At 43.7% G+C, this 72,089-nt stretch overlaps 1 long non-coding RNA gene across 1 annotated transcript; it reads right to left on the bottom strand.

Moving 5' to 3' along the window:
* Positions 1-47,039: 47,039 nt before the first annotated feature.
* Positions 47,040-56,946, bottom strand: LOC130541904 (uncharacterized). The gene is made up of 3 exons (XR_008955996.1): positions 56,805-56,946; positions 56,296-56,426; positions 47,040-47,280 (listed from the first exon to the last, which is right to left on the bottom strand). It is a non-coding gene; the product is annotated as an uncharacterized LOC130541904 (long non-coding RNA).
* Positions 56,947-72,089: the final 15,143 nt, after the last annotated feature.

The following is a 72,089-nucleotide window of genomic DNA, read 5'->3' as shown; positions in this document are numbered from 1 at the left end:
CAGTTCAGTAGTTTACACATTTCAGTCCTACCTAAAATGTAAATGATGGAGGTGACCAGTAGACTATACAAAAATAGACGTGAGTCCTAACTCAGTGTTATGGTGAATGGTCTAGCTGGAGGAAAAAAAAATCAGACCAAAACAAACCTTGAGCCATCAACTCCTAATGGGCCACTAACTGCAAGTCACTGTGGGCGATTGCTTAAGTGTACCATCCTGCCCCTTGCCCTCAAGGAGCTTACAATCAGCTTGGAAGGGCTAGCAAATACTTATTGCCCAAGTGACGGGAAATGTGGGTTCATCATTAGGTAACCGTCATCCTGACTATAGGAACACATTTATTTTTCCGGTGCTCGTTTCGACAGAAGTCAATACCGCCTTGAGGATGAATAGTATAACCTCTTGGTGAGAACCGCTGAAAATTCAATTGTTTGTTTTTGTTCTTCTTTCATTAGGCATGATACACGTCTAGACCAGTTGAAAAGCATTCTGCTGATTTAGCAACGTGAAAATCAGTGCTGACAGCCCTACTCCTGCCGCTCTAGCGAAGGCCAAAATGCACTGCAGAATGCGCGAGCACCACCTGCTCCCACTCTCCTGGCGATAATTACAGTCCTGAAGTCGACTTAGAGGCACAGAAGACCCCTTGATGTCAGTAGTCATACCGTACTGGTAGATGGCTTGTCTCGTGGTGCGTCAGCGAACCGAGAAGTAACTGTTGCAGAAAATTGCAATTTAGCCTTTGATCCTTTTTCTTCTAATTAAGAAACCCAAATCTGACTTCCTCTTCTTTCTCGTTTACTTCGGAAAGTCGTTGGGCAGGTGCCAGCGGGGGATAACAGGGCCTGGGCCAGGACAGTATTGGACTGAGGCGGCAAGGGCAGCTGGTGACAGCTAGTGATGACAAACTTTGCAAGGACAGTGTCAGAGCATGGCAGAGAGCCAGCCTTACACAGTTGAGGGAATGGATACATACAAGGCGTTGAGCAAGCACGCATACTAAGGATAGCGGGAGCAGAGAAGCAGAAAGAAAAACTGATGGAAAGGTTCATGTGCAGACATACATACTTGGGAAGGTATGTGTGTATGTATAAAAGTACATGCACTTCTGAGCTCTGTCCACTGAGAGGGCCTGTGAGAAGCAGCACTCCGGGAGCAAAGGGAACACTTAGCACCCAGATCTTGGCTTCTCGATGTCGCTCTCCACGAAAAGAAATCAAGGTCTCCTAGAGAACTCACTGATCCAGAGCTGGGGCAGGGAAATTACAAAGTAAGCCAAGAGCAGCTTGTTGTGGAGAAAGTGTTCGAGAATGATGGGCACGAGTCAAAAGGACACAGAAGCCAGGTTCACGGGGCTTCTGGTGTCAAAATCTAGGTCAGTTTGAACATCAAAATAATTAATGATAATAAGGCGTTATAACCCATTGAAGAATAACTCATTTGTTTATAAGCAAATGAATGAACTTAAGAATGGCAGCTGAGAAAGTTCCTCCTTGCAACAGAATGCCAACCAATAAATGTGTAAGGAATGATACAATTAGAAATTGTCCTAGTTGGCAAACATCATAGCGATAATAAATTCAGGCAAGGTACCGCCATGGGTGCAAGTAGGTGAAAGTCGAACGAGTAATGGATATTTACATGCTACGTATTAATTATAAAAGAAAAAAGCAACTCGACGGTGGAGAAATGGGGCAGACACTATCTTAATCAAGTGATCACAGTGACCACTGGGACACAAAGTTAATGGGACAAAATGACAGCAGGGCTCACCTGATAGGGAGCAATAAGAACACAATATCACTTTTGTGACATTCCTGCTCGAACCGCATAATGTGGGCTAGTCCTACGGAAGGCATGGGGCAAACCCACGTTAAGGGTCATAAAGGTCAAGGACCTGAAACTCATTCCAGGACTAGAGAGACTGGATCATGTGATCCAGACTTGGACGCCGCTAGCAAGCGCATCATGGTTGAAAAGGGGCTTGGGTGAAGGGTATAGAGTTCTTTGTTCCATTCTTGCCATTTTTCTGCAAGTTTGAAATTGGTTCCAAAGCCATTGTTTTTAAGTGAGTTCAGCTTAATGACTATAAACTGTAAAGATGACATGAGTGACAGTAATGTGTGTCAGTCTGCAGACAAGATGCGGGTCTGCAAAGCCCCCCTTCTCCATCAGGAGGAGGAGCTTAAGCCGTATTGTATGTCAGCCGTCTCCCCAAGCACTCGTCGCTTCCGTGGGTGGGTTTGTGCAAAAGTAGTACGTGGATTTACATTCTCTCTCCAGCCCCACCTGTCACCAGGGACAGACACTTCGAGCAGCACTGGTGTACACAACAGGGAAACACTTGAAACTTCATCAAGGAGGCAGTGAAATGGGGGCGCCTGGGGGGCTCAGTCGTTAAGCGTCTGCCTTCGGCTCCGGGCGTGATCCCAGGGTCCTGGTATTGAGCCCCGCATCAGGCTCCCTGCTCTGCTGGGAGCCTGCTTCTTCCTCTCCCACTCCCCCTGCTTGTGTTCCCTCTCTCGCTGTCTCTCTCTCTCTCAGTCAAATAAATAAATAAATAAAATCTTAAAAAACAAAAAGGTGGCGGTGAAATGGGAGCTCTTTCCTGTGAGAGTCAGAGGTAGAAATAATCATAATCGTGTGATCTTAGGTGCCCAGTTCAGAGCATACTCCTTAAGGCATTTTGGCTAAAGTGATCTGCACCAGCCTGAACCAGCGTGGGCCCCAAGTACCGGCCCAGGAACCTCGTGGACTTATCCTGGTGTCCATATCTTGGCATCCCCAAAATCCCAAAAGGAGGGGAATGCCTCTCCATGCTCCCTTAGCTCATCATTGATTCTTCACCAAATGAGCCCTGGTTAGACACTTGTCATGGAGAAGAAAAAACACCAATCGAAGAAGCGTGTTTAAGTGAATTAGTGAAGGGAAATTTTTTCACCCAACTTGAAGAAATCCCACCTTGTACCTTAAAGAGATGTTACTTGAAGATGCCATGCTTAGAGTTTATGTCTAGCAAACTCAAAAGCAAGTAATCTGCCCTTGGTTTTAAAAGTTCTTGGCCGAAGTGTGCCTGGGTGGCTCAGTCGGTTAAGCATCTGCCTTCAGCTCAGGTCATGATCCCGGGGTCCTGTGATCGAGTACCACATGGGGCTCCCTGCTCAGCAGGGAGCCTGCTTCTCCCTCACCCTCCTTCCCCTCCCCCTGCTCGCGCTCTCTATCTCAAATAAATAAATAAATAAATAAAATCTTTTTAAAAAGATAAAAAATCAAAGTTCTTGGCCATCTATTTCCTTTTTTAAAAAAGATTTATGCATTTGAGAGAGAGAGCACGTGAGCAGGTGTGTAAGCAGGGGGAAGGGCAGAGGGAGAGGGAGAATCTCAAGCAGACTCCCCACTGAGTATGGACATGGGGCGCAACACGGGGCTCTATCTCACGACCCCAAGATCATGATCTGAGCCGAAATCAAGAGCCAGATGCTTAACCAACTGAACCATGCAGGCACTCCTTTGGTCATCTACTTAATAATTTTCTTATTTGAACAAAATCCTTGTCGGCGTGTCCCTCTCATAGTTCTTCACGCTAGTTTTACATTTTGCCTTTTTGATGGATTCTACTTGCTCATTCCAAAATGATACAAGTCTTTTTTTTTTTTTAAACTTATCTGTATTTATACACCAACCCATACTGTTCTGCTTCTGTTGCCAAGAACTTACGTTGCCAGGGTAAATAAGATCACCTGATTTGTCTACTGCAGTTCAGAGGGGTAGGAACTTCAGGATCCAGAAGCTTGGGGGTGGCACACCAAGCCGGTCACATGGCCTTTGGGGCCATCCAAGTCCACCGGTGGGAGGAATGATCAGAGGAACCAGCGAGATCTTCGTGCCAGCCCCGCACTGTCAGCAACTGCTGCTCTCTCGGGAAGAGCATAAACACTACCGCTACCTTGACCAGTGAATCAATTGTCCTTGCTGCAGGAGTTCATCTGTAGCATCTGGAGGTGACACCAAACATGGGGACGTCGGCCCAGGGCTGGGTGTTCCCTCCTAGCTAGCTAGCCTTGTTTGTCCTGGATCTGCAGAAAGTGTTTCATCAGCCCTGCCAAGGGCTACAGCATGTGCCTGCAGCATGCCTGTGCACAGAGCCCTGGAGAGGGCAGAGAGGGTTTTCAGAGATCAGCAGGAACCCTGAAGAGATCCTGTTGCTGGACATGTGGTGGCAGCCAGGGACGTCGGGGCCCTACGGATGGAGTCGTATCTGAAGTCCCATCTCATTTCGAAACTTAAAAAACACTGCATGCTTGCTGTAGGTTCTCTGTTCTCTGGCTGCTGCCTAGCTCCTTAGCCTCCATTAGGCAGATCCACTGTCACCAGCTGACTCACCGGGCACCGATGCCAAGTTGCTTGGCGGTCCCCACATAACCCACCCTCTTTCCTACCTCTGGGCATTGCTCATAAAATTCCTTCTGCCTTGTTGACTAAAGGCCCAGTCCTTGGCTTGTAGACACTCTCAGGCATGGTTGTTGAGCTGAGCCAATGAGACCTCAAGCCCCTTTTCTGGATGTGAACCACACAAGCTGCTAGCGTTTACTTGTTGCCCATTCTTTAAGGCTTCTTCTTGATCTGTGTGTCATAAATGAGAGACCTGACATGTCTCAGCAATAGGTGAATCCCATCTCAGAGACCTAGACGCTGGCCAGAATTTTAACCGGGAGGAAATACCCCTTTGCGTTAGATTTGGCCAACGGCACAACATAGCCCATACAAACGTCTCAGCTAACAGAAGTAATTGCCCCATCCGAACTAAAAAATACCAAGAGTGTGACGATGTCTATTCCCGTGTTAACAAAGCACTGTTCATCCTGGTTCTTAGTTGCTATGGTAATTTTCTCCATTGAGTTGATTCCCATGGTTGAGCATACCAAGGCCTGGCTGTTCCCCATCATTAATGCAACCTTATAAATTATCATCCAAAGTAGGACACTCTTGAAGGTCAGAAAGGTTGATATTAATAATTACTCCAATACAACTTGTATAAAAGGATAGTTTCTGGACAATGGGGCTATATGGCCACACTACCCCCCAGGCTTTATGGCATCTCATACAGATAGGCCCTCAACAAGTGATTCCTGACTGAATGTACTGTGGGTTTTTTCTCCCCAGTTTCAACTTATGGATTACTCAGAATGTTAGATATATATCAGTTGCTCAAAAAATACCTGTTGATTGACTTGAGGTGAGATGGTCTTCCCAAGTGAAAACTTCCCCAGAGTAGCTACAGAGGTAAGTTAGGGCTAGAATATTTGGGTGGGTCTTTAGCATAGAGAAAATAGTGTTAACTACGAATTAAAACTCCCCCAAGGGGCGCCTGGGTAGCGCAGTCGTTAAGCATCTGCCTTCGGCTCAGGGAGTGATCCCAGCGTTCTGGGATCGAGCCCCACATCGGGCTCCTCCGCTGGGAGCCTGCTTCTTCCTCTCCCACTCCCCTGCTGTGTTCCCTCTCTCTCTGGCTCTGTCACATAAATAAATAAAATCTTTAAAAAAAAATTAAAAAATAAAATAAAACTCCCCCAAAATACTGTGTCAAAGAAAACTCAAGTCAATGATGAGCCCTGAAATATTTCCCTAAGACGGTGAAATCCTCCTGTCTCTTACTGAGCTAGAACGAGACAAAGGTCATGGGCTTTTATTAATCTTAGTACTTGGTAAAGTGTGAGAGGAAGTAGGAGAGGAGCTTGGAGATTATTTTGTTTAGGAAAAAAGGTAATAAAATGAATAATTTTAGGCAATGCCAGCTTTGGTAATGATCACTGGACACAATAATAGTGAAAAGACAGACGCAGCCTGTGAAGACGAGACAGAACATTGGACCACCTGTGACTCCTACTGCCTCACGTCACAGATGAGAAAACAAGGACCCAGAGCAGTTAAATGACATCCAGCTACCTGTTGCCATTCGGGGAAACTCTTGCTGTGAGAATTTAAGAGCATTGAACTGTCCATCGGTGATAACGGCAGCAATCCTGGGAATCTTGAACGTAAGGCATGAACATTGTCACCGTTTAGATAGGGAAGTGGAAAATTTCGAAAGTTTTGCCAAGATGAGGGCCTTCTCTTATTCTTTGCTGACTCGACCCCCGACCAGGTCTAAGTTAGCAGATGGGGAGCAGCTCTTGGAAGCAACACAAGTGTGAAGAGGGAGAAGGCAAAAAGAAGTTGTAAGCAAAAGTGGCGACATCTGGCCCCCCGTGAGGGAAAATCTGCCCCTTGCCTTCTTTGGCACACAGACAGTAAAATGTCAACATCTGATGCAGATATCCCCAGAATGACCTGGAGAGTTCTGTCTCCGAGTACATTGAGGACCTAAGTTTATGACAAGTCAGAAAGCTCCATTTAAATACTGTTATAGTTTTAGCAGTGACCAGAAACGTCACCTTTGTAAGGTCACTTTATCTTTCCAAGCCTCTCCTAATATCTCAAGGGTCTTTGCTGACACAAAGTTATGAGAGGCAACACCGTGGCATCCTTTAAGGACCACAGAAAGGCTCAATTCATTTCCCAAAGTTACACAGTGAGTCAAAAGGACAGTGCAGTTTATGCTCCTAACCTCCTACTAGAGCCATTTCTGGGAAGATGAAGAATGTGAAGGCCTCTCCTGGCTGTGTCCCAAGCTGTCATTCTCAAAAAGACAGCTCTAACACTATGAGTCTGCACCATATACCTCTTTCTACTCCACTAGTCCCCCCCCACACACAGGATGCTTTTTCCAGCATGATTATTAAAAATAAGAAAAAAAGAACCAGGTAGGGTTGAGAGAGGGGAGAAGCAGACCTTGGAGATTCCAGAAACTGTTAAGATTCTGGGGCCAAGAAGGCATTTTAGTCAGGACTTTAATTCTTTAATTTATCTGATCATAAAAACTTGTAGACCGAGAATTCCTCAGAAAACCGGTCCCACATCCAAACTACTGTGCTGTGAGTCTAGGGTTGAACACAGTGACTGAAAGGCAGGCATGGAAACTGAGTCTCAAGGGAATTAGACATGTAAACAATCCTTTCCTCCCACCCTGAACAGGTTAAGCAGGTAGATTCTTTCTGTGGGTCGGAAAGTTTAACCACCTAAGCCTAGAGCACAGGCCACCAAGATACATGACTATTGTACCCTTGAGCTTGGTCCCTCTGTCGGAATTAGAGCTCTAGAAGCAAAAAGTGGCCTAGCCAGATCAAGGTAGCCCTAAGTAATGACGGAGAGGCCAGCAGCACTGAGCGGGCAGGGAGGCTGTAGCTGGAGTCAGAGATTGAAGAGCACCATGTTAAGAGCCTGGTTTTCGGGGCGCCTGGGTGGCACAGCGGTTAAGCGTCTGCCTTCGGCTCAGGGCATGATCCTGGCGATCCGGGATCGAGCCCCACATCAGGCTCCTCCGCTATGAGCCTGCTTCTTCCTCTCCCACTTCCCCTGCTTGTGTTCCCTCTCTCGCTGGCTGTCTCTCTCTCTGTCGAATAAATAAATAAAATCTTTAAAAAAAAAAAAAGAGCCTGGTTTTCTTATTTCCGTTTAGTTTTTGACAGATATCTGGGGAGTAAAGATATCAATGACAATTCATGGTTCACAAGCAAGATTTGGGCAAGAGGCTTCTTTCTAGCTCCTGGCCACCAAAAATAAACCTTAGAATTAGGCTGTTAACAACTTTAGAAAAGATCTCAGAGTTTATCCCAACTTACTGGTGAATAAATAAAGAACGGCACGGTGACTTGCCCAGCACACCAGGACACTGGCAACAACGAGGTCTACAGTCAGAACCCTTGACTCTCAGATGAAAGCATGTCTTCTGCAACGGGGTTGTAGAACCCCTTTGGGGTTCCTGGCACTGCAGGGGCCATTGGACCTAGATATTCTCCCTACTGAGGGAGGAGACAAGGGAATCAGAAAAGTAAATATTTATGTATTTATATGATAATGAACTTATTACCATGTTTGTCTGCAAGGAAGGACAGGTAAAACCTATAACTATGCTTATAAGAAAAGGGCCTTAAAGTCAGGCAGATCCAGATTTTAGTCCTTCCCCCACAGGCATTCAGCTATGTGACTGAGAGAAAAGTCACTTGCTCTCTTTAGGTCTCACTAATTATTTACATAATGAGGATAATAATTATACCTAATTTAAAGGTTCTGGGGAAGGCTAAATGAGATCTGTCTATGGAACACTTAGCATAGTGCCTTGCAATGAATACATAAGCTATCATCATTACTTTGGCTTCTTCATGTTAGTTGGCCATGGCCCATGAGCTCCGCTCAAAGTCACCTCAAAGGCTGCCCATCTCCAAGAGGGCTCTCTTCTGTGCCCTGGAGGCCAGTGTCCCGAGATGGGGGACCTTATGAGCACCTTAGCAGAGCTGGGACGGGGATCCCAGCCTGGGCATATTTCTCTCATTCACATAGGCACGCACATCCCTCCAGCTAAGCCTTAGACCTCTCTCTATGTCAACTTCCTTCTCTCCAAAATAAAGCAGTTGGTTATGCTCTTGGCAATAGAATAGCTCCTCTCAGACCAATCCTCCTGCAGATAACAGCCATCAACTCTGTATAAAACATCATAAACAGGGGCGCCTGGGTGGCACAGCGGTTAAGCGTCTGCCTTCGGCTCAGGGCGTGATCCCGGCGTTATGGGATCGAGCCCCACATCAGGCTCCTCCGCTAAGAGCCTGCTTCTTCCTCTCCCACTCCCCCTGCTTGTGTTCCCTCTCTCGCTGGCTGTCTCTATCTCTGTCGAATAAATAAATAAAATCTTAAAAAAAAAAAATCATAGACAACTACCAGAAAGCCCCAGAGAATGGCCAGGAGCAGGAACAAAGTAGAAGAGCCAATACTTGGAAGAAGGAAAAGGCACTTGGTGAGTTCCTGCCTATTCCAAGACCTTTTTCTCAAGCTCCTGCTCCTGGCCCACAGGATACCTACAACTCAGGCAGAAGGCGACAGTTCTAATAGCATGATGCACCCTCTGTAACTGGAAAATGAAGAGGGGAAAGACAGCTCCAGAAAGAAGTCATCTAGAAAGAGGAGACCCAAATTCTGCATTGAAATTTTCCCCAGATCTCTGACTGACCCCTGAACTATGCAAAGGTGGGGTAAACTCCAAAGAACCCATGGCTAAAAGAACTGAGCCCAGATTTCAGCCTCTGCTCACCACAAGGTTTACAGGTTTTGGAGTTTGAGGCCAGCCAAGCTACTTGCTTGTTAACAATAACAACAACAACAACAACAACAACAACAACTTATCTCTTTGGAAGAATAGATGAGAATGCATTATCATAATGGCTGCCATATAACCTAGAATTACATGATATATAAAGAATCAGAAAAAAAATGGGCCACTTTTCTAGAAAAAAGTCATCAATGAAGAACAACCCCGAGAGGACAGAGATGTTCGAATGAGCAGAAATGGGTTTGAGAGCATCTAGTATAACTATGCTCAAAGGCATAAAAAAATATACTCATAATAAATGAACAAAGAGGAGATGCTAGCAGGAAAAGAGAAAGTAAAAGTAAAGTAAAAGAATGGGAACAGACACACCATGCAAACAGTAAGCATAAGACTGAGTAGCATGATTCAAGTATCAATTTACTAGGAAGATGTAACAATTGTGTATGTAACCGAAAGTATATACTATACATATGTGTATATATATATATTCCAAATATATAAAATGAGGACAACGCATGTGACATTTTATTACCCTACCGGAGAAGGTGGTGGTGGTAGAAGGTACTGGCTGCAGGTGGAGGTGGAGGGAGGCACTGTATTCAGGGAAGCACTGGTGAGGCTTCCCACCTCCCCACACAGGACAAAACCCGGCTCATTTGCTATAACTTTATGAACAAGACAGCAACATGTTCTTCGCAGTCTTTGGTATAATTTCCACCACAACCTGGGCATTATTTGGAAATGCTTCATTGGAGCATGTGAATAATTGTATATATTGGTAACTAATAGTAAGATCCGTTTGACACCAACAGACTCTCTTGAAATCTTGGAGAAACTTGCTCTATGCCTGCCATTGTGCTGCAGGCTATCAGCTCTCTGCCTTCAAAGGGCTTAAAATACATTTGGGGCAATAAGTCAGAAAGACAAAAACAATCCTTCACAATACAAAATGAACTGAAGTTTCAAATAATCAGTGCAGATACTAAGTTACTCTGGTGGGTGGGCATTTAAATGGGTAAGATTTGGTAAAGGATTCCAGGGGTGGATGTGCCGTGAGCAAAGTTTCAAAGGCAATGATTGGCTTCCCAGGAAACAAAGAGCACGGCCGACTGGCTGGAAAGGAGCTTCATAGAACAATCCTGCCCTTCAGATGAATGCAGCGGATGGAGACCCAAGGTTATTGTTGGCTCAGTCTTTCACCATTTAAAAAACAATGTACACGTTTGGATTAAAGCTATGCAAACAATGATCAGGGACTCTAGGCCAGATGCACCCTACAGGAGGTGGGAAGAAAGCAGAAAACCCTCTTCACTTCATGCAGAGAAGATATGTTTTTTATGCCAAGCAGAGCCCTCAAAATGGTGTAAAAAGCCAAGGTCTCCTTGGTTGGTGTGATACATTTCCCAGGCAGGGGATGGCAGAGGGGCTCTTTCCTTCCCTTTGAAACAAAAGAGAACGATTTGCCCCGAAGCAGAAGCAGGCAGGGGATAAGGACTGAGTGGTGATCTAAGGAAATGAAGGAATAATATCACCCTGCCCCATTCTATGAAGTTCCTTCCTCTTTACTTGATGTTCCTTCGCCATTTTTGTAGTCTCCACCTCTCAGAGGCACTTGCTTGTCTAACATCTTGGATTTTTCTTCTCACTCTCTTGCATACGGGTGTCTCATTACCACTTGACAATAAGTTCCCCCTAAGTCAGGAGCTGCTTTCCTCCACACTTTCAGGTCCCCTAAGGTCCAGGACACTGCAATGCCATGAATGGGTGCAGGGTTAATGCCATGGAAACAATCTGGATCCAGCTGGACTTGAGTAACGCAATTGCCGGAGCATAAGGTAATAATATTTTTAACTTTTTGAGGAAGTCCATACTGTTTTCCAGTGTGGCTGCACCCGTTTGCATTCCCACAAACAGTGCACGAGAGTTCCTTTTTCTCCACATTCTCCCCAACACCTGTTGTTTCCTGTGTTGTTGATTATGCAACTTTCAAAAGCACATTTCTAATCCATCACTGGAACACACAAGCTACAAATAGCTACTGAGGGTCTGCATACACAGAGCACCAAAGCACCAGCTAGCATAGGAAGTTAACTGCTTAAAGCAGACCTTGGTGATATGGCCCACTGAGAAGATTTGAACACAAGTTGTTTTTAAATGCATAAATGAGCTCCCAAGAAAGAAAGTGAAATACTCATTTCCAAAACATGCAGAGGTTTTAAAAAGTGTTAAAAACAAGAACAAAACCCAGAATCCACACTAGCTGATACTGTGCCTTCTCCAAGGGAGAGGTTGGAAGAATGAACATTACACAATATGGTGATGAGAACAGTGCTTCTCACCTCTAACGTGCTCACGAATCACCTGGAATCTCGTTACGATCAAAGTTCGGATTCTATAGGTCTGAGAAGGACCGAAATTCTGCGTTTCCAACAACCTTCGAGACGCTGCTGATGTTGCCAGTTCTGGGACCACACGTAGGATCTCGGCAGCGCTGGGTTTTGAAGTAGTTAGCTTGTGTATTCAACCTCGACAAGGCCTAATAGACATACGAAGCTGGGAACCGAAATCCCTGCATGAAGTTAGAACCCTAATAGAGCTGCCTCCTTGGGTAAATGATAGCCTAGAAAAATCTACCCATTTGACCGAAGATGTCATGAGGAAGTCTGGCTGGATTCTGGGTAGGGAAATAGAGTCTCCCCTGAAAAAAATGGGGACTCTAGCCTATATCTAGCACGGATGAAGGATTCAAACTTACCCATGTGGTTCAGAAAACGCTAAGTTCAGGAATTAATGTAAAAGCCTGGTCCTGAGCCAGTGATACCCAGAGTCCTTGGCATAAAAGAGGCAACCACTAGAAGTTGCCTCAAAACCTTGCCACGAGAGCTTTTCACACACATGCAATCTCTACTGAAGCACGAATAAATAATTATAAAACGTGAGCGGAGGAATATTAAAAATGATTAAATACATAGGCCCAAAGGCAAAAACCCCAAGTAAAGACAAGGCATTATGGGGGAAAAAAGATGTGGAAATTTTTTGCTAAAAATAAACAAATGTCATTCTAAGATTATTATGCGTATACGGGGCGCCTGGGTGACTCAGTCGGTTAAGCATCGGACTTTTGATTTCAGTTTGGGTCATGATCTCAGGGCCATGAGATGGAGCCCGAGCCCTGAGTGGGGCTTCGGCTCAGCGTGGAGTCTGCCTGTCCCTCTCCCTCCCTCTCTGCCCTGCCCCCATGCCTGCGCATGTGCTCTCACTCTCTCAAATAAATAAAATGCTTAAAAATTTTTAAAAATAAACTGCAGATTAGCTGAACTGAAGAGAGAATATGTGAATTGTAAAATAGATCCTTGTAATTTGTAATTGCGAAATAGCTATGCACAGGTTACCCATTATGAAGCCAGAGAGAAAAAGAGATCAGAAATAGTAAGAAGCACCTAGAATAATAGAAGATGGACAAGAAGGACCAACATTTAGTTGGGTTTAAGTTTTGAGAAAATGAGTGAGAATTCATATTTGAAGATATGGAGGCATTAGTGAGAAAAAGAAACGTACACCAAGGCAACATGGCAAAGCTACAGAGCACACACAGAAAGAAAGAAAGAAAGAAAGAAAGAAAGAAAGAAAGAAAGAAAGGAAGGAAGGAAGGAAGGGAGAAAGAAAGAAAGAAAGAAAGAAAGAAAGAAAGAAAGAAAGAAAGAAAGAAAGAAATCAAACAACGTGAAAGCAGCCACAGGAAAAGGTAAGAAAGAGAGGGAAAACAGAGAGAGAAGGAGGAGGAAGAGGAGGAGGAGGGAGGAGTGGGAGAGGAAAAAGGAAAGGGAGGGGAGGGGAGGGGAGGGAGAAACACCAATGAGAGAAAAAGACATATTATGCAAAGGACAGCAAGTAGTCCAATAAAAGTCTTCTCAACAGCTGCAAGAGGCACTAGAAGATAATGGAATAAGATTTCCAAATGTTGAGGGGAAAATAATTTTAATCTGGAATCTATGCAAGCCTAAACTACCAAATGCAAGTCAAGATGAAATAAGCTCCATTCAGGCAAAGAGAACCTACTGTTCACAGACCCTCCATGGAAAGGGTGGACTTTAAGAAGGAAAAGAAACCCAAATGGAAGAGGTTAGGTGCAAACAGCCCCCAGATCTGAATCAATGACAGCAAAACAGCAGGTGGGCCAGATGAGAGCAAGGGGCGTCGGAAGGCATTTGCAGTGGAAGAAATTGTTGAACCGCGTCCAATAAAGACATAAAAGCAACTACTCTCTCCCCTTACCCTACTCTATTTTTTTTAACAGTACTTTCCACCACCTGACATTGTACACACTTTCTTTTCTTTGTTTCTTGACTTTCTCTCCTACCAGCATCCAAATGGCACGAGGGCAGGAACTCTATCCATTGTATTCCCCAGCCGGGCGCATAATTGGTGCTCATGTATTTATCGTACACGAGAAAGGGAGCCAGGTGGTGCAGAAAGGCCTCAAAGTGTGTGGAGTTTTGACTTCCTTCTCTGGGGAACAGGTGGCCTAAGGTAGAGAAGTAACTAACATTCATGAACGTCCACCAGGTCCCGGGCCGCACGCGACTCTCGTTTCATGTCGGCTGTGTAGTAACGAAACCCATATGCTAGGGAGCGAAATGAATTGGTCTTTCAATTTGGCTTAAAACACAAGCCGAGGGGCGCCTGGGTGGCTCAGTCGTTAAGCGTCTGCCTTCGGCTCAGGGCGTGATCCCGGTGCTCTGGGATCGAGCCCCACATCAGGCTCCTCCACTGGGAGCCTGCTTCTTCCTCTCCCACTTCCCCTGCTTGTGTTCCCTCTCTCGCTGGCTGTCTCTATCTCTGTCAAATAAATAAATAAAAATCTAAAAAAAAAAAAAAATTAAAACACAAGCCGAGCATGTTTTCATCTCAGTTTATTGTTTATAGACATTACTGCCTGTTTCCAAGGGAGATGTGGGCTGTGGTCATATGTCCAATGTGATGTCATAATCAACTGAGGCAGAAGAGAGATTGTGCCCTGCGTGCTTGGGGAAAGCTTCGACACTCAGGACATATAGACGCTCAATACCACTTAATGACCTAGTAATTCCAGTTCTCCCACACCTACCTATGTAGACCCCAGGCCACAGAAACCCTGAAATTCCGGTTCTAACAATGAATCACTGAAAATCAGAAGGTCCCATCTTGAGGTCACGGCCGGCCCCACTTCTTGTCAACAAGCTCCCTCCTCGTCTGTGTTCTCGGCTGCACAGTGAAGACACCCTTCTTCGGCCCCCTCAGGTCCACTAGCTGCCGTGGAGATGTCAGGACCAAGAGACGCTCCAGTTCCGACCATCAGCACCCACCCCGCCCCCACCCACCACCCTGCAGCCAGTTCTAGAGACACACTGACCAGAACTTTCTTCTAATGAATAGTGTCAGACACCGTGTTCTCATTCAAGTCCTGATAACATGAGAGTGACCCTGTAAACACAGAGTTGAGGGCAAAGAGCAAAAACCATTTCCCTTCCTTGCCTGCAGCGAACACAAAGGCATTTATGAGAACGGGCTTAGTAGCTGATGAGCCATGCAGAAAATCCCCTGGTTGTACGTCTACAGCAGGAGAAGACAATGAGAAATCATCCTGACTGAGGAGCACACGCAGTGCGGGCCCCCGCCGTAGGCTGCTCCACCATCCATGTTCTCGACTTTTCTGATGGAGCCAGAAGGCTCTTCGCATGCTTTCTGCAGTACCCGCAACCCTACCTCACATCCTTGCTGGGCTTGAAACAGGCTCGGAACCAAACAAACTAAACCTTCATTGCATCTTCTCTTTACCATCTTCTTTCTCTGCTTTTTCCCTCTCCCTGAACCCTTGTCAAAATGACTTCTCCTAGACGTTGGAATTGCTCTCCCAAAGCTGTGGGTAAGGCCTCCCTCCTAGACAGTAACCTGCATGAGTACAAGGGCTGCATGTTGGTCTTTCTTGATAATCCAAAGCTTCATACATCAACACAAATCTCAATATTTGCTAGAAGGAAGGGAGAGAAAGAGGGACCAGTTTGGGAAATGATGTCAACACATACTGTATTCTTGCCAAAGAGTGACTCTCTGAGCCTAGGGACCTTGGAGAAATTTGAAAGAATCCTGATTTCAGACTCCCTTTGCAGTAGGCCAAGTGGTTTCAAGTTCTGTTCTCTCGGCTCCTGGGTGGATTCAGCTGGCCGAGCGAGCATCCTCTTTCCTCTCTAAGTAGATTTGTATAAGAGGTCCCGCTGTCCCTCCCAGCTGCCCTTTCTTGTCTATAAGTCACCAGCCCTGTAACAGAGGTCATAGCAGATTCTACCACAACCAGAGCAGGGTGGGGCAAGGCCTAGCTTGAACTTCTTCCATGTTCTCCAGATAGTGGCAAAATGGCCAGCTACCTACTATTTTGTCAAGACTGAGGAGACTGGATGGGAAAAAGGAAGCAGAAGACACAGACTTGGATTCCAAACGAGCTTTTACTCTCCTTTGGACAAGATTAAAACCACCGAATAATTTATGAGCCATACAGATAACACTTAATTAGCACAACAATTACTTGAGCTGGGAGGGGGCACTGCTGACAGGAGAGGTAGAAAGAACTTCCTGGAGGGGCTGGGACTGCACGTTTGTCCTTGTGCTCTGTGGACTATGGTTGCAATTTCCTGAGAATCTGGGGTCTTGGGTCTGTGGCATTACACATAACCACTAGCTGGGCTCTTCCAGGGATACCTTCGAAGGTTCTAAAGGAGGGGAGGATGTGACCGATGCTGCAGACACTTTCTATCTCCCTTTAAGGGGCCTACTGAATGGGGATGGAGTCAGGGGGAGGTGTACCTGCCTTGCTGTTACACGGAAGAGAAGGGCCCCGAGTATGCTTCTTCCTAGCCTTCCCACCTATGATGTGGAGCCCAGGGCTCTTTGCACATGAGAGACGGAGATTTCTTCCTGAACCCAGCCACCCAAATTTTTGGTGATACTTTCCATTTAAAAGTGAGCGCCCATGAAAGGAGCGTTGGGGGCTACCCTGAGCTTGCAGCCTGGAGTGGGGTTTACGCTGGCTCTGGAGAGGGGTTGACATGTCTGGATGCCTCTGGTGATAGTGGCGGTTATATTTAGGCCTGAGCTCAAGGTAAACATGGGAACTCCTGCAATATGTATGAAGACAGCGCAAGAACAAACACAAGGGCAGCGCCAGTAAAAATAAAAGAGCAAAGTGCAAGACTCAAACAAAAAAATATGTTCAGGCTCTGTGATAGAGCAGGTGGGGCTAGTCACTCTGGGCCAGGTGGTCAGAAGGGGGGCGGACTGCGGATGGGCTTTGCCCATTGTTAGTGCCCGCGGTGATTAGAGAGAACCGTCCAGAACACGCCTTCATCAACCATCCGCTCTCCAGCTGCTATACTTACTGACAGCAGCCTGTGCTCAAGAAAAGGCCATGAAACCTTGGAGAAGTCTCATAATTTCCCCGTGGTTTAGTTCTTTTATCTATAAAAACCAGGGAGTTGAGCCACATAATACCCAAACTCCCCTCCGGCTTTAGGGTTTCTCCAGCTCGCCTTGCTAACTGCCTGGAAGACAAGGCTGAAAGTCACCTTTGTTTTCAGAACACTGTTGACATCGTGATCTGTCTTTACCGTGTCCTCTAAGAGATCCACTGAGCAGAAAGCATCTCCCCCACCCCCAGCAGTAAAGAGGATCTATTTTAAAGTTTAGGAGCTAAAGGACGAGAGGAAAGCTGTACACAGTGTAGCAGCAGCACGCTAGGCTGGCAGCCCACAGGGCACCTCGGAGCAAGTTAGGGAAGGAGCCTCCTCCAGGTAGGCAGAGCTCTGAAGGCCTCGCCTCCCAGCCCAGCCGCTCCTCCCCGGCTGGCACGCTCCTCCCAGCAGAACCTACCTGCAGGGTCTCCCAAGCAACAGAGCAGCTGGCTGCAAGTAACATGTGAAAGTCAGGGTGCTCGATGTCCTTGAGGCCCCAGCCTTTGCCCTGCTTACACGGCATCATTTTCATCTACCCCCAGGACTCTTCTGCTTTTTGATTCATGGACCAAGCTTTCTCTCTGACGTATGTAATTAACGTGGTAACACACAAATTCACAAAATACTGCAGTTGTTCATTCACCACCGGAAACTGTTAACCCCTTCAGAGGGACAGAGTTGCTCCGTGCAAAATGCTTGACATCCGTAGTGGATATTCACTAAATATTGTTGAATAAATTAATGAGTAAATGGATGAAAACCAATCTCGCGGTGGTTCTGAGTTGGTTTTGAAGAGTGGATTTCTTTGAAATCTGACAAAACCCGGGGACATTTTCCCACCAAAATGCATATGTACAGATATACAAAATTTCGCATGCTGTTTGGGAGGAATTATCAACGTCGCGCAGGAAAAGCTTTAGATTTTAAGTCAGGATGAAAAGGTATGAGTCTTTAAAAAAAGAAAAAGAAGAAGAAGAAGGGGGAGGGGGAGGAGAAGAAAAGGAAGGAAGGAAGGAAGAAAAAGAAAGAAAGAGGAGAAGCAGAAGGAAGGGGAGGAGGAGGAGGAGAAAAAGGAACTAGGAACTGACACCAAGAACCTAAGGCTTTGACTTATAATCTTTTAATCCTTAAAACCCTTTAAATAGACACGACTATCTCCATTCCATAGATGAGGAAAATAAAGTTTAAATAGCTTTTCCCCTGTGAAACATCAGAACAAGTATTCAAGTCTCTTTCACTCCCAAGCTCGTATTCTTTCTGCTATATCATTCTACCTCCAAATATTATACAGTCAATTCCATTTTTTGTGTTTTGCTGGAGGAGGCCCTCTAAAGAACCATGATCTAAACCTAGAGAAAAGAATTAGTTTAAATACAGTCATATATTTGGATTAGACAACTTTATAAATGATTTCTATAGAGTTCTAGAGAAATATATATAAATGATTTTTAAATGTAACTTGCATATCATATTTCACTTAGATTTTTTTTTTTAAGATTTTACTTATTTGACAGAGAGAGACAGCCAGCGAGAGAGGGAACACAAGCAGGAGGAGTGGGAGAGGAAGAAGCAGGCTCTCAGCAGAGGAGCCTGATATGGGCCTTGATCCCAGGACCCCGGGATCACATCCTGAGCCGAAGGCAAACGCTTAACAACTGAGCCACCCAGGCGCCCCTTTCACTTAGATTTTTAGACTTAACAGTTAAAATGACACCAACAGAGGGGCGCCTGGCTGGCTCAGTCAGAAGAACATGTGACTCTTGATTTTGGGGTCATGAGTTCAAGCCCCACTTTGGGTGTAGACATTACTAAAAAAATAAATAAACTTTTAAAAGAGTGAAACCAACATGTCATCTAAACAGAACCTCCTCCTATGCCCAGAATATTGTGCGGCTCCCACAACCTGAGGAAAAAGCAAAGCAAAAGACAAGTGATCTGACTTTGGTGTCTACCAGCTCCGTCTTAGACTGTGGTTGTTAACACATACTCAAAGGTCAGAAAAGCCAAGGTTTGAAACGTTCTGGCTTCTTTGTGAGTAGGTAAGAGAACGTGGGCACGTTATTTAATTTCAAAGTCTCAACTGCCTCATCTATAAATAAGGAAAGTCCTAGTGCCTACCTGAGAGGGTGTGTTGGAGAGATTAAGGAATAATGCATTTAAAATACTTAGTGCTGGAGGAGATAATGCTAAGTGAAATAAGTCAAGCAGAGAAAGACAACTATCATATGATTTCTCTCATCTATGGAACACAAGAACTAGGATGATCAGTAGGGGAAGAAAGGGATAAAGAAAGGGGGGGTAATCAGAAGGGGGAATGAAACATGAGAGACTGCGGACTCTGAGAAACAAACTGAGGACCTCAGAGGGGAGGGGGGTGGGGGAATGGGATGGGCTGGTGATGGGTAGTAAGGAGGGCACGTATTGCATGGTGCACTGGGTGTTATACACAACTAATGAATCATCGAGCCTTACATCGGAAACCGGGGATGTACTGTATGGTGACTAACATAGTATAATAAAAAATCATTAAAAAAATAAAATAAAATAAAGTACTTAGTGCAGTGCCTGGCATGTGGGAAACATATAACACACGTTAGCCATTATTTTGCTTCTCCACCATCTTTGTCTGTGTCTACATTATTCTCCAGTGAGCTGACAAGAGCAGAATGAGGACCCTGCAGCCGAAAAGACCTGGCAGTTCCTTAGAAAATTAAACATAAATTTACCACATGACTGAGAAATTCCACTCCTTGTTGTCTGCCTGAAAGAAATGAACACATACGTCCCCATAAACAGCTGCACGCAGAGGTTCGTAGCAGCGTGATTTATAGTAGTTAAAAAGCGAAAGCGACACAGAGGTCCTGTCAGCAGGATAAACAAACTGGTATATCGGGCCATGGAACACCATAGAATACCATGGAATACTACTCAGCATGAACTACTGATACATGTTGCAACACGGATTAATCTCAAAATTAATACGCTGAGGGAAAGAAGCCACACAGTGTATAGATTATATACATAAAATCCAGAAAAATTCAAACTAATCAGTAGTGTTGTTGTGCAGTTGCTGCCCTGGGCAAGAGGTAGGGGAAGGGGGGAGCACGACAAACTCTGGGGGGTGATGCATAGGCTCACTATATTGTGATGATGGTTTTATGGGCATATATATATATATCTCAAAACTCATCAAGTTGTATATTTTAAATAGGTATAGTTTATTGTATGTCAATTATACCTCAATAAAGCTGTATTTAAAATGTTTTAAAACCCTCTATCACGGCCTTCATTCCGAAAAAAATCCACACTCTCTAATATGTATTATGAATTGCTTATTTCTTTTTTTTCTTTCTTTCTTTCTTTTTTTTTTTTTTTTTTGAAAGCTCATTTCTTACATACTATACGGTAAATCTCTTCTGGGGAGAGGGCACGTTTGTTTGCTTCATCACTTCTCCTCGGTACCTCATACAGTGCCTGCTACAAAGGCAAATTGTCAATGAATGAAGAAGGAAGAGGAAACCGTTACAGGTGGAAGAGCAGTGTGGAAAATACGATACAAAGTATACTAGACTGCACCAGAGGAGGGGAAAAAGCCGAAACTGAATTGTTACAGAGGCTTCATGGGGAGGTAAGCCACAAAAGTGTCCCGAAGGCCGGCGTAAATAGGAAGAAAGAAAAAGAGGGCCTCCGAAGGGAGCGACAGTGACAGCACAGGCAAAGAGGTGATGGGTCCTGGAGTTTGTTAGGGACGGAGGTGGGGAAAGTAGGCTTGTCTTCAGAGCCTTAATTCCCATAGCAAAGGCAGTATTTGGGACCGGCGGGATGGACCGCTGAGACCAAAGGCAAGAGTGCTAGCAAGAAAGCTGGATGGAGAAGGGCAGCAGGAGGGAAGTGATGAGCATTTCCAAGGCCAGGGTCACAGGACTCTGGAGGCACCGGCAGAGCCACCGGTACCACCGAAGTCAGGCTGCCGGAGCAAGCACCTGGCCAGCCCCACGCCGCTGCCCCTCCCCTCTCATCCTCATCCCCACCGGGACCCATTACACAATCCAGCAGGGACGCTGTCCCAGCCTTTCTCCGGGGCTACCCCAGGCAAGAAAAAGGCAATTGCCTTGAGGCCCTTGGCTCTGGTTTGGAGCTGGTGAAAAGGCCGATTGCTTAGTTAAGAACCAAGTGTAGGGGCGCCTGGGTAGCGCAGTCCTTAAGCGTCTGCCTTCAGCTCAGGGGGTGAGCCAGGCGTTCTGGGAGTCCGCGTCAGGCTCCTCCGCTGTGAGCCTGCTTCTTCCTCTTCCACTCCCCCTGCTTGTGTTCCCTCTCTCCTTGGCTGTCTCTCGGTCAGTTAAATAAATAAAAATCTTAAAAAAAAAAAAAAAAAAAAAAGAACCAAGTGTAGGTGTCTTTAGACATCCTTGTTCTGATGCCGGCTTTTCCCCACCTTCTAAGGGCCTAGGAACTGGGGCTGGTATGCAAGCCAACCCTCTTTCTAAACAGCAGGAAGCACTTAAAGGGCCTGGCTTTGTTTTGAACAGAGAAGGGAGGAAGCAAAGCAACCGAAAAGCTACTGTTTACTTTTCATTCGACGCTAAAGCCAAACAGAAAGTGTTTGCTCTCTGCTGAATGCTGAGGAATGGAGAGTTGCTTTTGAGCCTCGGGAATGGGACAGTCAATGTCCTATCTGCCTCAACCCACCGCACTCCATTTACACAGTGCTCGAAGTTTACCGAACACTTTCACACACATTATCTCATTTGATCCCCAGGTCAACCCCATGATGAAAGTGGGGATTATTAAGATTTCCATATCACACATGACCCAGTGCCCTGGAGCTAGGAGGCAGGGGCCCAATGGATGTTTCTTTAACGAGGTCACTAAGGCTAAGTGACTTGCCCAGGGTCACAGAGCTGGGTTAATCAATGTTTTCTCCCTGCCCCCATAGATGATCCTTAAACACAGAGCAAACTGTGACAACTGTAAACATTTATACCGTGGGTTGGGGTATCCCTTGGTCGCAGGCTCCATATTTACAATGCTGACTCCTTGCCATTACATGGGAAGATAATAAGGGGTCCCAATTATGAAGCATCCATAATCTGCTAGGTGCTTTCCTTCAGCCTCTCATTTAAGCTTTATGATCCAAAGAGCAGGTTCTATTCTCCTCCTGTCTGCAGATGATAAACTAAGGGTCAGCAAGGTGAATTAACTTTCTCAAAGCCACTAGCTGTAAACAGCCAGTAAAAAGAATTCAAGTCAGACCTCTGGCTCCAAGGCCTCTTCTTTACTCCACTGTGCTATGATGGCTTTTAACCCGGGAATTAGCTTTGGGTCTTCCTACAACCCACCACCCTCCTCCAGGTGCTCGCCCCCACCGCCAACACACACACACACACACACACACACACTCTCATAACACATACACACACCAGCCACAAGGGGATGACAAGTTTTTTTTAGAATAGGGAAAATCTCCTGAATCTTAGTATTTGATGGAGTCTTTACATCTAGCAAGGACTTCAGGGTCTCCTGTCTTCTTCATAAAGACAGCCGTTGTTAAACATTAGGGAAGGGCCAGTCTTGTAAGGGATGAAACAGCTAGTAATCCCCAAAGCAATGCACCCCCGCAGAAACTCACATTGTAGAACAGAGCAAATAATGAGAAACACATTTCTGTTCCCCAACCAGCACAGAGAGAAAAGAGAAAAGGAGATGTGGTCTTTGTTCTGAGCGGTTGGGTGGCTAGAAACTCACCATCCATCAAAAACACTGGACAGAAAGAAAGAGCAAAGGCAAACTCTCCCTTGTGTTCAGAGCAAGAGCAAACAGGTAGGGCAGATGGTTGGAGGGTTTTTACCTCATCAAAGAGGCTCACAGATTGAAAAATTTGCGATTCGGTGCTTAAAGGGACTGCAGAAAGAGGGAATGGTAGGGAAAACATCAATCCTTAACTCTTGGAGGGAGGCCTCTGGGGTATTGCTCAAGTCAGTACTGAGAATAGGCGTGAGATGATTTGCTGGCTATCGGGATTTATTGGGAGAGTCCACAATGAACCTTAATGTCCATAATGTAATAGGATATTATTTTAAGAATTAGAGCTTGTCAAGAAAGAACACAGCTAATTTTTCTACTTTCCTCAATGCTCTGTCTGCCATTTGTAATATTTTCCAGCAAAGCTCTTAGGTTGCTGATAATTACTATTGTCATTGTCATTATTAAACAATTAATTTAGAATAATTATTAATAATTGTTGAAGCTAGCTGTTGTTGAAGCTGGACATGTGGGGCGCCATAATTTTAAAAAAAGTGTATTTTTCTGCATTTGGATGACAAAAAATATTTAAAACTCATTGGCGTCCTCCCTTAAAACTCAGAACTACCCCTCTCCCTCTTTGAAAAAATAATTATTTTTAAAGTCTTTGGTTGTTTTACAAACATTATTTACATAGATGCTCTGCCTTTTCACTTTGCAGTGCCTCGGTGTCTTCATATCCGTACCCTACACTCAGCAAATGGCTTCTGGTAGATAAAGCTCTCTAGAACATTCAGGGATTTATGCTCTGTTTCCTTAAATGTGTGCTTTGCTCTCTTGGACAGGTGTGGTATTTTCCTGACCCCTGGTGATTAATCCAGATTACCCCAGATCTGCTCTCTGAAGGACCGGTACTAGGAAAGCTATCATAGCCACTCAGTGCCCCCTTGGTTTCTCTGTGAATGACTTTAAAGGAGAGACGAGATTCTGGGTCTTCAGAACTGGGCGGGGGAGGGGAATGTCACGGAGCCTCCATGGTTATGCATGTGCAGTGTGGCGCCCCATACTCACTGCTGAGACAAGGCAAGCCTGGAGTACTGCAAAATGGCGTTCATTTAGTCACCACAGGGCTGTAGAACTTTCCAAGTTCTAGGTGATCCTATCCTACCGTGCCTCTGACCCAGGTCACCACTGGACGATTGCACACCTGCCCAAATTGCAACTAAACTAGTGCGGAATAAATAAGTTTCTAAACCAAAATGAAGAAGTAAATTATGCTAATGACCTTGAGAAATGGAAGCAATTTTGTGAAATCTTAAACCACATCTCATGCTTCCCAACTGGCCCACATGCTAGTTGCCTGCATATGCAGCTACTAATCTTGCCAAAAAATAACTGATACGTGAAACATCGCTGTACCATCAAATTCAGAGGCAATGCCGCCAACGCATGTAACTGCATAACCGCTGTGATCGGCAACAGACATTCGTCTGTCATGATAATGCTAGAGGGTTCCAGGAAGACTGCACCATGCAATCAGCATCCAGAGCAAACCAAACTGGCCTTCACTGTGCTTAACGCCCTTCAAAAAATACTATACATACACACACGCATGCCCGTTATCTGTTTATATATTTGGTGTGGGTTGAATTGTATCCCCTAAAAATCCATATGTTGAAATCCTAACCCCCAGTACCTCATTTGTGACCCTATTTGGAAACAGGGCTATTGCAGGTGTAATTACTTAAGATGAGGTCATACTGGAATAGGGTGAGACCTAACCTGAGATGACTAAAAAGGAGGAATTTGGAGACAGTCACACTCACAGAGAAAGCACCACATGGACATGAAGGAAGACATTGGGGGAGGCATCTAAAGCCAAAAAAGACTACCAGCAAAGCCCCAGGAGCAAGGAAGCAGGCGTGGAACCGGTTCCCCCATCACAGCCCTCAGAAGGAACCAACCTAGGTGACATCCTGAATTTGGACTTCTGGCCTCCAGAACTGTGAGAAAATAAGTCTCTGCTGTTCAGCCACCCAGTTTGTGTTCTCTTGTTCCAGTAGACCCAGCAAACAAATACAAAACACACCTATAACTATAGAAATCACCAGGTCTCAAGAATTCAAAATACGAACGAGGAAGTAAAAATTTGAATCTAGTGGCAGACCACCACCCACGGCCCTGGCTCACAGCTACTGTAGTTATCCTCATAAGTTGATAAATAGGGGAGACTGAAAGAAGAATTGCTCATTTCGTGCCAAGCAATCTTCACTTAAGTCCCACATCTGTTTATCTATGGCAGAAGCAAATCTTAGTTCAAGTAAATACTCATAGCATCACCTACTTAACCAATTAACCAGTTTCTGGGTATAAATATTTTCTTGTTCCAGCCCAGACTCAGTGAACCTGACCACTGGTCCTAAGTACAAGTAGCGTCGACAAGGAACATTCTGAACAGAATGAGAGCCAAAATGCTTCCAACGCTGCTCCTATAAGGGTTTTCATAGCATCGCAGGAATCTCATTATCTACCCAGACATGCGCCCCCATATAAGTGCAAAAAGCTCTTCCAACATCAGAAACTAATACTTTTGCTACGGGGTCCTTTTAGGGGTCTTTAAGAATGTCTGTCTCAATCTACAGGGGACCCCTTGAGAGACGGGGACTAGAAGAGCCCTGACTGCCACTCCAGCCAAAGCCCCTGAACAGCAGGAAGTAGCTACGATCGGTTGTCGCCCTTTTTCCCTAACAGCAACTAGGGTTACCTCTTCAGAAGGGGGAATGATGAACGACAGTTGGAAGGCAGGCAGGCAGCGACAAGGGTCCCCGCCCTAGGAGGAAACTACTCTTAAAAGGATTTTACACGCCCTGGAACGAGCCCTCCACCCTTTCCCATGTGATAGATAGGTAACAAAAACCAGATTGGATGACAGGAGCAGGGAGGGTTAATCAGATTAAAACAGCCCGCCAACAAGCCCATAAAAACCCCTAGACGTAGAAACTCCGGTGGCAACCCTCTCAGGTCCCCTCCCTCCTTGGGAGCTTTGTGCTATCACTTTGCTATCACTCAATAAACCTTGCTTTTCTGCCCACAAAAAAAAAAAAAAAAAAAAAAAAAAACGCATATATATATAGAGAGAGAGAGAGAGAGAGAATGTCTCTTGAGGCGCCTGGGTGGCTCAGTCGGTTGGGTGTTGGACTCTTGATTTGGGCTCAGATCATGATCTTGGGGTTGTGGGACTGAGTCTTGGGTCAGGCTCCACACGCAGTGTGGAGTCTGCTTAAGATTCTCTCCCTCTCCCTCTGCACCCTCCCCCTCTCTCTCCCTTAAAAAAAAAAAAAAAGTCTGTCTCTTTAAACCTTGTGTATGGTTACTGAAACACCATTGTAAATCCGGTGCTCTGCATTTGACTCTCCAACGTACATTTAACATTTTTGGGAACTGGAGGGTTTGTTCCTAAGTGCTGTCATATACAAACCAGACACTTATTTTTCCCTTGGGATTCTTTTGAAAAAATCTCATAACATTGGACCTTGACCTAAGAACCAGTGTCATATTTGTTTTCCCTGATGGATTCATTTATAGAAAGGCAAAGTTCAAACTTGAGCGTTTGGCACTCAAACATAAAATAAGAGGAACTTTTTTTTTATTTAAGCAGAAGATCACCAAATAACAGCAAGAACTCTTTCTCGTATGTGTTGATTTAGGGATGATGGAGAAGGGTCAGTGGAAGATAAAACTCATGCTCTGGGTGTTCCAGAACAAAAGCATACCACCTGCTGTGGCATGGTAAGCTTGCATATGAGGAGAATAGGGGACATATGTCCGTAAATACAAACATTTATTACTTAAAGATCACTTGTGTTCTTTGTTGAATTCTGAACCTGAATGCAGTCTTTAGCTCCCTAAATGCTGAGTGTTAGAAAGCGATATTACACATTCTCTTATTTTAAAAAATAGAAAAAGTACCCTTAATTGCACCACTCAGAAAGAGCTTGGAATATTTCTTTTCTGTAGTAGTTTCATCCCACTTCCTCAAATTTCAATTATACTGCAAAGTTAGTTGTCTTATCTGGGTCTTTCCTCCATGTACTATTACTTTGGGGTCCTTATTTCACTCCTTTCTTTTCTAAAGCACGATCTATTGTAATTGATGGGAGTAGTCCTATCTACAAGGAAGGACTGGGGTCTAAGGGGAGAGAGGACTTCCTCTCATTTCTTCCTCTTTGGACTACTGAAGCTTTTAAACATATGCATGGATTACTTTTCAATTTAGAAGATGAATACATCTGAAACATTTTCGGGGCACCTGGGTGGCTCAGTTGGTTAAGCGTCGATCTCTTGGTCTCGGCTCAGGTCAGGATCTCAGGGTCGTAGGACTGAGCTTCGTGTGGGGCCCTGCATTCAGCACAGAGTCTGCTTACGATTCTCTCTCTCTGCCCCTGCCTCCCCCTCTGCCCTTCCTCCTGCTCACGCTCTCTCTCAAATAAATAAATAAAATCTTTATAAATCAATCAATCAATCAATCATCAATCTTCCTTGGCTGTGTAATTCCATCATAGAGATGTACTTAAATACTTGTAGATACTTCCCATCCTGGGCCATGTCAGTTTTCCCCAATATTTCACTATCATATATAATGCTTGGGTGAGTCCTCTTAGCACACATGCTCATCATCATCACTGATGATTTCTTTTGGCTGGGTTTCTAGAACGAGAATTACTGGACCAATGAATGAGAATTTCTAAAGGCTTTTATATACCAGTGCAAATTATTTTCTAAAATACGGCACCAATGGGTCCTCCCACCAGCAAAACACCCCGGAGCTCACCTCATCTCTCCTCCCACCGCTCCCACACCCACCTGGTCTCCAAAACCGGAGACGAGAATGAAGCAGTTGGGTTTGTAGTCAATTGGGTCAAGTGAGCGATCGGGCCTTTGGATTAGGTTTGCTGACTCAGGCGGGGTTGTCATGACTCACTCTTCAGTGCATGCGGGTGTCTTTGGCGCGCACACACACACACACACACGGGAATGTGCTGTACGGTGGGACGGACGCCAGGTCAACCGCCCGCAAGCTCTGATCTCATCCTGCTGCCAGTCACCCTCCGTTTGAAAGCAGCACTCCCTCCTTCCTGTCAGTCGCGTCAGGAGACGTTCTCATGGGTAATTTCAGGGAACCTCTCTCATGGCTCAGGGTCACGTCACCCTCCTCTGGATCGCACTCGCGTTCCCACCAGCGAAACACAGCTGAACCCATCTCACCATGCCTCTTAATGCTCCAGCAAAAAGCCAAGTGGACTCTCCTACCTAATCCTCCTATTCTTCCCAACCATGTAAAACAACCAACCAAAACCCAAGGGACTGCTGGTTACCCAAACCTTGTCATTTGGGGCCGCTAGCAAAGACGAGGTGTTGAGAGCAAAAGTTGGATGTGGGCTCCTGGGAAGATGGAGGAGGTGACTAGGAGCAGAAAAAAAAAGCAACTTCCCAGAGCTCCATGAAGAACCCAGAGCCCTCACCAGAGTCCGCAGGACTCCTCTGTCTCCTCCCCACAGGGCCACGTGAGCACTTTCTCGCCCTGAATTCTCTAACACCTGGGGGACCCAAGAAGCCCAGTGGCGCCTGGAACAGACGTTACAAACCCCTGCCTCGATCTTTTGTCAGAAAAGCAAGATGAACCGATGGTTTCCCCGTGGATCTAGGCTCCAGGCTCGGGGACACTGTGTACCAGAAGACGAGAATAATCTGGAAAGCCCCCAGGTCAGCTTCACTGTCTCTCTGTGTGTTTTGCAGGCAGTAAAGAAGCACCAGTCAGAGAACCTCAGCAGAGAAGGATGGAGGGATGATATTTACTCCCATTGTACATTTGAGGAAACCGAAACTCCGTAAGGTCCAATAACTTGCCTAATGTCACACAGTTAGAAAGCGGCTGAGTGGCAGTTCAGTCATACAGCTGGCTCCTTCTGCAGTGTGGGCCGTTCCATCCCACCATGTGGCTGACCCCGTGGGCTGCCACTTCAGCGTGGGAGACAGAGGGAAGGCCTGGGAGCGCGGCCTGACCTGGCTGGGGCAGGTGCTCGGGCTGCTTCTGGAAGTGCTCACCCCCACACATCCCCGATGGAGTGCTCGCGCACACGGAGATCCGAAGGGAATGAGGTGAACAGGAGCAACGGGGCAGTTTCCCCGAAGCTGCCCGTGAGAACATCTCTTGACTCAGCGATGAGAAAAGAAGGTGTGCTACTTTCAAACAGAGGATGAAAGGCAACAAGATGAGACCAGGACTTGCTTTCAGGGAAAGGGGATTGGCCGCTTCTCCCCCACCACCCACAAATGTGTGCATGGGTAACACAGACAGAAATATTTGATGCTAAGCGTCCGGTGGTTTGCACAGACTTCCACTTCCGTCACATGTCGAATTTCCTTTCCACACCAGCTGTGGTTTGCTGGTCTCCCGTCCTGATCCCTCTCCTCTTTTGCTTCTATGAAAAGGATGCCAGGAGCTTTAGCGGGAGGGGCACAATTGGGCCAGTGAGTCACAATAAACGAACTTCAGCAACATTAATTAGTTCAATGTTTAATAATAGTCGAAGTGAGAAATTAAGTCATTGAATGGCACTTTGGCCTTGTTTTCAGATCGCACTTCGTTTCATTTTACTTGAGAGGCTCAAGGCACAGAACAGAGGTTGGCACTGGGATAAATGCAGAGACGGAAAGGTGTCACCTGAAGTGAGCTCAGCTTTCTTCAAGGTCAGAAGGTCTCTTCTGAGAACTGAGCCCACCCTGCTGAGCTCACAGCCTTTCCTGGCCAGGAGAGCCAGGGGTTGGCAAGTTTTATAAGTAATCTCTCAAGATATCACATACCACGAGTGAGTCAGAAACGTCCCTCTCCATACCTGCGTCAGTCCTAGCCATTCTTCTCAAGCCTGCCAGGAATAGGGTGACCAACCTGCCCCAGTTTGCCTGGGACTTTCCCGATGTGGCACTGAAAATCTCATATCCTGGGTGCTTCCTCAGTCCTGGGCAAATTGGGATGGTTTGTCATCCTAGCCAGGAAATGAGGGAGGAACAAAGGGTCCCCAGGTATCTCTCCTGCCAGCCTCTGCCTCTTTCCCTGTCTCCAAGAGTAGAGAAACCTGTCACCTTTGTGGGCCTGCCGCCCATCTAGCTACATGGGGTGGTCATTTATGTCGATTGGGACAGAGTGCAGGTGTCTAAATGTATCCATTTAAATTCTGTGTTACTTCTCTGAACCCAGATGTGTGTATGTATGAGTGTGTGCACCTCGGTGCATTAGCCCAGATGCAGAAGTAATACATCATGGCTGTAGAAAAATTAAAAATAAAGATAAGACAAGAAGGGGATCAAAAGTATTCATAAACCTACCACCCAGCAGTAACCATTTTGAGAATGTTTATGTGTACCCTCGTAGATTATAACATAGGTATATAGGTATGTATAAATAATAGGACACCCATTCCTGAAAAACATAATAACAAAAAACTGACACTCTGAAGCTCTTGTTCACTCAACAATATGGGTATTTATCCATGTTAATGAGTATACTTTTACAACATCATTTTAAATGGCCACATAATATTCCATAATATGTGCATAACACAGATTACTCAATAAATGGGTTAGGTAGGACATTGAGGCTGCATTCGATTTTTCATTATTATAAACAACGCTGAAATCCATATGCTTGTTATTACGTCATTGAACACATCTGATCTTCTTTTCTTTTCTTTTCTTTTTTTTTTAAAGATTTTATTTATTTATTCGACAGAGAGAGACAGCCAGCGAGAGAGGGAACACAAGCAGGGGGAGTGGGAAAGGAAGAAGCAGGCTCATAGCGGAAGAGCCCGATGTGGGGCTCGATCCCATAACGCCGGGATCACGCCCTGAGCCGAAGGCAGACGCTCAACCGCTGTGCCACCCAGGCGCCCCTGATCTTATTTTCTTAGAATAAATTCTTAAAAGTGGAATTGCTGGGTCAAAGAGATTGCATTGTTTTTAAGTCTTCTGATGCATATAATAAACATATCTTCCAGGGAAGTTATCGCGCTAGCAGTGAACAAGCATGACTATTTCCTTCTTCTTTGAAGAGCCTAGGTTTGAAGTATTTTAGAGACTATAATCAGTGCAAGAAGAAGCATAAGACCATTTACAAAACAATTACTGCATTTTTCGAACTAGAAAGAATCCTAGAGATCATCCAGTCCCACCCCATCATTTTCTAGGCAATGAAACTGATAACCAGGGAGGAAAAAAGCTTGCCCCGGCTCAATGGAACCCAGTGAACAGGACTCTGAGCATTACCCTGGGGCTAACTGAGTGACGGACAAGTGGGTGGAGCCCTCACGGTGTGGCTTCCTCTTCTTCAAGGGGAAGGATCGGAGTAGAGTAGAATGAAGCATGACCAAGGAACAGTCATCTCTACTCGCTTGGAAGAGTTCTATGGCCCTATATCAATCTCAAATAACTTACCCCAGCCACCCTTTGCACCCTCTGCACCCTCTGAACTTATTTGCAAGGTATCCCTATTTTTTCAGTGTTTGTGAAAAATGCCCCAACACCACAGATAAACAAATTTGGATTTGGAAGAGGACTGGAGTTATTTCCCTGATACAAGGAATAGAGTTAGGCTTTGATCTGCTTTTCCTGTGATTTCTCCTGGTTGTGTGTGAGATTATTCATCTTCTCCATACACACATGCTTTTTTTTTTTTTTCTTTAAGAACTTTGATTAGGGGGTGCCTGTGTTGCTCAGTCGGTTAACCATCTGCCCTCCTGGGATGGAGCCCCACATCGGGCTCCCTGCTCAGCAGGGCGTCTGCTTCTCCCCCTCCCTCTCCCTCTGCCCCTCCACCTTGCTTGTGCTCTTTTTATTTCTCTCTCTCTCAAATAAATAAATAAAATCTGTTTAAAAAAAAAGAATTTTGATTAAATGAGATTCTGTTAAATTTAAGTCCTCAAAGGATTGCCATTGATAGAAGTTAGAAGTCACCGGCTATTCTGTATTCCACAGACCTCCACTAAATGGTAGAAGACTGTTCTTTAAAAAAAAAAAAAAAAAAAAGACTAATATTAATTTATTTGAGAGAGAGAGAGAACACAAGTGGGGTGGGGGGAGGGGCAGAGGGAGAGGGAGAAGCTGACTTCCCAGTGAGCACAGAGCCCAGTGCAGGACTCCATCCCAGGACGCTGAGATCATGACCTGAACCAAAAGCAGATGCTTAACCTACTGAGCCACCCAGGAGCCCCAGAAGACTGCTCTTTTATGCAAACCATTCCCAACAGCTACGCTTTGTTATGAATTAGTGTCAGGCATTCCTATCCAACTCTTACTGACTCATCCTCTAACTTTTATTGACTTATCATTAAGTGTGAATCTAAATCAGAGGTCAGCTATTTTTTTTTCTGTAAAGGGGCAGGTAGTAAATATTTTAGGCTTCATGGGCCACATGGTCTCTGTCCCTACCACTCAACCTTGCCATTGGAGCACAAAAGCAGAGATAATACATAAATGATTATGGATGTGTTCCAATAAAACTTGATCAAAAAAAAAAAGGCAGTGCACAGGATTTGGTCCTCGAGTTGTCATTGCTGACCCCAGATTTAAATCATCTAGCCTAGATTGCTGCACTCCCTGCCCCCCCCCCCCCCATCAAGGTTTCTGACTCACTAGGTCTTGGGAACTGGCCCAAGAATTTGAATTTACAAGTCTCTAAGTGATGTCGATGCTGCTCGTTGGGGGCCATGCTTTGAGAACTTTTGCTCTAGGACAGTCCCTTAAGCCTGAAGTGCTCAATAAATTATTAAACTCACACTAATCATCACAATTTTCTTCTGAGTGACATCAGTGCTTATATGTACCTCTCCTCTCTTACCTCTTTGGAAGATAAGCATGGTTAGCTTTTGGAGCAGTCAGGCTACCCAGTTAAAGTCAATGGAATCCTCTCTAGTCAGTGCATGAAGGAAGGATGTATTCATGTATGTTACGGGGTTCATGGACTCATTGGAAGAGCTGGAGTAATGTGTTCTCGGATCAGCTTCCGGGAACAGCTCCCGGAAGAACATTGGAGGGAGAGCATGTACCCACCACCCCTCCCGATTCCTTTCATAACTCGAGTCCCAGTCCAAGTCTTGTGCCAGGTGGGTCTGATTTTCAAAACTCAAGTCCCCTGTTTAGGGCAAGGGAGGCTGGGAAACACAGATTTGGGGATTTCATACCGAGAAGGCTAGCAACAAGATAACTATAAAAACATGGAGCAACGTTCAGAAGATTGGGGGGGTAGCCACAACTCCTACAATCCCGTTACTTAGAAAGAAAAAGTACCATGAGGAATGGAAATTTATAAGGCAATAAAGCTCCAGCTTTCTCGGATTTGTTTTAAAATAATGGGGTTACGATGGACAGAAAGGCTGGTCTAGATGAGGCAGTATTGATCATGGGTTGATGATTATTGGCCGGGGGGGACGGGTACATGGAGGTTCATTGTTCTATTCTTTGTATTGTAGTGTACGTTTGAAGTTTTTTGTAATAGAAAAGTAAAATTTTAAAAGGCTAGAAAGGCAGAAAAAGAAAGGATGTAAGGAGCAATGTCTAAAGTCTCAATGGTATGCTCTCTCCCAGAAGCACACACTTTGTAATAAAACCTTTAGATGGGAGTTATTTTCATGGCACACTCATTGTTTTAACAACATTCCCCAAGGAAAACAATAAGTGCTTTCTTCACCGAAAGTAGGTCAAGGTAAAGCATTATTACCCCAGTCATTGTGTTTGCTTCACCCGGACAAATACAGCATGGCCACTTGTTACATTCAATGGAAACAAAAAAGCTTAGAGTGACTGAGCTACTATATAGGGTCACCAGCAAATGAAAACGCAGGACCCAGTTAAATCTGAATTTCAGATAAACAGCAAATAAATTTTTTTTTAAAGATTTTATTTATTTATTCGACAGAGATAGAGACAGCCAGCGAGAGAGGGAACACAAGCAGGGGGAGTGGGAGAGGAAGAAGCAGGCTCCTAGCGGAGGAGCCTGATGTGGGGCTCGATCCCACAACGCCGGGATCACGCCCTGAGCCGAAGGCAGACGCTTAACCGTTGTGCCACCCAGGTGCCCCAGCAAATAAATTTTTTAACGTATGTGTGTCCCGTGTAATATTTGAATATGCTTGTTCTAAACATGTTCATACTAAAGCTGTATATGTTGTTTATCTGAAATTTCAAATTTAAGTGGGTATCCCACATTTTATCTGGCAACTCTTACTTCTATGACTTACAAAATTTAGGAGATTCCATCTTCCCCACTCTTCTCCAACCCATGCCGCACACCATACCTCACCCTAAACTAACCAGACTGGACTTCTCTGGGTATTTCGCCATTAACTTTCTTCATGTTCCTACAAGGCACCCTTCCCAACCCTAAGTAGGTTCAAGCTGGCCTGTCAGCTTGACCCTTGAGAAGTGGGTAAGGAGAGAAGCCATGTGCCTAAATGTTCCCAAGCAAATGCCTCCTGTCTAAGATGAGGAAGCCAGACTTAGCTACCCCACAAGTTCCTTGCAATAGCCTTTCAACACAGCTGAGATGAAGACCCCTGAGATGTGCAGGCCAGTCCTGCTGTGGCACCCTTTGTACACCTAGCTGGGCTCCATAGAATCTAGACTCCAAGGGAAACAAAGAAAGAGCGATTTCATGCTGGAAGGCAGGACCTATCTTGTCATCCAACCCCACTCTGTCTCAGTCTGTCATTGCCAGTTCCAGATTGTTAACACCCAGATAATCAAGTTTTTGCAACAGGGAAGACACCTTTGTCTTATCCTGCCTTGGTCATTTGACAACTCATTAGCATCTCCGCTGGAAGTGAGCCAGAGGAAGGAAGTGATAAAATATCATGAGTTGACACTTACTTGCCAGAAGTTCTGGTAAAAGGGGTAAGAGGGTTTAAAGGAAGAGAAATACAGAAATTTGTATTCTTACAGAAATTTTCTTGTAGAAAACAACAATTTCCCAAGATTGTAGGGATTTCTATCTTCCTGCCTCTAAACTCGTGACAAATCAAGGGTCAAGTCTATTAGCTTGGACCTCTCCTAATGGAAGTTTCTCTAGACAGGGACTAGATACCCATCCCTGGAATCATAGGAAATATCTACCATTCATGCCTTCTTCTTTGAGGTTAAATGAATTTTAGAGTTCTAATGGGGGAAATACAGTGATTTTTATAATTGGCTGCAGATGGACTAGGAGGAAGGCAGAATTCTTCATGAGGTTAGAACTGCTTTTGTCCATAAAAAACAGTACGAATGGGTATGTTTGGTTACAAAAGAGTAAGTACTTCCAGTTTGGGTTTATGAGAAACCTCAACAAAGAAGAATTAAATGGCTTGTTTTTATAGAACAGGATGATGATGATGATGGTGATGATTTAGCGTTTTGCTGAGGTGGGGAAGACAGGGTTTTAGCGGATGATAGAAAGACAGAAGGAGGTGAAGAAATGGGTAACAGAGGGGTAGGGGATCCAAGCAAACACATCAGTAGGCAGAGGAGGACGGCTAGAGAGAAAATGCCCATGCCAGGGATGGCTGAGGGATTCTAGGACAATGATATCTAGCATCCACTTTCAAAAACCTATTTATTAAGGATCATTTCAAGCATATACAGAAGTAAATGGACAACTTTAATGAATTTCCATGTACCATACCCACTTCAACAATGAACTCACTGCCAATCATTTCCTGGAGAACACCCCCACCCACTCATTCCCTCCCCTGTAAGTTATTTTGAAGGAAATTCCAGACATTATGTTTCATTGGCAAACGCTTTAGTATAGCAGTCAATTAGAAGCAGTAGCCTATTCTGGGCTGTGCTGTTGTCTCTCTAATTTAGTCAATACCCTCCCTAAGAGCCTGTATAAAGGCAAGACACACTCCTGTGTGTCTCCTTTATTCTCAGCACTCCACTGCAGCACGGCTGTACTTTGGGCACCAGATGTGTGGTCGTTTTCCCACACAAAGCAATTCTGTGACAGCAGCTGGGTGTCCTACAATTTAACCCAATTCTGACTCCATCCACCTGGGGATAGCATCAGATCCCACAGACTAAGGGCTCCGCCCCACAAAACTCCATCCCCCCACTAGGCAGTGCAGATGCCAATCACAAGTCTGGGTTGTCACCTGCACATCTGACAGACTGGCTGTATCTCAGAGGCTCCCACACCACCACCCGCACCACCCCCCCACCCCCAACCCCACCACATCTTAGGTTCAATTAATTTGCTAGAGCGACTCAGAGAACTCAGGAAAACAGTCTACTTACTAGACTGCTGGTTTATTATACAAGGCTATAACCCATGAACGGCCAGATGGAAGATGCATAGGGCCAGATCTGTGAGAAAGGGCTCAGAGTTTCCATGCCCTCTGCAGACCTCCAGAAGTTCCCCAACCCGGAAGCTGTCTAAACCCTGCCCTTTGGAGTTTTATGGAGGCTTCATGATGTTGGCATGATTGATTAAGTCATTGGCCATGGGTGACTGAACTCAATTTCTAGTCCCTTTCCCCACCCCAGAGGTCAGGGGGTGGTACAGAAAGTTCCAGCCCTCGGGGAGCCTGGGTGGCGCAGTCGTCTGCCTTCGGCTCAGGGCGTGATCCCAGCATTCTGGGATCAAGCCCCACATGGGGCTCCTCTGCTAGGAGCCTGCTTCTTCCTCTCCCACTCCCCCTGCTTGTGTTCCCTCTCTCGCGGGCTGTCTCTGTCAAATAAATAAATAAATAAATAAATAAATAAATAAATAAATCTTGAAAGAAAGAAAGAAAAAAAGAAAGAAAGTTCGTTCCAGCCCTCTAATCACATGGTTGGTTCCCCTGGCCACCAGCTCACCATCCTCAGGAGCTTTCCAAAAGTTACTGCATCGGGTTGACTAGGAGAACATGAACCCATGGAAATCTACAGAGAGATCAGGGCAGGAGTGATGGACTTCCCACAATATATGTGTATGGGTGGTGACCCAAGCCATTCTGTCAGGACATTAAAAGAAAGTTCACACCAGAAGGCTCCTGGAGACTTGTAGGGCCCGTCCGTTCAGGCAGCAGGTTACTGGGTTACGCGGTCATTTGAACTTTGGCAAGTTCCTCTTTTTGGCAAGCTAATTCTGTATGCATTACAATGAAAGTCACAATCAACATTTTGCATTATGCAAATAGCTGAAAGAAACCAGAACATTTTACAGGTTTTTTTTTCTCCTTAGAGCAATGCACTGCTTAGGAAAAATAAAAATAATTGATAGCCGAACTCACATTAGTGTTTCCAAAACAAAATTGTCACAGGAACTCAAACGTCCAAGTCCATTCTCCAGACTAAGGGGTTAACCTTGCCCTTCAATACCTCACTACCTCCTCTCGAAACTTGGTGATCCTCCTGGATTGTTCCACCCTCTTACCAAAAGTCAGTTGTCAGCAGGTTTTAAAAAGAATTTTTTTAATGTCATTTCCTTCCCAAATTAAAATTCCATAATAAATCTTATTTTCCTCTCCCTGTGAGTTTCTCTGATACTTACGAAGAACTTCCCTTTCAAAGTCCTGTCTTCTTACCTCCACTTAAAGCTCCCCTTGACACCTGCCTTCCAGGTAAGACAACACCCTTTAGAGCTCATAATCTTGCCAGTTTAGTCTTTAAATTTTTTTAGCCTCCATACAATTTTTGCTCACTCAGCACTGTAAGCCATCCTCTCCTCTGAGAATTGAGGTTTGTGTACTTGTTAATGATCCGAGAATGCGCCTGTAGCCTGTGGAGAACGAGGGCCCCACAAAAAAAAAAAAAAAAAAAAAAGAATGATCTCTTTACAGCCCTAGTTCTGAGACTTGAGTACACATCGGAGTATTTGGAGGGCTTGTCAGAACAGAGACTGTGGGAGTCAGATCCAGCAGGTCTGGGGTGAGCCTGAGAATGTGCGTTTTCATGCAAAGATGAAAATGACCTAGTCTCTGGCTTCTAGAATATTGCAATCTGATGGAAAAATCCCTTCTTTCCTGTGCGCAGCACTTGAGAATTTTAAAATTATTCTTGTATTTAATTTTTCTTTAACTAAACCTCACCACAATCCTAGGAGGGAAATAGCTCCTGGGTTTAGGGTCAGAAAACCTGCATTTGCATCCCAGCTTACCAAATATTAGCTCTGTGACTTTGGACAAGTTACAGTTCTCAAAGCCTGAGTTGTCTACAAAATAGGAATAAAAACCTCCCAGGTAGATAATAAATGTGTTTGTGAAAATACTTTGCAAGCTGCAAAATGCTATACAAATATAGAATGTTAGAAAACAAGACAGCCTGTGGTCAGAGTCAGAAAGGCTGCCAGAGTATTATAGGAACACAGAGGAAGAAGTGGAGCATTCAGTCGGCATGAGGACAGGTTGGATGGGGTAGGCTTCTCGAAAAAGGCCGAGTTTTCAACAGGCAGGGAATTGAGTGGGGAAGACATTCAGAGGTGAATGGCACATAGGCAAGAAAGATGATTAATGATACAGGTGGTAAAGGAGTTTAAAGCCACGTTACGGAAAGCTTTGACTAGCAGGAAAAGGAGTTTGAGCATGATTCGGTAGGTAATGGGTTAGCCAATTAAATATTGTGATCAACAGCTCAACATGCTTTAAGGATAATGGCCACTGGTCTGCTTACAGAAGGGATCGGGAGGGGGAGACAGGGGAGGTGGGGAGACCTGTTAAAGAGTACTTTCCTTAACAGCTTTCCCTACTCTTCCCGCTCTGGTTCCGTATGCATTTCCCCATATCCCACTGGTGTGGCCTTGTAATAAATTCCAATCTTCCCTACCATCATTATCCCCAGAGAGCCCCCTTCAAAATGCTGAGCAACTCTGCGTTGGTCTTAGCCCCGCCTTCTGGAGCATTAGAGAACACACTTTCTCTCTTCCTCCTCATGTTCCTGGCAGCCCTATGGTCCTCAGCCAGGTTTCTCTTCTGGTTGCAAAACATGTCTGGGTTTTTCAACCATTTCTCATTTAACAGGCTCTTCTGCCATTCTACCCTTCTCTGGATATAATTTTGCTTCTCCCATATTCAGAAAGAGAAGCACAAGGCCTTACCAGAGACACTGGGATAATTTAAACAAACAAACTCTTGGTCGATGGATAAGAATTCAATTCCCTGCCCCTGCCTCTTTTCCTTACTGGGTAAGGTCATAGGGGTGCTTAAGAAAAGGTCAAGTTCAAGGTCTGAATGGGTTCTCACTTGTCTGTGGTGTCACTTACACCTTGGAGCCTTGGCCATATTTAAATCCTTCATCTCATTCTGCATGGGTTTGCTCTGATTTGTAGCTGAAACTTACATGTTGTATATTTTCCCCTTTAGGGAATTTTATGGATGCCAGCCTTGAAATTTATACCCCTCTGCTGTACCCTGAAATGTGTGTCACAGGACTTGCTTGCACTACTTCCTTCAAATTTTCTCCTTTCCTTTTCATGTAATGATATTTAACCTTTGGGCGATCATTACATCGTTGTTTCCTCACTTCCATCTTCCAGAGCCCGAAGGGTTAACATATCCATGGCTGAGGTGTGCACACCTTGGAGATGATCTGTGGGTTCACTTAGCCCATTCTAAGCCTCTTTAGCAACAACACAACAGAAATGCACTACTAATAAATTCCCACTTCTCCTAATAATAGTGTCAATCCTATTCCAAGTTAAGACCGTGTTCAACTATGCTGTATAAACAAGTCCCATCACCTAATGTTTATATGAAAGCTCTCAGGAGTTCAAAATACCTTTAGACATTTCATTATGATCATCCACAAAACTCCTCAGTAGCTTCTCCTTGGTCCCCAAACCCTGAAAACATTTTCCAATATGTGTCTCCCTCTTTTCCTCATATGACATAACATGTGTATCTAAGGAAAAATAAGGACAGATTGGGTTTTCACTTTGTGTGGGAACACATTTCACTTTGCTTACCAAAGTGAAAGGTCTATCTGAGCTTAGCTGATGACACATGATGCTTTGATTTGATCACGATTTCTCTTTCACGTAGCTTGGTGTGGACGCCTACTCAGATTCATTTGGAAAACAATTTTTATTGACTGTGACTCATTAGAAAGAATGTCATGTGCTGGCATTTCATCACCGGGCAGGGAATCCTTCCCTTATAGGGCCTTTGGCTCTGATGTGACTCAGGAAAGGAAAAATGGACTTTCATGGGAAACCTACGCACTCAGCCAGGACCGCAGGAATGTAGGTAAATGTATGGCCCCCCGCCACTATTTTGTGTTATCGCCTGTAACACACGGAGGAGACAATTTTGCTCTTATGGCTCTGAAAATTCGGAACACAAGGAAATGCTGATTTTTCCCTTAGAAGGACTAAAACAAGCCAAGAGGACTACACCCTCGATTAATTAAAGCTGCAAGAATTAAAAAAAGGTGGTAGTGGGGGGGAATATTACAGGAAGTGTTCATGTCTATGAGGGCACTATAAAAATAAAGTACAGTGTTTGCTGAATCATGAAATTGTATCAGATCTTATAAGACTTGAATCTTTCATGAAGTGAATTATTAACAAGTGAAAGACCCTAAAACAAAAGTTTTGCTGCACTTGTTATGGTTTCGTTCCAGTCCGTCCAGTCCTGATTGCATCAGAGCGAAACAGCTGAAGTATTTTAAGCCTATTGAAGAAATGAGAGGCTTTCTAACACCACACATTTTCACACTAGAAGAATAGAATCATCCAGTGACATTGTTAAAAGCCTGATATCTGTGCTTTCAAAACAAAAATGGAATGTGGAATGATTAAAAGCTGGTAATTTTTAAAATGAAAGTTGAACTGGAAAGCCAAAAGAAAATTCTCAAAATTCTTCTACTTGTTATTTTAGAAATGGCTAGTCTGACTGATTTCTGCCATCCTCTGTTTTCTATCAAGAGGGGGCCCTCTTCCTCCTGCCTAAATATCCCCATGTACACCTTCTCTCATGCTTACCCTCCTTGGGGATATTCAGGACCATAAATGCAGATATTTCAATAAGAGCCTGGACAATGCCCTTCAATAGAAAAGAACTCTCAGTTTAGACAATATATAGTGCCTTGCATCTTTGGAATGATTTGACAGATCAATGCTACTTTAAGGTGGTTAAAATACAGCCTTCAGCAAAAATAAATAATGTCGATTCACTGTTCTTCCCAAACCAAGGACAAGGCTGAGATAAAGTTTATGGCTGAGAGGACAACCAATATCCCAAATGACTGACAGCAAAAGCCAGAATTATTCGTGTGTTCCCGGATGGAGGTGGTGGATACAGAAGAAAAATCCCGAAGGCGAGCAGAGTAGAAGGTGAAAGAAAATGAGAGGAACCCACAGAGTGAAGATAGAGTGAACAGCTAGACAACAGAACGGCTTTGTACTTCCGAAGAGGCAAAAAGATGAACCCGCTGAAGTCTGACCTCCACGAAAAGACTTAAGGCTGAAGAGGTTCTCCAAATTACTGGGTCAAGATTTTCCGTTCACCTGAGAACACTCTGTGCTAACCCCAACCCTCAGCTTGTCTCTGGGGTGCGTTTGCTGGCGGATCGTTCTGGTCCCTCAGTGCACTGGCTCCAGCTGAAGGCGAGAGCACGCACCGAGGTCTGGGGAAGAACGGATGGAAGAGAGTCAAGATTTCTATCAAGGGCTGATTCGTGAGGGCTTCAGAGATTAAACAGGAAGACGAACATCGATGAGTGGTTTAGGGCTGGAGGGGATCAGGGGACAGAGAGGTGGCAGCTAAAGGATACTGGGCTTCTTCTTGAGGTGAGGAAAGCGTTCTAAAACCAGCTGCACTGATGGCCGCACACATCGATGAACGCACACTGTAAACGAGTGAATGGCATGGTCTCTGAATCACATAGAGTACAGATGGGCGGTGTGTGTATGTGTGTTTTAAGCCCACAAGAGATCAGAGAGAAGGGTCAACGTGATGTGAAAATAAGCCTTAACACAGCAATCTCACAGGGCTAGGAGGTAAAGACTGGGTATCAATGACCCTGATAAGGAAAGGTATTGATCAAATGCCGAGGAAAGAACCACAGGGAGACTCAAAATCATTATATTCCATATTTCACGTCTCTTACGGGGAACTGTGTGGCTCTCTCATTCTCTAGATACCACCTTTTCCAAAGTTGAATTACCTTGCCCTGTTGGAGCTCACAACCTATGGGTGTGATAAATGTGTTATAGTCTGTACACCTGAAAGGAAGGTATTAACCACAGAATGAATCACATGGGAACATTTTCCATGTTTCCCTGCAGAATGGAGACCATTTAAGGAGCCAATTATCCTGTCCTACCTGGACAAAGCATTTCTCACGTGAATGAATTGGGAACTGAAAATTGGAAATGGGTTTTTATTCCTTTACATAATTAGGACACCATTTACAGGACTTGTACTCCTTGGGTGTCCCCCAAAACTCCCTCACATAGGGCCGGTATTATTAGAAACTTAACAAATGCTTTCTGCTTTTAATTATATTGAATTCCAAAGAGGAAGCTTAGGTATTTTATGATGAGTGTACATGCTACTTCCAAATGTAATAGCTAGAATGTAAACCCTGGAAAAAGAAAAGTATTTCTCAAACAACAAAGCTCCTTTGAGAAATGACTGTGTCAAGTTTACTGGTTCTCATTAGTTTTATTAAAATGATTAGGAAAAACTGACCTTGCAGATGTCCATAACCATGCGATCTTCAGCTTAGAATAATGCCCTGTATTATATTGTGTAAACACCGGAACTTTCCCTTGTGAGTCCAATAATCTTAGCAACAGCTCCCTTTCCAAACATGCCAAGAAAAGATATGTTGCTTTGGGTTACGGACACTGGAAAATCAACAGACCAAAACATGCAGAAGAACTGGGTAGAGAGAGAGGGTTGAGTGGGGTCAGCCTGCAGTCTCTGGAGAGTTGCAGAGTGCTGCCACCACAGCATCCCTGCGAGGCCCTTCATACGTGGTCTGCCATGATGGCAAGGAAGAGAGAGACTTAAAATGAAGTCAGCCTCCAGATGGAAACATAGCTCATGGAACCACAGTTTAAAAAGTTAACTTTGACCTACACCCATGAGGCTGGAGCCAGAGCCCTTCAGATGCCCAGGGTTCTCTTTCTGTATGCATCTGTAAAGACGAAATGCATTGGTTACGTGGGTTAATTGGTCCTTATGAGCAATGAGTTCTTGTGGGGATTCATCATGAATGCTCTTTGCGTGAATAAATGGTTGGGATAAGAACCAATCAAGTTCTTCATTTCTGTCCATATTGGGAGTTCTGGTAGTTCTGAACACTACCAATGTCCCACCAAATATAACAAAGTATCTTTACTGTGTTTTATTAAATGTGCTATTTGAGTAAAACCATATTGTTCTCTGCAGTCCCATCTTGGGTATAACAAATCATTATGATTGCATGACTTGCTTATTCTTCTTAAAGCGCTGTCATACGTGTTTGATCTTCGTAACCAAGAGAGGCTGGTACAGTAACCTTGATTTACCCAGCATTCTCTGCGAAGATTAACTGAATTTTTTGACCCCTAAAGTTTATCCCTTTATGTTATCACAATCAAAAGAAAAAAAATCTTATTTAGTCTGAATAAAATTTTTCAACAATGCACTTCAACAAAGAAACGTACATTAAAATAAGAATGATAGGAATTATTTTCAAAGTTTTTGCACTATATTAACAAGGACTTTTTATTAAGTTATAATACTAGGTTAATAGAGGATATTAGGGAAAGGATCCTCATAGGCATTGTTAATGAGACTATAAATTTTGACATTTCTGGGAGATGATTTGATAATATGCATCTAAAACCTTGTAAATGTTCAATTCACTGACCCCACAATTCTTTCATTCTTTTAACAATAGCTGAGTGCCTACCAAATGCTAAATACTCAAGGTACGTTGATGAACAACACAGACCAGCTCCCTGCTCTCAGGAAGCTTCTATTCTCGTGGCGAGAGAAACAATGAATAAGCACATAGGTGAATACAGAAGATAAACTCAGACGTGGTAAATTCTAAGAAAGGAATTACACCACAGATCGGACAGGGGAGGAAGAAGGTTGTTTCTGGTGTCAAGAAAGACCCCTGTGGCAGAGAGAATAATGCCCTTACAATATCCAGCCTCCCATTCACCCTTAATAAAAGAGCCCTATCTAAAAAATAAATAAATAAAGCACAAAACCAAACCCAGCTTTCCTGGCTTTCTGGAAGAGCAGGATAGCATGTGAGATGTAATGAAAGTTACTGAGGGCTTCAGAGGGGAGGGGGGTGGGGGAATGGGATAGGCTGGTGATGGGTAGTAGGGAGGGCATGTATTGCATGGTGCACTGGGTGTTATACGCAACTAATGAATCATCGAATTTTACATCAAAAAATAAATAAATAAAATTTAAAAATTAAAAAAAAATTTTTAAATGTTACACATTGAAAAAAAAAAAAGCAAGTTATTGGGTAGATTTCCAGAAATATTTCTTCAAAAGTGAGACAGTATCAGGTGAATCACTTATGATAAAATTTCAAAGATATCTGGGGAAAAATTGAATTTCAAAAGGGGTAAATTAATGGTAAGGAGAAAAGCAATTCTGGCTTAGCTTTGGCTCTGAAAACATATGTCCTCTGCTTCCTTGACTTTTAGCCATAAAGCTTTCAGTGAGATTGTGGACACTTTTTGCTTGGGGAAGGAGAGTGTTGGTGGAGGGATCTTATATAATATACAGGTGGTATAACACTCTGCGTTAAAATGTACAGGAAAATTGTATGATACTTGATAGAAGCAAAATGAGCTAAACCTGGTTTCCAGTCCTGATTCTGCTCTAACAACTCTGCATTCTTGGGTATCAGCCACTAACATCGTGGATTCTAGCGTCAATTTAAGATGAAGAAATTGGACTAGTCAACTGTAAGTCCTCATTAAACGTCTGTAAGGCCTTATCCATATTTCTCCCTTTTTCCCTCCTCCTACTATTAACATCAAACACACACGTGTACAGACACACACACACACACACACACACACACACAGAGGTTAAAGGCTAAATCCCATATGACATTTATAAAATGAGCAGGTCCATAGAAAGGAAAAATTATGATCATAAAATAGTGAACTATTTATATCCAGAAAACTTAATTCCACTTTTAGGATGATGAAACAATGTGTCCACGCTCTTTGGCTATAACATACACATTCTATATGTCCAGTAGTTCCCTTTATCTGTGGAGCGAGACATGCCAAGACACCCAGAGGATACTGAAACCGCAGATAGTATTGAACCCTATATATACTACGCTTTTCCCTTCATATGCATATGTACCTATGATCAAGTTTAATTTATAAATTACGAGACTTAACAACGGTAATGAATAATAAAATAGAACGATTATAACAATATATTATAATAAAAGTTATATGAATGTCTTTCTCAAAAGATCGTATTGTACTGTACTTGCTCTTTTTCTCTTTGCGTTGTAAGACGATAAAATGCCTACACGATGAGATGAAGTCAGGTGAATTACATGGGGCATGACACGGCATTAGGCTACTGTTGACCCTCTGATGATCCGACCTGTCGGAGGGGGATCATCTGCTTCGCACCTGCGGGTGACCGAAGGGAACTAAAATGGCAGAAAGCAAAAGCACAGATAAGGCGGGACCACTGAATGAACAAGGTACCTTGCAGCTAAATCAATAATAGAGACCTATATTTGCACAATGCGCTAGTGTTTACAAAGCAATTCTATGTCATATCACTTTCACTTTTTAAAAAAAGATTTTATTTATCTGAGAGAGAGAGAGCAAGTGTGTGTGTGCAAGCAGGGGGTTGGGGCAGAGGGAGAGGGCAAGAATCCCAAGCAGTCTCTGTGCTGCGTGTGGAGCCCAATGCAGGACTCTATCTCATGACCCTGAGATCATGACCTGGGCCAAGACCAAGAGTCCACACTTACCTGACTGAGTCACCCAGGGGCTTCATATCACTTTCACTTTTGAGCCTCACAGATACTTTAAGAAATAGCTATGGCAATATGAATTACATGAATTATTTCCTTGTTTTAAAGGAAGAGACAGCATGAGAGAGAGAGAAAGCATGAGCAGGGGGAGTGGCGGAGGGAGAGGGAGAAGCAGGCTCCCCTCTGAGCAAGGAGCCCGATGCGGGGTTTGATCCCAGGACCCCCTGGATCATGACCTGAGCTGAAGGCAGAGGCTTACCGACTGACACTTGAAAGTGTCAAATGAGTTGCCCTCGTCTAGGTAGCAATGGGCTGGCCTCGGACCTTCTCCCAGTACACCAGCACGCATTCCCACCGGGCACACTGGCGGATCACTGGAGTGACTGTAACCTGCAGGGCTTCCCTCACCCCTCACTTCACATTTCCGTTCTCATTCCGCAGCTCGGCTCAATCACTGAGAACACTGGCATGGGGAGGCAATGCGATTTCCAAACCTGCAGAAACTAAAAGTTCTCACAGGGATATTCAACCCCTGCTTCGCTGTCACCCTCAGAACCACCACCGTTTAGTCTCTGCAAGACCCCTTTTTTTTTCTTCTAAATTTTAAGGACATAAAATACACAATATATGTTAAACCCCTTCATTTAAAAATGATGACTCACATTCTATATCCCAAATTCTTAACTACTGTGTCACCCACTTTCAATCTGCCTCACGGTCCAAACACAACGTGAACACGAAATCGAATCATCGTAAGCGCTGGTGTGTTTACAACACATCAGGCACAAATCCTGTACGAGGACCACAGTTGGGGTGCCTGGGGCGCTCAGTTGGTTAAGTGTCTGTCTTCGACTCAGGTCATAATCCCAGGGTCCTGGGATCGAGCCCTGCATGGGGCTCCCTGCTCAGCGGGGAGTCTGCTTCTCCCTCTCCCTCTGCCTCTGCCCCTCCTCCTGCTTGTGCTCTCCCTCTCACTCTTTCTCTCTGCCAAATGAATAAATATTTTCACTAAATAAATAATAACAAATTTTTTAAAAAGAACCACAATTGGTTGCCAAGAGAGTAAATATTCATTTTAATCCAATTAACCAAAGTTAAGCAGGGATACGTGAAGACTGGAAATGATGGCCCGAATGCCACTACAGTGGCAGTAAGCTGCATGCCTCCCTCATCACGAGCACTGGCTATTGTATGGAAGTGTTGAATCACTATACCGTACCCCTGAAACTAATACTACACTGTATGGGAATTTAAATAAAAACTTCAAAAAAAAATTGCTGCCTATATCCCCACTCACCCCAGTGCTCTCAACGCCCCTTACTCAGCTCTTCTTTCCCCCTCGCACTTACAACTTCCCACATACAGAAGAACAGACTTCCTGTGTTTAAATAAGAATGTATATTCTGTAAAGACAGGGATTTTGTCTTATTTTTCACTGTGTCTAAAACAGTGTTCAGCACAGAGAAGTCCCGGAAGAATTATTTGGTGAATAAGTGAACGAATATAGATGACTAATCTTTGTTTTGTAAACCACAAACTAGTTGGCCAGTGAGATTTCTTTTTTTTTTAAGATTTATTTATTTATTTATTTATTTATTTATTTATTTATTTATTTTTAGAGAGAGAGACGGAGAGAGAACGAGAGCAGGGGGAAGGGCAGAGGGAGAAGGAGAGAATCCTCAAGAAGACTCTGTCCTGAGCCGGGAGCCCCATGTGGGGCTCGATCCCACAACCCTGAGATCATGACCTGAGCCAAAATCAGGAGTCAGTTGCTGGCTCTTTCTTGTGGCTGCTGAAGTGTCTGCCAATCCCAATGAATGCTGCATTCATTGACCTCATTCTGCGATTAGAAGTTCTGAGGAGAACAGTCCAGAGCTGAGAAAAGTATACGAAAAGAAGAAAGAAGTGGTTAACAAGCACATGAGGCAAGAGTGTTTAACTTCAAGAACAATCAAAGAAATGTATATGAAAGCAATAAGATCATTTTTCAACTATCATATTAGCAAAGGTTTTTAAAATTATAATACTCTATGCTGGCAAAGGAACAGAGAAAAATGTACTTTTAGATGCTGCCCTTTAGAAAATAGAGCCCTTCTGGAAAATTATTTAGTGAATGTGTCAAAAACCTTAAAATATTCAGGAATTAATTTGCATAATTTTACCCTAAATGTGGAAATAGCTTCATGAGCAAAGATTTTATTACAGTTGTATTTACAAAAGCAAATTTTGGAGGCAACGTAAATGACCCACAGTAAGAAAATGAATAAGTAAACTATATACGGCTCATCAACTCGGTTCCATCTGTAATGACTCATTAATACTTTAACAACGTGGAAGAGTCCTAGTGAGATGCTACATAACCCCCCCACCCCCAGCCAATTAGGGAAACAGATGGGAAGGAGGCAGGTGAGATATGGACAGAGCTGCGCTGGGTCCCAGGCGGTCTGACCCATCCATCGAATCCTACACCCTCAAAGACTGATGGGGTTTTCTGCTCTCCTGCATGTGAGAATTGTAGTTCCAATGTCTAGAAACCCTAGTGTTACCAAATTCTTATTCACAATCTTTCCTTGCAGCCCCAGGCACCCCAAGCACGTAGGCACCCAAAGCCCCAAGGCTTCATTGCTGCCAAGGGGCCTTATGAATTAGGCCCCAGAGTGACCTCACTCCAAATTACAAAAAAATTAAATACAAACAAAAATGTAAGACTAGAAGAGTCAAATAGACAACAGATGTATTTGTAGAAAAGGAAAGGGGAAGGGTATAAAAAAGTAAATCAGAATCAGGACTAATGGGGCAGATAATAATGGTCTATCTGGATGGGCATTCTTTGGCCCTCAGAACCGCTTTATAATGGAGTCGGCCATACAGATAGTTCAGTCACAGGCCGTTGTAAATACACTACAGCATGGCCTTACCACATCAATTTCTATTACCTCTGATACATCTAATCCCACGGCATTGTTTTTACACAGTAAGATGATTGGATCCACTCTGAAAAGTTTTGGCAGAATATATCACAGATTGGATCAACTTCGTTTGTGAACATGAAAATGGGGGCTCATTATTACACCAAGTAGCCTGCTGGGCCTTCGAACTTTGCATGTCATTTGATGTTTACTCATCGATCACGCATATATTTCAGAACAGAAGGTGGCTTTTCCCAAACTAGTGATTCCTTTGGTAGCAAGAGACAGAAACCTGACTCATATTTGCTTAGAGAAGATTTATTTTAAAAGGGGGGGAGGGGTAACTCACAGAATAAAAAGAACTCTTTGTTCAACCATGATCAGAAAAGACAAAAACCAAAAAACTTAGGAGATTCCAGGCGTGAGAACCATGACTCCAACACCATTAGGTCTCTGTCTCTTTGTCTCTTACTGTCTCTGTCTCCGTCTCTCTCTGCTCGCCTCCTCTCAAACATTGTTTACCCTTCTATGCAAGCTTTCTTCTCTCCTGTTGCTGATTTGCTTCTTCTCTGACACTAGCAACAGCTTTGCCACTGGAGGGGGAAAGGGTCTGCCCACCACCCCATCTTAAGACTTCAGTTAAAAATAGCCAAGGCTGGGGTGCCTGGGTGGCTCAGTTGGTTAAGCCTCTGACTCTTGGTTTTGGCTCAGGTCATGACCTCGGGGTCATGGAATTGAGTCTGGTGTGAGGCTCCAGGCTCTGAGCTCAGAGCAGAGTCTGCTTGAGATTCTCCCTCCCTCTCCCTCTGACCCTCCCCCCTGCTCACGTGCTCGCTCTCTCTAAAATAAATAAATCAATCTTAAAAAAAAAAAAGGAATGGAAGGAAAGAAGGAAGGAAGGAAGAAAAGAAGGAAGGAAGGAAGGAAGGAAGGAAGGAAGGAAGGAAGGAAGGAAGGGAGGGAGGGAGGGAGGGAGGGAGGAAGGAAGGAAGGAAGGAAGGAAGGAAGGAAGGAAGGAAGGAGGAAGGAAGGAAGACCCAAGGCTTGCCCTCAGGTTCTTACTCTGATCAATCATTATAGTCAGGGAGATGGAGGGAGAGGGCTCACACAAGCAGAAAGTAATTAAAATGTGTAACATTTATTGAAATTTACTATATGCCAGGCATCTAACCCTTTATTTAGCAAACATTTATAAAGCATTTGGTACGTGCCCTGTTTTGGGTACATTATAGATATTAACCACTTAATCCTCACAACAACCCTTAGGCAGATGCTATGTTATTCCCATTTTATAGGTGAGCCACCTGCCATATAAGAGATAAGAAACTTGTCCCAGACCACATGGCTAGTAAATGGTAGAGCTGGAATGTGAAGCCAAGCAGTCTGGTTCCCAAGTTTATGCTTCCAACCAGACCGAGATACAGTCTCCCCACTTCACGGGGTGTAACCTACATGTGAGGTAAATAGTATCGTTACCACCATTTTACAAAGGGAGAAATGAGACACTGGATATGTCCATTAAGTCATAGGGTCAGGATTCAAACCGGTACAGTCTGAGCAAAGCCCAGGCTTTGCAGCACTCTGCTGTGTTGCAGAGTTGGGGGATGAGGGGTGCGGTGCCGTGGAGAAGAGGGAGAGGCCTGAGAAGACATTGCATCCATTGCATTCAGTACCATGTGAAGAGCCAGTCCCACTTAGAAAGCCTTACCAGCCCCACTCTAACCTGGTGAGCCAGGCATGCTCAGCAGGAGAAAGCTGTGGGCAAGGCCAAGCAGAGGTCAAGGTCAAGGAAGAGAAAGCCAACAGAGCCATGGAAGAAAGCCAGGCCTAGAATAAGGGTCTTAGGAAAACGTGTACAAAGAGTGAGTCAGCCTGGGACACTGACCCTTCCCTGCGAGGGTATATACGAGAGAGTACAGAAGGTTGCTTTCAAGAAACCGCTGGAATTCTAGAGTTCCTACAGCACTGGTACGTCCTTGCCCTAGAAAGTCACAGGACTGTGTCAACTTAGATTCCCTCAAAAATGCCTTCACCGAGCTATGATTTAATGTCACGCTCTCAGCTTTTATCAAGAACTCAGTTAAGTAATGTCCTTCTAAGGGACATCTCGTGGTCTTCAGAAAACCTGCAACTGAATACGCTGTTCTTACCTTATGTAATGAGCATAACATTCTGCCCACAATTTAGATCAGAGAAGTATTTGTCTCTCCAGGCAAACATGTGCTCATTTTTATCACACAGTAGGAGCTACAGAGTACAACATGTTTCCCATTTTCCACGGGCCCCTGGGAACCTGAAGTTAAATTTTATGCTTCCTTGTTCCAATATCACCCCGGGTTCTTGTATGCCTCCTAATGAATTCTGCTTTCCCTTTTTGTCTTGAACCATCTCGGTGGTGGTGGGTTTTTTTTAACTTTTTTATTTTTATTTTTTTTAAGATTTTATTTATTTATTTGACAGAGAGAGAGAGAGGCAGCAAGAGAGGAACACAAGCAGGGACAGTAGGAGAGGGAGAAGCAGACTCCCCGCTGAGCAGGGAGCCCCATGCGGGGCTCGATCCCAGGACCCTGGGATCACGACCTGAGCCGAAGGCAGACACTTCACTGACTGAGCCACCCAGGCGCCCCCTTTTTAACTTTTTTACGGTGAGGTAGAGCATACATACAAAGTAGTGTACACAACGAAAACATACAGCATAACGATTATCTCAAGATAAATACCCATAGAGGCACCACCCAGGTCAAGAAACAGGAATTGCCAGCACCCCAAAAGCCCTTTCATCTTCCTCCCAAACACCACGCACCCCTCATTCTCCTTCTTCTTCCTCCTTGTTCTAACTGCTTCACTTCTCTTTATGTTCCTATTATCTAGCCACAGTAGATCCCTCAATACTATGGTTTAGGGGTGCACTTTTTATTTTAACCTTACCTGAATGAAATCATGCACTATGTGGTCTTCTGCAACTGGCTAATTTCATTCAATATTACATCTGAGTATATCTACAATCCGTGTCATCGTTTATATTTGTAGGTGACCCATTTTTAGATCTGTATAGACTGACTAGATCACAATTTATTTATCTATTTTCCTATTGATCAGCATTATGTTGTTGTTGTTTTTTTTAATTTCCCTTGATTGTTACTGTGGCTGAGCACCTTTTTTGTGTGTTTATGAGTCATTTGGAAATCTTTTTTTTTTTTTTGAGCCATCTTTTTGAACCAGGGAGATGGATTCTCATGTGGCACTTCCAGAAGGGACACAGCCTTGCCAACACCTTGAGTTTAGCCCGGCGAGACCCATTTTTGACTTCTGATTCTAGGACTGTGAGGTAATAAATTTAGGTTGTCTCAAGCCACTAAGTGTGTGGTGATTTGTTACAGTGGCCACAGGAGACAAATGCGCCAGGAAAGGGAAGATGACCACTTCGATAATTAAAATAGTTATATGAAAACAAATGAAATACTGCAATGATGTTTTTGCATTATGAAGGCATTACAGTATTGCCCACTTTCTGTATTTAATATCCTATCACTTAAAATAGAAAAATGATTTTTAAAATTGAAGTATATGGGGCGCCTGGGTGGCACAGCGGTTAAGCGTCTGCCTTCGGCCCAGGGCGTGATCCCAGCGTTCTGGGATCGAGCCCCACATCAGGTTCCTCCGCTGTGAGCCTGCTTCTTCCTCTCCCACTCCCCCTGCTTGTGTTCCCTCTCTCGCTGGCTGTCTCTATCTCTGTCAAATAAATAAAATCTTTAAAAAAAATAATAAAATAAAATAAAATTGAAGTATAATATGCATGCAGTGATAGGTACAGATCTTAAAAGTATAATTCAATGTGCTTTGACAAATGCATACATCTGTGGAACTGACACCCAAATCAAGTTACAGAACATTTCCACTCCTCCACAAATGCCCTGTGTCCCTCTCTCTTCATTCCCCAATGCCTCCCTGCCCCCACTTCAGAACTGCGGTCAAGATCACAGGAGATCATCTGATAAAAATGCTTTGTCATTTCTTAAATGGTGCACACTTGCAAACAATTATTTCCAACTCAGAACAGAAACTGGATGTTAACCATCTTTGGGCAATGGGGTAATAAGTGATTTTTTAAATTTTCTTAATATTTTTCTATATTTCTCAAGTTTGTACATTAACACACATTCCTCTTAAAATAAAAATGTCATTTTAAAATATTAGCACAGGAGTGTTTATCAACTCTGATTTTGTATCACATATTCTTTTTTTGTTAGATTTTTATTTTAAAATTCTGATTCAATTAATAATTCCAATCTTCAAATATGTATTGGCACAAATCATGGTAGAGTCTTCTTCACTCCTATACAAGAAACAGCAGAAAGTAAGATAATAAGGATCCTACACTCTATTTGCTCATTTTATAAACCTAAGGAAAGCCTGAGATAGCATGAAATACACTGCTGCAATACTGTACTTAAAAATCAGCCACATCAGGGGCGCCTGGGTGGTGCAGTCGTTAAGCATCTGCCTTCGGCTCAGGGCGTGATCCCACCGTTCTGGGATCGAGCCCTACATCAGGCTTCTCTGCTAGGAGCCTGCTTCTTCCTCTCCCACTCCCCCTGCTTCTGTTCCCTCTCTTGCTGGCTGTCTCTGTCTATGCCAAATAAATAAATAAAATCTTAAAAAAAAAAATCAGCCACATCATTCCGTACAACATGTCTGGCTGTTCAGATGTAAAATCCAGGGACAAGGTCTATGACCCATTCTTTTTTGCTTCTCCAAACAAGCCAGCACATAGCAGGTGCTCAATGAATACTTGTCGGAGACTTCTCTTTACCTCATCGATTATGTCATCCTTCTAACTTGATCATTCTGTTACCAGTTAGCCCAAAATGTCCACGTTCTGATTTACCAGAACTTTACAGCAACCTCTGTTTCTCTACTGCTCAAATATAGTGTAGAATTGTTTTTAGATAGGAGTACGAATCACTTAGCTTTTATAAAAGTGATTTAGCTTCAAAAATTGCATAAATACCTAAATAATAATGATACCAAAGATCAACTATTTTATTAGAACTTTATTCCTCATAATTTATTTAAATTCAATTAGCCAACATATAGTACATCGTTAGTCTTTGATGTAGTGTTCATTGATTCATTAGTTGTGTATAACACCCAGTGCTTATCACATCACGTGCCCTTCTTAAGGCCCATCACCCAGTTACCCCATCTTCCTACCCACCTCCCCTTCTGCAACCCTCAGTTTGCTTCCCAGAGTCAAGAGTCTCTCATGGTTTGTCTCCTTCTCTGATTTCTTCCCATTTGGTTTTCCCTCCCTTCTCTTATTATCCTCTATGCTTTTTCTTATATTCCACATATGAGTGAAACCATATGATAATTGTCTTTCTCTGATTGACTTGTTTCACTTAGCATAATCCCCTCCAGTTCCATCCATGTTGATGCAAATGGTGGGTATTTATCCTTTCTGATGGCTGAGTAATATTCCATTGTGTATATGAACCACATCTTCTTTATCCAGTCATCTGTTGAAGGGCATCTCGGCTCCTTCCACAGTTTGGCTATCATGGACATTGCTGCTATGAACATTGGGGTACATGTTCCCCTTCTTTTCACTACCTCTGTATCTTTGGGGTAAATACCCAGTAGTGCAATGGCTGAGTCACAGGGTAGCTCTATTTTTAACTTCTTCAGGAACCTCCATACTGTTTTCCAGAGTGGCTGCACCAGCTTGCATTCCCACCAACAGTGTAAGAGGGCTCCCCTTTCTCCACATCCTCGCTAACATTTGTTGTTTCCTCTCTCGTTCATTTTAGCCATTCAGACTGGTGGAAGGTGGTGTCTCATTGCGGTTTTGATTTGTATTTCCCTGTACTCTTCATGATTTGTTGAGCCCTGCTGCAGATGACTCACCATGGATGTAGGACCGCCAAATGATAGACTTGCCAGAGGCTGCAGCCAGTGGGTGGATTGGGAGGGAAGAGAAGAGATGTTGGATATTCAGCACCAAGAGGGAAAGACTTCCTGCAACAGCCTGTCCATATAATCCTTCCCATTGCCATTGTGAAGAGAGGAAGAAAGCAAAGAAATTGCTTTGAAGGAAACCTTGAAGGAAGTGTAATAGGGAACAGTATTTGGAATCACAGACATTACCCTATAGAAGAAGCTTTAAGTTTCAGAATGGCACAGATCAGTGTAACAGCTTACACAAATTGAGGTCAAGACAATAATGGCGAACATTTTTTAAGTGTTTACTACGCGCTAGGTACTATTTTAAACACTTCATAAACATTAATTCCTTTCTTTCTCACTACGATCCTAGGAGATGAGGGCCATGGTGCCCCCATTTAAGAGAGGAAGGCCACTTATCTAGCGGCATACATAGCGTGGTATCAGAGCCCAGGCTCTCAGTCAATACTCTACACACTCACTCTGTAACCAGGACTGGAAAATGACAGCATTTACAGTTTGAATTGTAAATAATTACAGTCAAAAAGACAAAAAATTCTCATGAATTAGTACAGGATCTTTGAGAAAAAGAAGTGATCATTCGAACATGTACCCATGGGGAATGTGTAAACACATGGGACATTTAAGAAGATCAAAATACACAAACCTGGGACAACAGGAGAAGAAGTTCTAGGCAGGATCAGGAGGGAGACATTTCCCCGAGTCGTACTTCTTAAATTACCCCCAGCTCCCCATTGGAAAGTAATAGAGTTAGTACCAGACCTAATGTCTCGTCTCTCTACTTGAAGTAAAAATTTAGCAGATAATATGTAGTTCACTCCACAGTCCGAATTGTGTTCCTCTCAATCCTTTCTGCTGTCATTTTAAAAGCCTGAATAAAGAACCGACCTCGGGGCTTACTGAGGTTCTATCAGAACCAGGTGAACCGGGCTAAAGAAACAAGCCCACTACGAGAATGACACCTCAAAGCTTATTTCCACAGAGTGTGCAACCGTGAGTCACTTTTGTACAGTTATTTCTTTGATCCCACAGGAGAACAATAAGAAAGATACTATCATAATCCTCATTTAGTAAAGAAGAAAGAAAGAGGCCCTGAGATGTGAAGGGACAGGCCTAAGCCCACACAGCTCACAAGTCCTACATGCGACACTAGAATCCAGGCCTCTTCAGGCCTTCTCTAATCCTGACCCATGTTAGTGACAACTGCCCAGATTGATAAACAAGCCACAAACCTGACTGATTGGCCTACCCTCTCGTGAGTTATCAGTGAGCACTGAAATGTTCCAAAAGTGGACTGAGATAAGAATTAGAGCTTCGAAAGTGAAATAAGTCAAGCAGAGAAAGACAACTATCATATGATTTCTCTCATCTAGGGAACATAAGAACTAGGATGATCGGTAAGGGAAGAAAGGGATAAAGAAAGGGGGGTAATCAGAAGGGGGAATGAAACATGAGAGACGATGGACTCTGGGAAACAAACTGAGGGCTACAGAGGGAGGGGGGTGGGGGAATGGGATAGACCGGTGATGGGTAGTAAGGAGGGCACGTATTGCGTGGTGCACTGGGTGTTATACGCAACTAATGAATCATCGAACTTTACATCGGAAACCGGGGATGTACTGTATGGTGACTAACATAATATAATAAAAAATCATTAAAAAAAAAGAATTAGAGCTTCGAGAACAGACTTAGAAAATGGAATCGTCATCTTATAACAAATGCCCTGTTTTAGCACTTAGAATGTACCAGGCAGTGTGCGAAGTGCTTTATAGATATTACCTCATCTATCCCAAAAATATCCCTGTGAGGGATATATTATTAGCTCTATTTTAAAGATAAGGGATCTGAAGGTTAAACAGGTCAACTGACCAAGGGAACGGGTAGAATCCTGTATGACGGGGCACTGTGTTCTCCCAGCCAAGTGAGTCAGCAGAGACAGGAACACCAGGCCTGCCCTCAGCACAGGGGCTGACCTGAGCGTCCAGGGCTCAGTTCTCCACTCTCCCTCCCTCCTTACCTGCTGGCTCTGAACAATGAGGCTCTTTCTCTTTTGAGGTCTTCCCGGTGCAGGAAATCCCATCAGGCCTCTGGGAGGCTAGTGTTCTTCTGATGCTTTTGTGACATTCCCCTCCCTCAATTCAGAAGGATCTGAATAAGCCAAAAAGAGGTTTACTCCCCTTGCAGGAATGTTTACTGGAACTCATGATGGGGCAAAAAATTTAAGAAAAATAATGCTTTCGTGCAAAAACTTTTAAAAACCAAGATCAAGGCCCCAAAAAATCCACTTTAAATAAAGATGGGAGACCCAACCCTACACTTACTGAACCACTCACTCCAACCCCCCTCCACCCCATCCGAGTCCTGTCTGTATTGAAATTCCTGACAGTTTGCTCGCCGAGGACATCTTTTTGCATTGATTTTCATTTTTTAAAACATGGCACTAAAACATTCCTTATCTTGATGGCAGATGAGTTTTTTGGTTTTGTTCTGAGTCCCCTTAAATTTTGTGCTCAAGGCCTCACCCACCTTAGCTTGTCCTGATCCTGGACTGAGGACAGAGAAGCCGGAATCACAGGCGGTGGGCCCTGATCTCCAGGTTACAGTTTTCCCCGCATGGTCGCTACCCTCCGTGTCAGCCCCACCAAGTGAGTGACCGCTGTGTGCACTCCAGTTCACAGCTGAGCCATGCAGAAGGAGGAAACAGTCTTCTCTGCATTGCTCCAGAGTTACTGTTTGGCTGTGTTTCTTTCTCCTCCTTAAAGGACACTTAAATCATCAGCTGAGTCATTTGCCATGAGGGAAATTCCTATCTTTGACACCCTCAAATCAGTGTTGACATGTAATTTTAATTATTGAATTCCTATCACTGTTTCTCTACAGCAGTGGCTCTCAGTCTTTAAAGACAAATCTCTATGTCCACGCTGCTCCCCAGATCCATTAAATCAGTATCTCCAGAGGCAAGAGCCTGGCATTCGCGATCTTTAAAGCTTCCTACGTGATTCCAATGTGCAGGCAAGGTTGAAAACGACGGCTCTAGCGAAAGGCTCACTTTTTATTTTCCTCCCTCGGATGGTTTTTCCTGAGGTCCATCCCAGGCACAGGCACAGTCAAGGCTCCAGGGTCTTGGAGCTGGATTCAATTCCTGGCTTTCCCACGAACTAGCTTTGTGACCTTGGACAAGAGACTTTTGTTTTCTCAACTATGCTATGGAGAGAATACCAGAATCTACCACTCGGACTTGTTGGAAGGCATCAGGCTGAGGCATCCGAAACACCCAGCACGGTGTCTGGTGTGCGTGTGCCTACATGCCCTCGTGCCCCACACGCTCTGTTGGGAACCAGGGCTGGGAGGAGACTCAGACCCACTCTCTTTTTCCAGTGTGTTGTGAACCCCCGGGAATTCTGGGAAATAATTTGAGGACCACCAGCATGGCATGTAACGACATTTGGAACCCAATTTTCCTGTTTGGGGTGTTTTTCTACCTCAGAACGGCTCTGGCCCATTTCTCATCTCATTTTCAGGGGCAGGCATCCGCTGGCTGGGTTCTGGGGCTGCTCTCTGGCCACAGGACCTCACAGAGCAGGGCTGCTGGGCCCAAGTGGCATCCGGGGCCCCAGGCGGACTCGTGGGGTAAGCAGCCACTAAGTGACCGCACTGACCCACCCAAAAGATGCTGCTTTAAATTCCCAGGCCCCCGGCTGGATGCACGTCTCGTTTGGTTTTCAGGTGTGTGGTGGTAGCCAGGAGGGTTGAACGTGTTTCCTGTTCAAGAGCAGAGGAGCATTTAAGCGCCCTGTGCAGGAAGGACCCCTAGGGCATCCTGGCTTGGCAAGGACGGCTCCCTCTGGGAAAGAGTAGCTTGCCTGTGTTCCCGTTTGAGAACAGCTGTGCTCTATTTGTCTCGTAGGCAGTGGTGAGTGTTTCTACCTAACCGATCAAAAATCCTGGCCCAGTTCAGAGACCTCTGCCCGCCTTGGGCTGATTCGGAGAGGGTGAGGCAGAAGGTAGAGACTGCGATCAGCGTGACTGTCGCTGGCTCTGCCTCAACAATCATCTCTGGCACAAAATTGGCCATATTTCCTCTTCCCTTCGGGAGGCCCATCGGGGCCCTGCTTGGTCGTGTGCCTTCCATCACTGCCTCTCATTTCTTCCAGTCAATATAGTGTCTTTTTCTTTTTTTCAGAAAGGAGTACTCCTTGTACCAAGGTAATCCCTGAATATACTCGATAGTAAGAGTGTTTTGTTTTTTCCTCCCCTGAGTGCATTTCCAGACTCGTTTGGGAAGAGAGTTGAGATTTCATGCCATGGTGTGTTTAAAGTGTATGCTTTGATTGTTCTAGAAGCTATTTTCATTAGACCGGTAGTAGTTGGGCTCTTCCATTGCAACAGAAACCAATTTGTGTTGGCATTAGCCAGAGAGGGGAATTTATTATAGCATAAAGGAATAGCTCACAGAAGCAAAGACAGGAGGGTGGCCAGGCCTCAGGAAGCAACGGGAAATAGAAAGCTGCCAGAACACTTCTGCCGTGTCTCATCTCTGAAACTCTGCACGTATGCGGCTTTTGTCTCTCTGCGGCCTGGTTTTTACCGCCTCTGTGTACAAGGAGGAAGGCTGCTGTCGTCCGAGCACGGCGCTCATCACTTCCATGCAAAATGTGCTCAAAGTGACTCCTGGCTTTCAGTATTGATTCTTAGGAAAGAGAACGTGATTGGTCAGATTCTATCAGCAATGGTCAGTGGACAGATAGCCCAGAGGCTGACTTCTCAACCAAGGTTCCCAGATCTGGCTGATGACTAGGGTCCCTTGTGGGAGATTTTTTATATTTTTTAATACGGACACAGGTTCCACTTTAGAATCTGTAGGAGTAGGGCCTGGGACTCTGCATTAAAAATCCCTCAAGCAATTCTGATGATAAATTAGATTGAGAGCCACTGAGACAAAACTCTCTGGTATCCATTAATCTTTCTACAAAGGTCTCACTAAAGACTGCCTGTTAAGCTCTCTGCTGTTTGTTGCAGGCTATTACTATCAGGCTAGAGTGAGCAATTCGTTTCAATGTGAATATACGTGAGGGGGATGGGGAACTCCCTACCGTACAGAGAATTGGCTGTAGAACCAGTCTAGTGGAAATCTGAGAAGACAGCTCAGAGTTGCATCTAGGATCACTGTTCTTAAAGGCTTCGTGGTCAGCACTTTTAGACAAAATTTGAAGAACAGTTCTTACCAGGTGTAATCTGGTTCAGCGTTAGCCAAGCAAATGATACAGCTACTGTGGTCAGTGTGAGAGTCCAGAACAGGTTAAAAATCTAGGGCGTCATGCCAAGGAAAAAATAGAGCTCCATCGGGAACAAAAACCATCTTAGAGACTCAAGCTAGTTTTTGGTTCCCATGTTTTTGTTTCTTACAACATGCTGTTTCTGCCACTTAATAAAGCTTCCGCACAGCCAAGGAAACAGTCAAAAAAACTAAGAGGCAGACCACGGAATGGGAGAAGATATTTGCAAATGACACTACAGATAAAAGACTGGTATCCAAGATCTACGAAGAACTTCTCAAACTCAATACACAAGAAACAAATAAACAAATCATAAAATGGGCAGAAGATATGAACAGACACTTTTCCAATGATGACATACAAATGGCTAACAGACACATGAAAAAATGTTCAAAATCATTAGCCATCAGGGAAATTCAAATCAAAACCACACTGAGATACCACCTTACACCAGTTAGAATGCCAAAAATGGACAAGGCAAGAAACAACAATTGTTGGAGAGGATGTGGAGAAAGGGGATCCCTCCTACATTATTGGTGGGAATGCAAGTTGGTACAGCCACTCTGGAAAACAGTGTGGAGGTCCCTTAAAAAGTTAAAAATTGAGCTACCCTATGACCCAGCCATTGCAATACTGGGTATTTACCCCAAAGATACAGATGTAGTGAAGAGAAGGGCCATATGCCCTCCAATGTTCATAGCAGCATTGTCCACAATAGCTAAATCGTGGAAGGAGCCGAGATGCTCTTCAACAGATGACTGGATTAAGAAGTTGTGGTCCATATATACAATGGAATGTTACTCAGCCATCAAAAAGAACGATTTCTCAACATTTGCTGCAACATGGACGGGACTGGAGGAGATAATGCTAAGCGAAATAAGTCAAGCAGAGAAAAACAATTATCATATGGTTTCACTCATTTATGGAACATAAGAACTAGGAAGATCGGTAGGAGAAGAAAGGGATAAAGAAAGGGGTGGGGGGGTAAACAGAAGGGGGAATGAACCATGAGAGACTATGGACTCTGGGAAACAAACTGAGGGCTTCAGAGGGGAGGGGGGTGGGGGAATGGGATAGGCTGGTGATGCGTATTAAGGAGGGCACGTATTGCATGGTGCACTGTGTTATACGCAAGTAATGAATCATGGAACTTTACATCAAAAACTAGGGATGTACTGTATGGTGACTATCATAATAAAAAATATTTTAAAAAATAAACTATTACCTCTTCTCTTTTTTAATGTCTATTGCTTTGTTCTTTAAGACTTAACTCGTGTTTCCACTTAGAGAAAGTCTTCTCTGACTCCTAGTCTATTCATCTTTGATTCTGCTCATTTAATATCCTCTATGTACCATGATCATATCGTGGATCGTAACCATGTTTCTTCTCCATCACCCCCACTTGATGATGGGTACTTGGCCCTTTGGTAACTAAATCTACCTATATGGGGGTTGGTGTGAACTGGACTTCTAGTGAACGGATATGGCCCCTGGCTTCCCTTCTGTCCCTCGCATCCCCCTTACTTTAACAGTCAGAGCCACCAATCTCGAAGCCATTCCAGCATCTGGGATCACTCATCCCTGAGTCAGAAAACTAAGAAGCCCTAAAGCTGTGGCCTTGCATCCAGTAGACCATGCTTAAGACACACTTTAGCACCGTGATAAATTCTGAAGATGTTTTATTTGAGTTTTACTCAATGATACTCTAGCTAAATCAGCCATAATTCACTAAGCAGGATTCAGATATTAGCTCATTTAACTCCTACAACAAGCCTACAAAGAAAGCTTTATAGGGAAACCTGGGAGTAGAAAGATGACGTAATCTGCCTTGGCCACACCACCAATGTCAGAACCAAGATCAAAACCCAGATCTGACCCCAAACCCTTATGCTCTTAAACACCAGGCTGCACTTTAGGCTTCTCTCGAAACTTATTTCACATAGTTAGCTAGTTGGTTAGCTAGTTACTTTACGTAGTTAGCTATCTTTCCAGGTTTATGCTTTATTTTCTGAATTAGAATGAAATATTTAATAGGTATTTGTTGGTTGAATATATACAATGATGGATGATACATCACTGATCTGAACTAAAAAGAAAAGTGGCTAACGTCCTGTCAAGTACAGAATAATTTTTTAGAAGTATTATCTAAAAGCTTCCAATCAATGTTAGACTATGCTTATTTGCACCTCTTCTACTGAACATGGCTGAGGAAAAGATTTCTCCACGGTTGTCCATGGAACAACTGAACGCCAAGGAAGCCCTACCTCCACGGAGCTATTTGCTTTAGGGGTGGGTGGTCCCTACATGGTCGGGTCTGAGGATGTGCACATGCTGTATGAGGACAGGGTGATGGGGCCAGCCACAGCTCTCAGGGTATTCATGACTGAGTCATCAGAGTCACACAAGCCAAGCCTGAAATTGGGCAGTAGGGGATAGCACTGCATACACAGGTCCCCCAAACACAACACCGACATATCTGAAAGCCCACACAAGAATACATTCATCATTTGCCTTAAAGGAGGGATTTTTAAGAAGATACAAGAGTTCTAGGGGATATCAGAAATAGTTTGCGTTAATTTTAAGTGAGGACGTAGAAAGAGAATTTTATCAGAATTATGTACCCCCTCCATGCTAAAGTATGGTTCAAAGGCTAGAAACCTAAAGAGATGCACTTAGACATAAAGCACACCTGAAGCAAATATTACAGTGTATGTTAACCAAAAAAAATTTTTTTAAGATTTTATTTATTTTAGAGAGACAGTGCACAAGCTGGGGGAGGGGCGGAGGGAAAGGGAGAGGCACAGAGATAATCTCAAGCAGACTCCCTGCTGAGCACAGAGCCTGAGGCAGGGCTTGATCCCACAACTCCCCTCCACCCATGACCTGAGGCAAAATCAAGAGTCTGGCACTCAACCGACTGAGCCACCCAGGCGCCCCTAACTAGAATTTAAACAAAAACTTAAAAAAAAAAAAAAAGAGTAGCGGTAAAGCCCATCTATTCCAACAAATGAGATGAAACGTAGATGGTGAGGAGTCAATAGCCAAGCCTTTTCCCTCCAGAGACGACAGCAAACTAGTCCAGAGCCTTGTAGAGATGACAGGTGCACCAGGCAGACATATGATCCTATACTTGGAAGCAACAGAGGGAAGGGCTGACTCAAGCAGGCTCAGGTGTCACCTCCTTAAAGTGAAACATCTTCCTCCAGCTTCATTAGCAAACTTTTCTTTCTAAATGCAAAGGGTCATCATGTCTAGGCTTCCTCCAAGGGCAGAAAGCCAAAGCACGCTGCAGTGTGACAAATGAAGCAGCCCCATAATATGCATAAAGAACAGGGAACTGGCAGCTTTGCCACGACTTTGAACTTGAGTGATGAGCAGGTGACAGAAGTATAGGCTGGAGGGTAGAGATGGGGGGATAACCACATTTTATTTCTTAATGTATTAAAGTTAAGATGCTGGTGACACTCATGAAATACCCAGCAAGCTGGTAAAGAACTTCTGGAACTCAAAGGAGGCGTCAGGGCAATAGATTTTAGGAACTTTTTGCAGGGAAGTGATAAAATCTTGCGCATCTCAGGGAGACGGTAAAGCAAGGTGAGGACCAAGGACACAAGCTTAGGGAAATATACACTGGCTGAGGCATTCTGGTTATACAGTCCCCAAGTTTTTCCTCTTCTTGTATAGAGATTCCTCTTAGCCCTGAGAAATTCCTAATGCTTCTCTTTTTCTCTTCCCTTCTACCTTGAGCAGCAGTCATACACTTTCTCCCCAAACCTGACAGCCAAACAGAGCTTTGGAATAAATGACTTTACTCAGCAAGGCCATAAAAAATGTGTAGTAGGGTGCAGTGTTAGAATGGATTAATAACCTTTTTCAAGAATAAAGAACTACGGTATCTGAGACAGCATAAGATTCCTATTGCATTGATCTGTATATTTTGAGCAAAAAATCACTTGTAAGAATGTTTTAAATTTTAAGTTGGAACTTTACTACATCTAATTTTTAAAAGCTCCCCTCCTATTACTTCTCCCCGAACACTGACAGAACACAAGGAAGTTGCCTGCCTGTATAAGGAATGCAGGATTTAACACAAATGTTAGGACTTAAGGTTTCATTATTTTACCTGTCTTTCCTGAATTTCCTGAATCATCATGAAGTGACTGTTTGTAGTTCCCACATTTTTCTCACTATATACACAGAATGAACGAAAGTCATGGTCATTGTTCCCTGAGGGGCCCCTTATACATTTAAAGCAAGCTTGCAGAAGTACAGTGTAATCGCTCAAACACTCAACAGAGAAAGTGATTGGGTTTCAGCTGTCTGCACTGAAAACTGTTTCATAACATTCTACCTAGTGTGTATGCAGTTTCAACACAGCTCAGGACTGAATAAGCACTAGAGTGAGGTGGGAAGAACGCTAACCCAGGTGTTCTTGACATTATCTGATAAAGGGAACTCAAAAGGCTTGGTGTTGGCTGGTTGATGGATAAGCTTTGTGACATTAATGAGGCAGGAGTAGCTTAGTTTGTTTTACACCCCCCCCTACAAAAGATTAACCCAGTTTTCTCAGTGCTCCCTAAGGAAGTCCTAAATAAGGACTTTTATCAAATGTGGACTCAAAAAACCCCCCACAGTATCATTGATAGAACCATTTTACAAACACACAGAAATAAGGGTAGAACTTTTCAACACTCTGACCAGAGGCCTTCATATGGGGTACGTTTAACCCTATCAGGGGTACCCTAAAACTTTTCAAGGGGTCCTTGAGTAAGGGTAATTTAAAGGAATCTTCTTCCATATTACCTCCTCTCATACATTACCCTTCCATCAAACTGAGCAGTCTGAAAAACAACAAAACACTGTATTCACAATATTTTTTCCGTTCAAAGGCACACCGCTCACCTTCCCAACCTACACGAGGCTGTACCTCGCTGAGGCATTAAGGTCTAAGGCATACACAGTGTTAGTCCTTGGGGCTTCCTGACTTTCCCTATTCTATATTTCTGTTGAGGGAGATTTAGAGACAGGGCATTTGGGGAATTATTAGAATGTGTTCAAAATTTGGATAATGTGGTAAAAAGCAGGGTACAGTGGGAGTAAGGGGGATTTTTATGTAACAAATTGGCCACTTTCTATCTTTAGATTCCTGCCAAGGAAGAAATAGACGCTTCTAGATGGAAACCCTACCAGCAAAGCAGGAAGTACCTGTAAGAAATGCTGAATGCTACAGATTTTCACATAAGTAACTTTTCCTGCTATTTAAAATCTTCTTTAGAACAATCACTGACTGGAAAGTAAACAGTCAAAATAAGAATAGTTTGGCGATGCTGATCGTTTTTAATTGTAACTTGAAATATTTTTCAGGATGACTAGAATTTTCATGATGCACATTCAATAAAAACTGCAAAGAAAACTTTTTATCATATCATGAAATATTTACTCCAAATACATCAAATCTCAATTTATTTAATCTCATGAGATGATTACTACCTCATGCCTCCATTAACAGAAAATAAATTAGAATCTGGCTGCCACACCAGTTAGTTTTTAGCAGCCTATAACATTTTATAGGAAAAGTCTGATCCTATCTAATAAATTTAATGTTATATTTTGATTCCTACTTCTACCAAAAGCCAAACACTTACCTTCGTTCCATATACACACAAAGCTTTATTGAAAGAGCATCTTGCATTATCACCCCACTTGTTATAAGTTATTATCAATAACTTTTAATTTTAGCTTACAGATAACTGTGATTGTTACAAGTTAAATAATGAGAAATAGTATATCTATCTTGCTTCTTAAAAACTTATGTTAACTCTATGTGATTTTAAGCCTTGACTACTTTTAGTAATCTCTTACAAGAAGTGTTTGGTGATGTTCTTGATGATTTTTGTAATATTCTTCAAAATTCATTAACACATTTGAGTTTTCAAGTCAGACTTTTCCTGACAGACAAGAAGTCTGATTTGGTCATTTGATTTAACGATGAGATGGTAGATCTTTGACTTGGTTTCATATATGGTGGGCATTTATCATAAACTGATTAAATCTGCAGCCCCAAGGCTTTCATGAATTATATATTTAATGAAACATTTATTATGATCAAAATACATTTAAAGCACTGATTCTATCAAAAGAATGTATCTGAAAGGTGTTTTGAAAGTAACAGACTGGATTTCCCAACTGGGTTAAATATATTGAATTAAATAAAGCTTTTCTTAATTAAAAAGTTAAGTTACAATTAAAAATCATTTGATAGTCTTGGTAAAGCCCTTGGGGTTTATATCCCCAAATTTGAGAATGAGTAATTCTAACTAACAAACTCTTCTAAATGTTAGGCAGCTACCAATTTTCTGTTTTCAACAAAAAATGAACAATAAACTAATCATGCTGTCGACTGAAGGATGATTAAAACCACAATGTGATTTTGGCATGGAATTTTAAAAACTGAGTGACATTGTTTTAATAAAGCTACTTCCATTCCCATCTCTTTATTTAGGATCTGTTTTCAGCACTGACATAGATAGAAATGAAAGACAGAAATAAAATTAATGGTGAACCCTCCTTCATTCTAGCAATGCCATTTATCCAAGGATATATAAACAAATCAGAAAAATAATCTCATTAAAAGAGGACTTTCAAAAACTTTACATTTAATAAGTATCAAATTTTTAAATATATTTATATTTTGATCAATTACATAAACTAATTTAAACTCAATACAGAAGAAATTTAGCACAGCTTAAGATCATAAAAAATAAAGTTTTAAATGTATATACTTATTTTTGTTCCAAACAGTATGACAGTATGACCGATATGATTTTCAAGCCTAAAACTATACAGTAAAATTCTAAGGCAACCAACTGCAGGAATACGAAAATCTGATCAAATGGAACTGACCCCTGTCCCTCAAGCCAGCCTCCTATTCCCAAACATTCTAAGCTTCTCTGGGAAGGCACGTGTTGCTGGTAGTGGTTGGAAAGTGATCGCCTTGTGATCAGTTGGGGCTTAGCTTAGTGACCAGTTTGCACAAGTTTCATTACCTTTACTTTTGTCCTGTGTGACAGTACAGACTAAAACATACACTCCCCCCCCCATTATTATTGCAATAATGTGATCTCACATTTTCACAATTCAATTTTTTGGGTCCCATCTAGGTATTATGGTAGGGTTTTGCTGTGTTACATTAGGATAAAATCTTGTGAAGAAATTGCAATGAAAATACAAGTTCAAGAAAAAAGATTTAAAATTTTTAATATTTGTGTATTTTTCTTGTGTATTTTCTATAGTGGTTGATGGTATTGAATTTCTATGCTATCTCGACTCCACTGGGTATATCTGAAAGAGTGAGGCACATTCTATTTTAAAATGTCAATATTTATACTATGCTGGAAATTATATCCCTTTGCCAATATTTAAACGTAGGGGCAGCTTTAAATATACAGTGTTAATAGTTTCCTCTTAAAACTAGTTTTTAAAAAAGTATTAGGGAGTAGGGAGTACTGTGCATAAAAGTTTGAAAAATCACTGCTCCAGACAAAGGAAAAGCAAGCAATGACCTTTTCAAAGCCAAAGATAGTTGGAGCACATTTTTCTAATCAGCAGTGCATAGTCTGAACTAGGAAGGAGAGCTTAACATTTGTTTGCTTTTCCTGACACCTAGAGGGAAAGCCAAGTATAAACAGGGATTAACCATTACTGCTACTGAGTCAGTCTCCAAAAATGTATTTACGGTGCATAGTAACAGGGAAGGGAGCAGCCCAGCCTGTATCTGTAACTCTGCCCACACGGCAACTCCTTTCTCAGAGAGTAGTCAACACCACCATGCTCTCCACCCTTTGCAATTTCAGAAAAAGGTACTGATCTTATGGAATGCATTTTACCACCACTAATTATATGTATATGTTTTAAAGATTTTATTTATTTATGTGACAGAGAGACAGCCAGCGAGAGAGGGAACACAGCAGGGGAGTGGGAGAGGAAGAAGCAGGCTCCCAGCGGAGGAGCCCGATGTGGGACTCGATCCCGGAACGCCAGGATCACGCCCTGAGCCAAAGGCAGACGCTTAAGGACTGCGCTACCCAGGCGCCCCCACCACTAATTATTTTTAACTGAGCATCCCTTAAGTGTTAGGTTCTGGGGATACAATATGTTAAGAACCTGTGCTTGAAGAATTTACAATCTCGTTGGAGGAACAGAAAAGACACGGAGATAAATATGAATCTGTGCAATGAGTAAACAAATAGAGGAAATTATTGCCAAAAGTCTGAGTAGTCAGGGAAGGAAAAGGCTGAAATCAAAGTAGGTCTTGAAAAAAAAACCGAAGCAAGAGCGCAAGATTGATAGGCTAATTTGCTGCGGACTGACGCAGGCTGGTGTAGGTGTGATGCAGGTATGATGGTGAGTAGAATAGTGATTAGCCCAGAGCAGATGGCTGCTATAAAAACGGGAAGGTAGCTGGAAACCACACTGTGGAGGGGCCTAAATGCCAGTGGAGACCTGCGTTTTACCCTAGGAGAAATGGGAAGGTTTCTGAGATCAATGTGCAACATTTTAGGAAGATTTTTTAATGACGGTAGTACATAGTAAGAGACAGCAAGAGAGAAGAGTCGGTTAAATTTGAGCAACAGTCTGGGGAGCCAAGATGAAAGCAGACTGGGGTAAGGATACAGTGACAGGAAAATATTCAAAGGACATAATGCTAAGTGGGGAGGGGAAACCACAAGTAATTCCAAGGCTTCAAGCCTACGTGACTGGGCAAATCACGGACCGGACCCATTGACAACAAATCCCAAAGGAAAGCAGGTTAATGATTGAGGGACAGAGTCAGCAAGCAGGAATGCACACATGAAGGCGAAGGTCCAATCTCTGAATCCTCTGCCATCACTGGCTATAGACAAAAGCATACATTTTCTCCTATTTTGTTCTCTTGTTCAGTAGAAGAAAAAAGGATTCATATTCTAAATTTGTTGGTCATACTATGTGACTCTACAATGATTTTCCAGTATTCACCCTAAAGAAATCCAGACAACACTTAGAAGTTCAGAAGCAGATTTAGTTTAAAGTCTCAAAATCATCAGCCTTTTACTCAAGGATTAATATAGGAGCCATAAAAACGATTACCTCCACCTCTCAGCCCCTCATCAGCCTCATTACAGCCCTCACCTTGAGAACACAGTGAAAAAAATTTTAAAATAAAACCTGTTCTTTCCCCCACTTACCCCCATCCCCAACAAGCCTTGGAAGCTATTACCTTTGAAGTTAACAGTATCTCATACGTTCCATTCAAACGGAACATCGAATTATTTCCTGACATGTAATATTTATCAGGAAATATTGAAAACATCTAGTTTAAACTGCAGCAAGAGGACATTCATACTATCTAGGACAGCCTCTCAGTTCTTAGAATATCAAATGAGCTGAGGTCTCTGAGGGGAGGTGGCATAGCTGAGGGGTGAAGTGCAGAGACGCAAGTTGGACTGCCTAAGTGTGACATTCCCGCTACTTAATCTTGGCCAAGGTAAGCTCTCTGTACCTCAGTATTTCCATCTGTAAAATGAAGATGATGATGCCCACCCTACAGGATTCTTATAAACAACGGACTGAAGTGCTTTCACGGTGTTCAATGGTAGGTGCAATTCTCACTGGGCCTGACCATCCAGCTCTAGGCTATCACGTTACCACAGCTGATTTCCTGCTTATTGATGGAACCCATACACTTCTATAGACCGAGGAGGTAGTAGTGGACTGCTGGCCAGATGGCCTCTATTCCAACTACTCGACTCTGCTACTGCAGCACGAAGACAGCTCGAGAGAATATGGAAACAAATGAGTATGGTAGCTGTGTTCCAGTAAGGCTTTACAGAAACAAATCTAATTTCACGTTATTTTCACATTACAAAGTAATATTATTCTTCTGATTTTTTAAACTATTTAAAAATGTAAAAACCATACTTAGTTCATAGGCCATACAGAAACAGGCAGCAGGCTGGATTTGGCCCATGGGTGGCAGTTTGCCAACCCCTGCTCTAGACTCAGAAGTTTATGGGCTTTGGAAGCTTTGTGGGGGCGGAGAGCTTTGAAATACGGGTTTGTGGGGCAGAAGAAAGGGAACTTCTAAGTATAATAGAAAAAAAATACTATTTAATGCTGCCATTCATTGACTAATACTGGATTCAACTATGTGCAGAACATTTCTGGGATCCCACACTGTCGGAATCAAAGATGTAGAAGTCACAGTACCTGCTCTCGAGGGGTTTACACGTCTCCCCAGTAGCTTAGGAACTGAGAGTCTGCCTTCAAAATACACATATCCTATCAGTGTTCACAGCAAGCAGTTTCATTGGTGACCCTGCAAACAGCAATTATCTTTACTGCTTCCTCTCAATAATTTCAACACCCACTCTTTCCCTCTCCCCAAATTATTGTTTTGCATGACCATTTTGGGGGTAACAGTCATGGTGATGTACTAAAAAGAGCAAGTCAACTGGTCCTATCTTTATAAAATATGACCATTTAACCTAGTCTTCAAAGATCCATATCTCCCTTTTAATAGGTAATGCATTGCTGGCTCCTATGGTTGTTCACTTCAATCCAGGTAGAAATTTGTCCCCAGGAGGCAGATTAAACAGGACGATCGTTAGGCAAAAAAGAACTTCAGAAAAACATTTTTTTCACAGCATATGCTTTGAAGTGTTTTATCCAAAAGAACATGAAACAAATAAGACACAGACAAAATACAGTTGCTCTGGCATAGATCTTGGTTCTAAAGACTGTGGATTTGAAATAATACAGCAGAAACCAGTATGTCATAACAAGTGAAAATCAGAAAGCAAAGAAATTAACATAGCTAATGATTAAGGAAGAAACAAAGGGTTGTTTGTAAATAATAATTAATAAATATTAATATCATTATAGTATATAGTATATATTAAAATGATGTTAATAATAATAAAAATGACAAGAATAAGATATTACTAATACTGCTGATTTTCTGGAATACTAAATGGCATTCGCCTCTTAAGCACTTTCCTTGCAAGAATTAGCAAAAGTGAAAACTTCAAATACAACAGAACACAACAAAAGTCAAACAGTAGAAAGCAGTACTCCTAATGTTTAAGATCATCTCATCAGAACAGGCATGATTAGTCTCAGCAAAATCCAAATACAAAGTCCATTTGGTCGATGGAGTATCAGATTGGAGAGGAGGGTGGCGACTGATCAGAGCAATTACAAACAGTTAGGATGAGGATGGTGTCTGCAAGACGAAGGGCTAGGAGGAGCCCAAGGCTCAGCTCCTGTACAAAAACGACAAAAATGATAGAAACAACTACAAAACGACAAAAATAGGGAAAGCTATGTTTCCCTGAGACAGGGAAAACCCTGGACGACAATGCAGCAGCAAAAACCCTGCAGAGCAAAAAAAGAAAAAAAAAAAAAAAAAACAACCCACAAACCCAAAGGAAGCCGCCTGGAAAAACACAGGACGCATTGTAGCTGTGGCACCTCGTCTCCCAGTCCAGAACAGCTGGGTGCTGGGAGGGTTCCTGCAGAGATTTCACTGCCCGGGAAGGAGAGGGGAACCCCAGCAAGCCTCGCCGCTGTGGACGTCTGCAGCCTTTGCTCAGGAGGACCCCACAGTCTTGACCGAGGCGGATCCCAGCTGCCGTATCTCCTCCTCGGGGCTGGTTGTGGCTGCGGGCAGACCTGCCCCCAGAGGCCCCAGAGGAGGCTACCGCCCACTTTCAGAGATTGGGATGCCACAGTGCCCTGCCATATACAGGACCAGAGCTGCTACTGCTCTGTTCCCGCCCCCCACCCCCGGGGTCGCAACTTTCTCCCACCATTACTGGGGCCTCTGTTGCTGCTCTGAGCCCTGCCCTCAAAGTCCCACGTCACACTTTCACTGCCATCCCTGGGGCCATGCTGCCACTACTCTGAGACCTGCCCCCACAGGTCCCAGCTCAGGGCTCTGACATCGTTGTAGTCGCCGAGCTCCCACTCTTCTGCAACCTTCCCCCAGGTCCTGACATGTGGCCTTAGTGGGCCTCCATCAGGAATGTGCTACTGCTGCTGCTGCTATTCTGACTGCTCCCTGGGACCAGAGTTAGGAGTCTGACCCACCATCCCCAGGCTGGGCTCCACCCCTTGGGCCCAAGCCGCCCCTGCACCCTGTCATCCCAGGGCCTGTGCTGCTGTAGCTCCCTCCCCACCACCCCACCTGAGTCACTGAGAGGAGCCCCAGAGACTCAAACCCTGGTTTCACAGATCAGCCCGTATCTGCACGTCAGACACCGGTGCCCACAGCCCCTCAGCTAGAAACTTCTCCCAAGGGCAAAAAAGGAAACCTGAAGGACCCCAGCAGCCTTTGCCTGTGAGGATCCCTACAGCCCTCGCCACCACTGCCACCCGCAAGGACCTCTGCAGAGAGAACAGCGGGAGCTCGGCCCCTCCAATGATGCGAGTTCTCTTAAAACAAGTGACGTCAAGCCATTTACTGCAAGTAACAGATAGTTAGTACAGATTCAAGAAC

The sequence above is a fragment of the Ursus arctos genome, unplaced genomic scaffold (assembly GCF_023065955.2).
Source record: "Ursus arctos isolate Adak ecotype North America unplaced genomic scaffold, UrsArc2.0 scaffold_27, whole genome shotgun sequence".
NCBI classification, from domain to species: Eukaryota; Metazoa; Chordata; class Mammalia; order Carnivora; family Ursidae; genus Ursus; species Ursus arctos.
Note: the sequence above shows the minus strand (reverse complement) of the source record. Positions and strands in the feature narration are given on the sequence as shown.